At 44.4% G+C, this 72,089-nt stretch overlaps 1 protein-coding gene across 1 annotated transcript; it reads right to left on the reverse strand.

Annotated features, from left to right (window-relative positions):
* Nucleotides 1–14,369: 14,369 nt before the first annotated feature.
* LOC126161474 (uncharacterized) lies at nucleotides 14,370–35,170 on the reverse strand. The gene is made up of 2 exons (XM_049917319.1): nucleotides 35,016–35,170; nucleotides 14,370–14,921 (listed from the first exon to the last, which is right to left on the reverse strand). Exons 1-2 carry the CDS (start codon nucleotides 35,052–35,054, stop codon nucleotides 14,451–14,453), a joined length of 510 nt encoding a protein of 169 aa, XP_049773276.1. The 5' UTR covers nucleotides 35,055–35,170; the 3' UTR covers nucleotides 14,370–14,450.
* Nucleotides 35,171–72,089: the final 36,919 nt, after the last annotated feature.

Genomic DNA, 72,089 nt, shown 5'->3' on the forward strand with positions numbered 1-72,089 from the left:
CTAAAAATTACACCATTGGCCGCATGGCATGATGGGAACTAGTATGTGCAAGCGGGTTGGTTTAGTCACGAAACCGACATTCATTTGGATGGGTTCGTCAATAGGCAAAATTGGCGCATTTGGGGGACTGAGAGTCCGTATTTCGCGATCGAGAAGTCTCTGCACTCTGAATGGGTATCTGTGTGGTGTGCAATATCCAGTCACAGAATAGTCGGTGTGATATTCTCTGATGACACGGCGACTACCGAACGGTATGTGAAGGTTTTGGAAGATGATTTCATCCGCAGTATCCAAAGTGACCCTGATTTCGACAAGATGTGGTTCATGCAAGACGGAGCTCGACCCCATCGAAGCAGGAGAGCGTTTGATGTCCTGAAGGAGCATCTTGGGAACCGCATTCTGGCTCCAGGGTACACAGAGGCCGCTGGCATGGGCTTCGATTCGCCGACATATTCTCCGGATCTGAACACATGCGATATCTTTTTGTGGGGTTATATTAAATCCAAGGTGTACAGCAGTAGTCCCAAAACTATTGCTGAGCTGAAGACAGCCACTCAGGAGGTCATCGGCAGCATCGATGTTCCGACACTTCAGTGGGTCATGCAGAAATTCGTAATTCGTCTGCGCCACATCATCGCCATTGCTGTTGGCCAGATTGAACATGTCATAACCTAAAATCGAATGTCTGTAGTGACGTTTACATATTAAATAAAGTGTGTGCGCTCTGTACTTTGTAACTAATTTACGTTCTTTTCCATATAGCTCAATAATTGTCATCCTGTATTTGAGTCGTCGGCTGCCTCTAGGAGTCTCAGGGCACTGCGTGTTTGGGCACACTTGTACTCTGCCCAGCATTCAAGTCTGATATTAGTTCCGCCACAGTTCGCCGCTTTTCCTGTTTTATCAGTCTGCCCAGCCTATGGCGTCCCACATCTGTAACTAGGTTTCTGTTGTTCCATTATGGACAGGGTAGATTAGCTGGTTAAGTAACTGTCAGTGGCAATGAAATTCACCAACAGCCGTGTAACATAAGATGTTACTTTACTTTATTTTGAAGGCTCAGCATTTCATTATGCCATCTTCAGACCCCATGTGCACCCCTCCATCAAGTCTTCGAATGAAGTACTAGTGTAACTATTGGATTCGCGACGTCCAGTGATTTATGGCTACAAATCGCATTTTCGTTCATTTGGAGAGGCGCATACGGGGCCCGACGATGGCATAATGAAATGCTGAGACTGGTAGCTTTCAAACTAAAATAAAATAACATCTTAAGTTACACGGCTGTTGGTGAATTTTATTGACTTTGACAATTCTGTAACGAGAGTTGGCTACCCAACCCCACAACATCTGGAGGTGGTTTCACCTTGGTTTTGCCACGTGTTGAAGACACTCAACACAGCACTCCTCGAACGCCTGACAAGCCGTGCAGTTTCCGAAAGCTCGTGCCGAGCCTGCGGGCCATCACAATTTGCCCACAGTCAGACTCAAACAGATCGCTCGTTTTCCTTTTTCTACGCACGTACAGCACACTCACTGATACTACACGGACTGTGCATGTGGCTGACTAGCAGTTATTCCTCGTCTGGTGACGCTGCTATCGCCTGGACAGGTATATGTCGATAGCAGGTCGGTTGTCATAATTTTCTGGCTGATCAGGGTATATCACTCGGAGGCAGCCCGCGTCTTCGATATGCAACGATTCTTGGAAATTATCGAAGAAGTCAAGCGCACGGACTGACTCCACCCGTCTGCTTTGATCCATGACGTCCCGTGTAACATCACGAGATTACATTGCGAAGGATGTAAGCAGACTGTTATTAAAAGTTATCTGTGGTTGTCTTTGTTACTAGTGTAATTTATGATGCTTGTAAAATGTACTGTTTATTCTAAATATCTTGTGATGTAATAGAGTGTGGTTTTGGCGGAACCTGGGAGTACAGCTTAACCTGGCGACAGAGAAACGAATAGCGATTTGTGTTTTCTCAGAACTATTTGGCTGCTTTTTTTTTTAATTGGCACGATTTCCGAGGGTAATGATAGGCAGAAGCAAAGCAGTACAAGTTAAACTGTTGCGACTAAAACGATAAGTGATTATAGCCATCATGTTGTTTCTCACAATTATTAGATTGTTTTTGTAATGTGGCAAGTTTGCTGAGGGCGAGGTTAGCCAGGAACATAAGTAGGTAGCTCAAATGGTATGTCTGTGATACGAGTAGTTACCTTATTTAAAATGTCGTTCTTACAAATATTTGACCCTTTTTTCGAATGTGTTGTCGATGATGCACTGCGTATATGAAATTGCGTGTGCTCCTAGGGGTCGTGTTGTTACCAGTGGCTCACGCTTCTGATGGATGTCTTCTTTCGTGATGCGGTTTGTAATGATTGTTATGTTGAAAGGAATCGAGTTTCTAATATTTATTGGCTATTAATTTTTTTGGTTTTTGATCTGGTAATTTTCTTTCTTAATGAGTCCAATTTTTTAAAAATTGTATTTCTTTTTGATTGACTTCGGAGAATTTGTGTGTGCTAATTTTCAATAAAGTCGTAATTTTATGGGGATGTTTTTGGCATCCGTCTTCGTTCTAACTACAAAGGTGAACTGAAATATGTGATCCCAATTGTGTTTTTTTTTTCGTTCGATTTATTTAAAGGAATTAATGTTTGTCATTTCTAGATTTTCTATTTTTATTTTTAATTTTTTGGAGAGGGGTGGCTTTGGGCGGCGGGTGTCGGTTATCGTTATCCTCGTTTGAATTATAGGGGTTCAGCATACAGTGTGATTTTACTCGTGTGTTGTTTATATTTTATTTTAGTTTATTCCGAAAAATTCGATTACAATTGTGCGATTTTTGCATTTTTTTGTCCGATTATTTTAGAGGCATTCGCGTGTGCAGTTTATCGCGTGTGTGGTTGCTTTTTGCAGGGAGGGGGCTATCTTGTATCGCTGTCTTCGCTTGATCTATGTAGGATAAGTGAATTATTCGACTCCAGTTTCCTGCTTTCTGTATATTTATTTTTGTTCGGTTTACTGTAGAGGTATTCGTTTGTGTTATTTTTCGGTATTCTGGTGGATTTGGAATGATCTTACCTTTATTAATCTTTTGTTTTTCATTCCCGCGGTTAATTTCATGTTATTAACTCACTGAAACACTTCGCGCGCTTTTTTAGCTTTGTTTATGACCGTACTAGTCTATGTTGTGAGTACCATCTTGAAGAATGTACTCGGCCTGTTATTAATTCTTATCTGTGGCCCTCTATTAATTCTTATCTGTGGCCCTCTTAGTAACCCATGTGAACCATCCTCTTTAAATATGACGTCATATGTTTAACGGACCTTCCTCTATTCCGAAGAAAAGTGTTGAAACCTGGAACTAGTCAACTGAAAAAAATGTATCCAGGAAGCTGAAAAAGAGATGGTAAAGAAATGTGAAATTTTCTTATAATGAGGACACCCGTAGGTCAAACAGTAGTACCTGAATATGCAAATGAAACTCCGTTTAACAATTTTAGTCAAGTGATATATGTAGAAACTAAACAAGTGGCAGATTTTAAGCATAAAAGTCAGTTCACCATTGTGGAAAATATATGTAATGCATTTATATTTGTTAAACCTGTGGCCAAGAGAGGGATAGCGGAGGAACGCAAACGTAGGTTTCCAAGGCCTTTGTTACAGACAGTAAAATTTTTTCTGGGTCTGTGCAAAACTTCCGACGTTTCGGCCACTATTGCAAGAGGCCTTTATCAGGGTGTACCAAGGTAACTTTAAAGCACTGGATAAGCTCCAAGTAACATTTAAGGAATAATTTCTGTGTCCTAGCCAGTATACTGTCGTAGAAAGTTTTAAAATATTTAAACTGTAATGAGTACTCAGAGGAAGTTTCAGCTTTGAATATAGTGTGTGCCAAGGAAGTTTGATTAGTGGTGACACTAAATTGTGAACCTGTTTTAAGCGTTATTGTAATAAGCATATGGACATTAATGGATATCTCAACAGGTCACTAAGCTATGAATACATGTGCAGAGCCTTGATAATACGGTGACAAAATTTGTAAACGTTTCTGTGTGAAACACAAAAAATTATTGGTACTGGCATCTGTATTGTCACGCATGCTACGTTATATGTTTACATTGTATTTACTAGTAAGAAGCGTATTATTAATGGAAAAGTGGTTGTTAGAGAGTTAAGGTACATTTATTCTTTAGATTCAAATGTTGCCTTTAATATTTCTTGTAGAAGACACCTAAGATCGTTGTGAATGTTGTGCACCTCATGTTAACTAGTGGCTGAACTGGTGAGAGACTTTTATTTCTTTAAAGACAGAGTACTGGAAGTTGAACCATTACATTTACTTTACTTGCTTACGTAAAGCTAACTAAACTTATCCATTCATTTATTTATTTATTGATTAAGAAGAAAGAGCGAAGTAACAACAATTGAAATTTTTATGGTTCAAATGGCTCTGAGCACTATGGGACTTAACTTCTGACGTCATCAGTCCCCTAGAACTTAGAACTACATAAACCTAGCTAACCCAAGGACATCACACACATCCATGCGTGAGGCAGGATTCGAACCTGCGACCATAGCGGTGACGCAGTTCCAGACTGTAGCGCCTAGAGCCGCTCGGCTACTCTGGCCTGCTGAAATGTTTAAGTAAGATCAGAAATGTTGTTAGTGCTCTACTGTTTTCGATTGCTAAGGCAGAAGCTGTGCAGATATAACGGAATCGTTTCTTTAGCTCAGTGGTCGACAAATCGCTGCTCGCGAGCCACATGCTGCTCTTTTTCTCTTGAAACGTCTCGGTTAGATTCGTTTCATACTATTTAACTTGTATTTCGTGCTCAATTATTTGTAATTTAGTTTTGTACTTCAGTGGTACACGATCACATTGAAGTATCAATTTTTCCAGTAAGCCCCTAATCCAATGTACATAACCTACATTTTGTGCTCCCAAATTTTCTTTCCCTTTTTCTCATTTGTATGAAAGATTGATTGAGTGTGTACGTTGAATATGTCTTATGTGTGGTAGCAGTACAGTATCATTGCCGTCTGCCATGGCCGCATCAGTGTAGCCAACGTATCTTTCTCATTCAACGCAAAGAGATTTGTGCCCGTTCGGTAGTCATTCGACAGTAGTTAAGTTGGTGGCAAAAAGGTCCCCCTCTGGTCTCTACCGGCCGGCCGGTGTGACCAAGCGGTTCTAGGCACTTCAGTCTGGAACCGCTGCACCGCTACGGTCGCAGGTTCGAATCCTGCCTCGGGCATGGATGTGTCTGATGTCCTTAGGTTCGTTAGGTTTAAGTAGTTCTAAATTCTAGGGGACTGATGACCCCCGATGTTAAGTCCCATAGTGCTCAGAGCCATTTGAACCATTTGGTATCTTCCGGCTAGCTGGGGAAGTGCATTGCACGGAAAGTGTACTGTTGTCGCTCGGGACTGGACCTTTGGCGAGTGAAGATGGTGCTCTTAAACGCAACTTCGCGCTGCTGATGTGTTCATGTGTGATAACGTGTAGCTGTTACAACTGACGTACACGTTTGATCTGCTACAAGTAGTTCGTTCTAATATTCGGTAGCCGGTTGCTTATATTTTTCAGAGTGTAGTCAGGAGTACATTTTTCTGAATGAAGTAAGTTTTTCTGGTCCTCGCTGTGTGTAAGCAGAACACGTGGTGTAGGAAGTTCGTTACTCCAGCACAGTAGTTGTCTCACTTCTCCTTTAACTGGAATGAATGTGTGAAATTTTCTCGTGTTCCTGTGTTTTATTTCTTCTACTTTTTATTTCGTTTCAATTATAAGATTGTGTAGCTTTCACATACCACGTGGTGGTGATTTCGCCATCTGTAATTTCAGTACCATCATGAATAAGTTTTATTCTTTATTCCGCATGATATTTTATTGATGTTTGTGTCTATACGGTTTGAATTTGTGTTCTTGAAGCTTTCACGAGTCTTAATAATTTTGTTTTGCTCATGAATATTCACGGCATTTACAGGTGTTTCACTCGAGTGTAGCTTGGTTTGATGTGTAAGGTGACGCAGGTAAATTTCTTTGCCGGAAAATGTTCCATAGCATTGTTATTCACAACAATTGAATCATAGCAATTGGGATGAAACTCTGATCCGCTGACTTACTGTGATGGGCAAAACTCTTTTTATCTCTGTTCTTGTGTGTGAATCGTGTATGTTTGTGTGAACTTTTCCCAAGCGCGCTTAAGATTTCCTTTTCATTTATGACTACAGTGTACCACAACACTCGGTATAATAGTAATGTTAGCTAGTTAATTAATCACGTAACAGGCAACGATAGATGATAGTTTAGAATTACTTTGTGAATTTTTAATATGATGTTTTATTTTAATAAACTATGTTAATCTGTAATGCCTGTTTCTCAGACCAACCGCTCCCCTTATCTAAGATTATTTTTAATACATCCCACCTGGCATTTCTGAAGCGCAAAAGGCAGGCCTTATATTCGTAAACTTTTGTCTGATTACCTTATTCTTTTTGTTGGAGCGTAAGCTCCTGCTTACTCTAAATTATTTGATTTAACGTTTGTTCTTAAATTGTTCCCAAACGCTCATTCCATATATTTATTTGGATCTTAAAATTAAGACGTTAGCTTTGCTTACCAATTCAGGGATTAATTCAGTTCTTATATTAAATTTCTCCAATTTTTATTAAACTGGGTGACGACCAAGAAAAATTTTGTCGCACACGAAACTTATAGCAGACTGCAGAGTTCCACAATGGCTAACTTCCCCCAGTTTCTGTTTGGAAATCACTCTCAGATAAAACCATTGATCCATTAATAACCATTTACTTTTTCAGAGAGGATCTACGACAAAATGTCACATGCGGGTTCGTACGTACAGAGCGGATGCAACTTTGTGGTCCATGCACAGAAATCCATTTTCGGCCAATACGTGTTTGTTTCGAAGACGTAGATATTGCCGACTCGAGATTACGCGCCCTCGCTACCACCCGCACCATTTTTGACGCTTGTGACAATGTCTTCGAGAGCGGTGGAAAGGGGGGTGGGAACGGAGTACATGCAAAATTAAGCAATGGAAGGAATATCTACTCATTTGAAGATTGTGGAATTGTTTCTCGTGAATAAAGGAGAAGAAAAAGGGGAAACCGTTCGATCGGACGAAAGAAGAAGATAATTATATCAGTAATGAACTAGCAAGAGATCACTTGGAAGACGATTTAATAACTCTGCTCCGGAAATAAATCAAGCAGGGGAAGACAGTAACAAAGAAATATAAGCTTGTCTAATAACAAATAAAAATATGTAGATATGAATAGTTTTCTTTTTTTCTATTTCTACTTACTTAATTGGTACATCACTTTATCTTCATGTGAGTGCTCTGAAGCTAAAATATATTGAATTTTAACACGTGGAATAGTATTCGTGACTCATAATCAGCTGAAAAACTAGCGTTTGCTTTTTTCCTTTATTTGTGCATACATATATACGTGAACAATAATCCACAATCATGACCCTTATCAAAGGTAATTTGAGAAGTCGTCTTATTGATAAGAACCAGGAATCGTACCTACAATTGAAAACAACGCACAGTCTTGACTTGCCCATATTTCCCAAGGATATACAACGTCATTGTTCCCATTAGTTTCTGTCAGACATTGTCATGATTTGCTTTTATGATTACTTTACAATTTAATTTGAGCAATAAACAATATGTTATATATGATTCAAGTTTTAAAACTGTAAGCAAAGTCTACTAAGTTAGTTTTAGGGAGCTTTACGGAGTGAAAGAAGTTGTAGCGTCGAGTATTGAGAAAGGTATATTGAGATGGATTGGACATACAGAGAAAAAAAAGAGGAATATTAGAGGTTAACGTCTTGTCGGCGGTGCGGTAATTACAGACGGAGCACAAGCTCCGATTACGGAAAGCTGGCAAGGGAAATTGGTCGTGTCATTTTCAGAGGAAATATCCCGGTATTTACTTGAAGCGAATTAGCAAAACCACGGAAAACCTATACCTGGATGACCAAACGGGATTTCAACTGTCGTCTCCCCCAATTTGAGTCCACATATAGATAGTTGAAAGCAGATACGGGAAACAAGTGTACAAAACAGGTGTGGATGGGAGAGTTGTAAGAGGTCGACCTCAGCGAACATACCTCAATAAGAATGAGGACGTTTTCAGCGAAGCCCAGCTTACAAGTACCCTAATTCAGTTAATAACTATACATTTATCTATATATTTTTTGCCAGTCGAAAGAAATTTCAGTCGTTGCAGTGTTGATGTTTCGCTCTTTTGGCTAGTGAGTTTGCCGACCACTGACTTAGCTCAACAGAACTTGTACATAAAGTGAAACAAAATCCTTGCAGCCCCTTTTGAGTAGTTGCTTAATAAAAAGACACCTAATTTGTTGATTATGGAATTTAATGAAAGGATGGCATTAAAATTTCCTGGAGATATTCTGAGTATCAAGTTTATCAACGTTGCAAGCCGAAGAAAGGAATGGCAATTTCCTGGAGACATATTGAGTCTTGAGTTTATCATAGATAGAAACTAAAGTAATTATTCAAAATTTGTGCTAAGGGTGGGACTTGAACCCAGGACTCCCGTTTACAGAGAAGATGTGCTACCTGAGCCGTATCGACTCGTTCTATGTTTTTACATCTTTGCCTACTGGCGCGAACTGTCTCTGTTTAGTCGCTGGGTGGCGCTTCGGTCGCCTGTTAGTTGAGTCTTTGACTGTAGTTCCTTGGAGCACGTAGTTGAGCACTGGGCCAGGTGAGTTGGTCGCAGTCAGGAATACAGAGACAAGGGGTACATGTGGCGTACGGTGAGCTGTTCACGGAGAGGATTGTCTAAGCGACCGGTGGACGGTAGAGTTGTGTTTGTCAGCAATACTTGGGCCCTGGATAAGAAGGCATAGTTGCTGATGGTCCTGGAGTGCTATTCATTTTTTAGTGCCGTCTGTTCCGACCTTTTTTGGGTAAGGTACTCGTTACTTTATTGACACATGTGCCCCCATGTTGAAGTTGTTCCCGCCATGATGGACTGCCTGTGGTTCTCCATCACTCTGTCTCAAGTGTTAAATTACCTTGTGGTGCCTCTGTTTGAAATTATTTGAGTGCCACATTTGTGTGTTTTAAACACCAGGTAGAGCGCTTTTGTCCTACTTGGAATGTCCGACAGTAAAGTTCAGCACTACTGTTTTTATCTTATTTGTATTAATGGGTGAAATCAGTACAGTTTGCTGCTTCCCTCCTGACCGCAATCTCGTTGTTGATGCATAATATTGATGCATCCATTGAATGATTAACTGGAGGTGAGGTACGATGAGCTGCAGATCATGATGATAGCCGTGATCCAAGCAAATCTTCCCTCATTCCTGCAACACAGAGCCATGATGAGGTCTCTCACAGCTGTCTTCGTATGGAACACACTATCTTCTTGTTTGGTTTCCTTCAAACGGCCTGAGGGTCGATTTCCTCAATGTAAGTGCGGTGTACATAACTCATTGTCAACAAGATAGATTGTAAAGGAATGTAATTTACACTCTGATAAGACAAGTGTTACTTTTTTGGCTGAGGGGAATGTAGCATGCGTTTTATTATTGTGTTTTTGCCTGGGCTATAATCTAAACATTTAAGAGTGTTAGGTATGGGCTATTTCACACTGTTTTAGTGTAGTGTTCACTCAACCGCTTGTACTGTTGGTCGTTAAAATTGTAACACTATGAAGGCGGCTTGCTGCACACGTGAAATTAGCATGAAGTATAGGCTGAAGGAAAAGTCCGTTAACATTTGGAAATTCAATACTTCACTGAAAGACATTGGTGGGAGGGGGGGGGGGGGGGTAAAAACTGACACACATGCTTGAAATGACATGGGGTTTTATTGGAAAAAAAGTGCACATAGTGGCCAACATTGGGTATTTCATAAGATCCAATAGCAATAATCAACTGAACTTTTGCACAGACGTTGTTGTTTATAGCAAATGTTATTTCTAACAAACGCTTTACAGTTCGGCCGTCTTTCATTAATAACATCTGTAGTCGAGGTGTAATGTTGCGAACATCGCTGTGCAGCATATCAGCAGGTGTGGTCAGAACTTGCAGTCGGATGCTGTCTTTCAGTATCCCTAATCACGTCGGACGATCACGGCTGACTTGCGACTTCAGGTCAGCCCACAACCAATAACACAGATTGAGGTCGTCTGGGGACCTGGGAGACAAAGCATGACAGACGTGGTAGCTCAGCACTCGATCCACACCAAACAATGTGCCCAAGAGATCTTTCATACTTGGAGTAATGTGGGTGGAGCTCCGTTCTTCATAAAAGCTGTACCTTCCAGCACGTGTTTATCAGCCAGGCTAGGGGTGATCTGACACCCTTTCTCACTGAAGCTCATTTTATACACGATTCTCATGCGGCGCCACTGACGTGTTGCCGTCCAGGGCCGTCTGTTGGCCAATTCTTACACTCGTTTTTTGGTTTCAAAAAACTCCACATCATTCCAGGCATGTATGTCAACTTTTACCTCTGTGCCTACATTATTTCGTGAATCATTGCACTTTCATATGTTAACTGACTTTCAGGTCACTCTGTATACCACTTTTTCGGATATGGAAGTGATAAGCTTTTCAGAACAGTAGCACAAAGTTTATAGGAGTAACACCAACACCATTCTCTATATGAAGAGAGATTATGGAATGTACGTCTGCAATACACTAAAACTACTGAAACTAATAACTGGCTGAACACCTCTCCACTGTTGTGCTGATCTGCCCCATTCTTTGCTATGCACATGTAGCACGGATTCCACCCAACCCAAGTTCCTCCAGATCCTCGAACGCCATACCGACTCATCAGTTTTCCATCTCTCCTCAATCACAATGAACACCTCCTAATGACCTACATCCTCCGCAAATTCCAACAGTCTTATTATTTTCCCTCTTCTTTCCTAACCTAGCGTGCAACCACCCCTCTACCTACAAATCCCTCCAATCCTCCGGTTACACACCTTCCACATCCCTCCCAAAGGAATTTCAACTGTCTCCCTCTCCTAGACCATGAACTGTCTCCTCACACATACCCATCCTACCAACTCTGGATTCTCCCCCCCCCCCCCCCAAGCCCAGGGCTCCTTCCCCATCTTATCCTCATATCACACGCCTTCCTTTCCCCTCTTACCTGTTTCTCTACCTCCCCCTCCCGCCCCCCGCCTTTCTCCTTCCAAATTTATAGATCCGAATAGCAGCTATCCTCCTCCTTCGTAATTTCCCAACAGCGACCCCTAACTCATCACCACCTCTTACCAATCCTCTGTCCTCATCAGTGACACTTTCCAATCTTTCTCTACAACCTCCCTTCCCTTTCATCAATAATCTGCCAACCAAGGGCAGGTCGTTTTCAGTTTTAGTGAAAGTGAACAGTGCTGAGTTTTTCACCATCAGTGACTCTTCTATTACGGTCGTTGTTTACTATGTGCTGTTACTCTGTTGAAGTGTTTTCTAGCGTTTTTAAATGTGCTGTCTGTCCACATTTATAATTATTTTTTAAACAATTTATCAAGTCAGCATTATTTCTTTCTATTCTCCCATTAGCATCTCATTAAAAAGAAAAAAAGAATTTTTTCTCACTTCATTGTAAATACGTCTCCTTGTTTTGTGCTTAGCACCAAAGCTAGTAAAAAATCTCTACTGACTGCACAGCCGGTTGATTGTACCGCTGGCAGGCCACCCCCATCCCCACCCCGCTCTCGCGCACGTGGGGTGAGAAGGGATGAAGTAACAACGGAAAAACAATTGTATGGATTTATGGTTAAGAAACTGGATTTGAATGTTGTTTGTTGGTGAGAATCTAGTGTTATATCACATGTACAATGAAGAAACGCCAACCAGTATGCATCAGAGTACGACAGCAGCTGAGTCGAGTTCTATGCAAACTAGGATTTATCATTCTACGATATTTACACTCTTACTGATCAACATACCAAGACTGTGACGTTAACACCGAATCACTGGGTTAAGGTTGGCCACATTGTTCATATTCGAACTCGACTACTGCGCGAGACGACAGGCATACTGCTTGCTCAGTCGAGCAGGATCGTACAGCTACGTATCGCAGTTGGAATCAAGAAATGGGTTTGTTATAGCAAAGTTATAATTAAGATATCGTATGTTGGTCCCTTACAGTTGCAGTAGGCTGTGCGCACCACCTTCTCGGGCCTACCTCAACCAGGCATATAACGCGATTTTATAATCGTCTTTAAAGCAACGTCTTATTGTCACTGCTCTGTAAATGGCTCCTTGTTTCTCCTGCAACCGTTAGCGTTTCGTTGGAAAAATCGCAGCTAGTTCCCAGGCATATTCCGAGGCCGTGTCGACTATAGTTATCCATGTGGGAAGCACGACGACTCCTGTAGCGCTGCGGACTTTCTTCATGGCGATCATCGCTGCTGTTTGTCTTGACACGAACGCAGAGAGAGGCGTGCCGACAATGGTGCGCCCAAGACGGCACTCGACAGAGGAGTAGCACCACGTAGTCTTTTCAGACGAATTCTGGTTCTGCGTACATAATCGTGATAGGTGTATCCATCTGTGAGTGCTCCTAAGAGAACGGACGTCACCATTTTCAGCGTCCTCATAAGGTCCGAGCACCTGATATGGCTTTATGTGATATGTCATCCAGAGATCGCTGTGCCGCTAGCCGCAGTGACCGAGCGGTTCAAGATGCTTCAGTCTGGAACCGCGCCACCGCAACGGTCGCAGTTTCGAATCCTGCCTCGGGCATGGATGTGTGTGATTTCCTTAGGTTAGTTAAGTGTAAGTAGTTCTAAGTTCTAGGGGACTGATGACCTCAGATGTTAAGTCCCATAGTGCCAAGAGCCATTTGAAGCATTTCGCGGTGCCACACCAAAGTCGGCTACGTGAATCAAAACTACAGACAATACCGAGGGCCCGCTGCAATTCTCAACAGCTAGTGGGAAGCACACCCAAACACCATATCTCCCCCTCAGTACACGCTGAGGTGAGCATGGTGTCAAGCATGCAACAGCTCACCCAGTTAGTAACCTCAGCTGAAGGTGTTAACGTCATTGTGCAAGACCAACGAATTGTCAGTTTGATAGGAACGTGTACTATCGTAGATGTGGAACATTTTACCTCAGTGGGGCAGTTTGTTAGTCAGCGCATCAAGTGACGGTTTGCTAGTTAAACACAGTCGTAAATTAACCAGTGCTGCTGTGGCAAAGACGTGTGTAAACGTAATGAACTGAACTAATATTTCATGTGTCGCAGTCTGATGAGCCTTCTCTCAGAGCAATTAAATAACCAAGGAACCCACAGTCATGGCTGTACAGTTGTAGTTTCGTCTGGTCACAACTGTACTGGGGGGCAGTGGGTACACAACACGATCACCAGACGCTACATTTGCTGTGTATTGATGTTAGTAGTCGTGCCATATCTTCGAGGTCCCCATGACGTTACCTTCCATCAAGATAACGCAACCCTGAATTTTGCCCGTGCTGTGCTGATCTACTTCGATACATAGAGAGTTCGATTGTTGCCCTGGGCAGCACCACCATCCATTTAAGACCACTGTTCATGCGTTGCCGAGAGAATGGAACGAACCACCCACTAGCTAATACGATTGATACTTTGTGGCATAGAGCTGAGGCAGCGTGGAATGGTATTCACCCATCGAAGCTGTTCGATTCGATACCCAGAAGGATTAGAGAAACTGTAGCTGCCTGAGGTGGCAGCTCTGTAATAAATTTTGCACCCTGCGCACCTGAGAGTAGCATATAATTTTAATCATGAATTCTTTGTACTGCACTGTAGACACATAATAATTCACTATCCTTCCTGTTCCAATTTCAATGGCCAGCAATGTATATCTGCTGCTCACTGAACTCCTTTTTCATCAAAAGTTTCAAGAACTGATACGGTCCTTTTTGGATTAATTGTTTGAGCGGAGCAAAAGCACAATACCCAAGAATTCCTGTTCAGTTCGAGCCTGACGTGCATCCGCAATGGATCTCGGTTAGCACAGATTTTCAACTTGCCCCATTGATTTAAAACAATGCCCACTAGCAACCAAGGTCTGTAATTCCTTTGTGCCTTAATTGACAGTGACTAGTGGATCAAAATTGTGTCTTTTTCTTTGAGACATATCAGAAATAACGGATACCGCACATGTATAACGAACGGTGTGTTTTTCACTGTCATCGGACGGTTAAACATAGGAGCAACAAACTGAAAACGAAATTCATATCACTTTTATAAATTTTTCTATACATGTAAGGTGTCTTTGAATTACACTTATGACGGTATTAATATATGGATTCAAGAAGAACAGATCGATGGAATTACTGTATGTTATTTTCTCATTGCTTCTTTAATGACTCATAATTTTTAACAGCATTGTATACAGAACTTCAGTAGTCGATGGAATAATCTTTAGCGTCCAAAGCCAGGAAAGAATCCCGGCCTGACGCCTGGAAATATGCCATTGAATCCTGGGAAGAACCCAGTGTTGAAAGAAGGAAAGCGCGGGCGGAATCCTGGGAAGAAGCCGGTGCCGAAACCTGGCCAAAAGCCGAAGCGGTCACCAGATGGACGGTTGCCGCGCCCACCAGCAGGGTTTCTCTGTGGGGGAGGAGCCGCAGGCGCCGTCGTCGACTCTGCGGGAGGTGCGGGGGCCTCAGTACTGGGAGGAGGTGCCGGCTGCTCGCTGCCAGTGGGTTGTGGCGGTGGCGCGTCAGTGCCAGTGGGTTGTGGCGGTGGCGCGTCGGTGCCAGTGGGTTGTGGCGGTGGCAGGTCGGTGCCAGTGGTTTCTGGCGGCGGCAGGTCAGTACCAGTCGGCTCAGGGGGCGGCAGACCAGTCGATGGTGGAACTGGCGCTGTTGTTTGGCTGGTGCACTTGGACACCTGTAAACAAACGCACAGACTTCGGATAAACGTCTAGACGGGTACATCACGGTACATATTGTAAGGTGAGTGTGTTGAAAAATGAGCTAGTAATATGAGCAATGAAATAAAGTACTGAATTGTTCAGATACGCTGCAATATACGAAACTTTACGCTCCAGAAAACAAACTGCAGACACTTTCAGACCTATAATATTTAACGGAATAGTCACTGACACACACATTTACATAAATTAGACGCGGTTGAAATGAATGAGCTTACTGCTCATATATCAAATAATAAGTCATGATTCGCCAAGAAACTGTCAGAAAATTGAGTAACTTCTTTGCTTCTAGCTCTAAGTAGTGCAATTAAGGACGCTCCCTCGAATATGAAATCATTTTCTTGAAGAATTAAGATCAGAACATAAGTTAAGAATGTGAATTCCACCAAATATTGCAGTTAGAAAGCCCCTCAACATGTACTCCACATATAACCCTCTAATATACCAGGTCACTCTGCAGTACATTCAGCAAACGTCCATAACAGCAGCCAACGACTCACCTTACCTCATCTGGAATCTAATTTCATAAAAAGAAATAGTATTTATTGCTAGTAGTTTGCAATTACAAAACGTAGTTAATTCAGTTAACTGTTTGTACCACCTCGGAGCATTTACACGCCACAGTCAGTATCAACGAGTGTGCACAATATGGCGGCGTGGCAGCAGGTAGTGGCATTAAGCAAAGTTAGGAAATGAAAACAGGCGGTTTTGACCAAATAACTGAGATATATACTGTTATCTCAGCCTCTTTTCATTTCCTCATAACAGTATATACTGTAAAACAAAATTTAAGAATCGCTTTTTAGAATCGCTGTAACTGCTTCCCATTTCTGTGCCTAAGTTTGAAATCTGGCTCTAAGGTGCCTACGACAGTCCTCTGTAATGGTGCACAGGCGTGGGGCTCAGCGACGACACCCTCGCCCTAGAGGACGCTTCACACAGCATACTTTCGATAGATGCAGAAGTAAGGTCATAGCTTAGTTCATGTGAGGATTAATGTGAATTAATGATGTCAGATTCGCAACAAATTTCACAACAATTCTACCCAACGCTATCTAGATATGTCACACGACGGGAAGGTCACACCCACTGTTACCCACATTTCAGCCCTCGTTCCCATGACTCTGTGGTAGAGGTCAGAACCGCGACACCCAGGCTTGATATTACGCGGTTTCCTCGTGCGTTGCCAAGGACAACATTTCAGACGCACCGACTCTCAGAATCGACACTAAAAGCCCTCAGGAGGTGGCATAACGGGCGTCAATGAAACCACGCTTTCCCTTGGGGCATTGATTCCTATACATTTCGCACTCGAAACTACAGTTTGCTGTGCCATGAGCAACACGACAACTTTCTTGACAATGTTCGACACTGCTGTCACCATCTGGGCGATTCAATAGTCTAAGGATGTAGTGAGGCTTCAGCCACACTGAACGTAATGCAAGCGCTTTGGTGTGTAGTGCGATCGCAGGATGGAACTACTAAGGACCGTTCAAAACCATTCGACGAAATATGAACTTGATCCAAAGTAGTAAAGGGTGCTTACTCTGTTTCGCTTCCTGCTTTGGCGAGGGATGCAAAATTAGCATGTGCATGAACAAAACGGTGAAGGGTCCCTCTGAGCCCTTGCCCTCTGCTCACCCCTTGTTCGGCAAATACCTGCGGGGACTCCCATGCACCTTTGTTGAACACGTTATAAACGTATCTGTCAGAAGCTGGACACCCCTTAGTTGAGTGGAGCTTCAGGGCTGCTCCACAGGAAGCACGTAAATAGTGAGTTTGTGTGTGTGAAAAACCTGCAAAATGTCCATTATACATGGCACAACTTCAGAGTTTACTGATCTCATACAGATATGATTATATGTCTATAAAGTGAAATAGCGACTGAATATTTCTACCAAGGCCAGCAATCGAACCTCGATCTCCTGCTTACTAAGCAGGTGCGTTAGCCACTAAGCTACCTTGGCACAGTGATTCGCACAACTGCACAGATTACCCTGGCACACCTCCCTCCTAGATCCAAATTCTCACTGCAGCGTCAGCCAACTTTAAATTCCAACCAATTGCCAACCCTCTCCATCTTCTGGAATAGCACCTCAGCATCATACGTAACTGGGGGTGCACCCTGAAAACCAGGTGCATGTTCTTAAACGAATGAAATGACACAATTTCAGAGGCTTTATTGGTCCCATACAGATATGATTTTATGTGCTGAAGCGGCGGGTGAAAATTTGTACTTACTGCCTAGTAAGCAGTGGACCTGGGTTCGATTCTCGGCCTGGTACAAAATTTCACTCGCCGCTTCCGCCTATATACATAAAATTTGTCATTTTCCTCATGGAAGTGATATCACCATGACTATAGCGTCTAGCTGCATATGGTCCACATAACGTTCATGTGACACATACATCTGATGATGAGCTTGCAGTGGCTTGACAATTAAATAATAATGGAAAAATAAGCTGTATCAAAATTCAAAACAGTTACTGGTTGCATATTAATCCCACATAAATCGCCAACTAATTATTAGTTTCTATGTTTCAATTAAGTCCTCATTGAAGATCTATATCTACGTTTACAATTGTATGATATCGAATATTTAACGTCATAACTATGCAGGAAGTAGTGCTTTGTAAAGTGTGTATTTTGGAATACAGAATCAGTGGTCGGAAACGACTGTTTGACGCAGGACGACCTGTTTAACAGGCAATGAGTATTATGAATATGTTTGTAAATTACATACAGTAGACTGTCCCAAAGACGTTGGTGACACTACCTCTAAAAACAATATTCAGTCGTTTTGATGTGCCGTGGACTAAATTGACCTCTTTTATCAACTGCAAAATGACTTAGACACGATATCTGTATGGGGAAAATAGTGGCAACTGACTCTAAATATGGACAAGTGCGAAGTCATACCACGAATACTTAAATAAATCCGATAAATTTCAGTTACACGATAAATCACACAAATGTAAAAATCTGTCAGTTCAACAATATACATAGGAATTACAATTAAGATCAGCTTACATCTGAACGATCATGTAGGTAATGTAGTGGGGAATGCAGTAGGCCTAGAAGGTACAGCAGGTCTACTAAAGAGACTGCCTACTCTATGCTTGTCCGTCCTCTATTAGAGTACTGCTGCGAGTGATAGGATACTTAACAGATAGGATTGACGGAGGACTTTGAAAGAGTCCAAAGAAGAGCAGCCCATTTTGTATCATCGCGAAATAGGGGACAGTGTGCCACAGACACGATAAGCGAATTGCCATGGCAATCATTGAAACAAGGCTGTTTCTCGTTCTGACGAGACTTTTTCACAATCAGCAACTTTCTCCTCTGAATGTGAAAATATTTTATTGGTGCCACCATACATAAGGAGAAATCGTAATACAGTAAGAGGATTCATAGCTCGTACGTTAGGAATTAAGTTTCCATGTTTCCCATGCGCTGTTCGCGAGTGGAACGTTAGGGAAATAGTCCTAAGATTGTTCGACGAATCCTCCGCCACGCACTGAAGTGTAAAATGCAAAGTGGTCATGTAGATGTAGATGTACAGTTGAGTTCTCGGAGCCTGTAAAATAATTGTTGCAGCTTCTTAGTCGTTTCCCACAGATCCTAACCGACAAGCTGGGCATAACGAATAAGATTCAGTATAAGTTCATCCTTACTGATGAGGTGCTGGTTTGGCAAACTCGATATAGGCTATCCCCTCCGAAAATAAAGAACTTCATTGGTGGCATGTTACATGGTGGAGTGATCAGACCCCCTATATGCATAGTCCACATTTGTACTACGCAAAGCCAAGAGTTGGAAGTTTCGTACGGTGGTTGAGTATAGATTAGTTAACCAGAAAGTTGCTTTAGAATCTGTACTTTTGTCTGATTTACATAATTGTTTTACGTGGTTTGCTGAGACCAAGTTCTTTACAGTTCTTGATCTTAGGCATATTATCGGATCCCTTTATCCAAGGACTTTAAACGTATTACCAGCTTCTGTAAGAACTGGAACCTATATGTGTTCATTTTGGCCTGTCCACCAGTGTGGCTGCTTTGTACCACCTTTTAGACTGTGTTGTGGGTGATCTGAAATTTAAATGTGTATATAACTGTCTAGATTATATAGTGGTTTATAGTGCCATCTTCGCTAATCATTTGAAACAACTGGAGGCTATTCTGGAGCGTCTTAGAGAAGCAGCGTAGACCGTCAAACCAGCCAGAATTGCGTTGGCATGCCAGAAGATATCATTTTTGGGGCATTTAGTTTCTGACGATTGTATGAGGATCGATGAAGATCGCACTAGGATTTGCATAGAATCCCTACGGCCAGAAATAAGAAGGCTGTGGCTAATTGTACAGGAATGGCAATTTCTTTTCGGAAGTTTGTTCCAAATTTTCGTCAGTTATCTGGGTCCCTTATTGACTTTTGTAAGAAAGGGGTTGTTTTCCTTTGGACGAGGTTCATCAGACATCCTTTTAGGCGTTTAAAGAGACCTTACCTCCGTTTCGGCTATCCGCGATTTTGACCACCCGTTTGTATCCAAATGGATGCTTCTACTTGTAGAAGAGCGGCTACTCTTCTGTAAGAACAAAACGGGGAGCGACATCCCATACCTTATGCTTCTACGAACTTGTTACCTCCTGAAACTAAACATTTCGTTTATGAATTGAAAACACTGGCAGTTCTCTTTGCCCTTGAAAATTTAAGTTTTATCTTGAGCTCAGGAAATTAATTCTATAAACGAATAATCAGGCCCTAAGCTGGCTTCTGGCAAACCCCTGCATAACTGGGAGAATAGTGCGCTGAGAGATTTGGGTTTCCGCTTTTCGTTTTAAGGTCAGGCATATTAGGGGCCCCAACAGAGTGGTGGATGCCTTAAGCCGCATGTTAGAAGGCGAAGTTCTTGACCACATTGAGGATTAAACAACAGGGGTGTTGACGGGGGTCTCTGAACTCTACTCATTTGAAGGGAAAGCAAGATCTTGACCCTAGAATTGCTAGGATTAAAGGGAGGTTATCACATGAGCAACAGATCTCTGGGTGTAGCGTAAACAAAGGCTTACTTCGTTACAGTTGCCACAGCGAGAGCGAACCTAAGATTTGTTTGCCCATGGAAATTGTCGGCCACGTATTCTGGTACTTTCACTATACAGTGGAGGGTGGCAACTTGGGTATTCATAAAACCATTGCTAAGGTTAAGGAACCTGTTACTTGGCCTAACCTATATAAAGATATTGGTGGGGAACATGAAACTTGCCAGAGTGCTAAGCCCAATTTTGACTTGCGTAAGAATGGTTCAAGTGGCTCCAAGCACTATGGGACTTAACATCTGAGGTCATCAGTCCCCTAGATTAAGAACTACTTAAACCTAACTAACCTAAGGACATCACACACACCCATACTCGAGGAAGGATTCGAACTTGCGACCGTAGCAGCAGAGCGGTCCTGGACTGAAGCGCCTAGAACCGCTCGGCCAAAGCGGCCGGCACTTGCGTAGGAGGCTTTTGCAGTCGACTTGGGAGGATTGTCCGATGGCGAAACGTTTCACTGATTACAAAGGACTCCCTGCTGGTTGATTCCGAGCAGTGGGGTTATGGCTCCTTTGACCATTTGCCACCTTCTACGTATTTTTTCCACCTTTGGACTACCTAGACCTCTTGTGAGTGACAATATTTCAGCTTTCACTTCCAAAGTGTTTAAAAGGTTTTGTTTTGAGAATGCCATTAAACAAATCCTCACCACCCTGTACTATCCAAACCCTCTTTTGTAGGGGAAGTCAATCGTAATTTGAAGGCAGCACTGATTACTTTTCATAGAAGTTCTCAAAAGAAGTCGGATCTTTCGATACCCTTGCTCAGTTTTGCGTTCAGTACATCCTAAAATAAATTTCTAAGTCCTCCACAGCTCAGTTCTATTTGCTTATCAGGTGAAGTACCCTTCAGCTAACTTATGGTCTACTAATGACCTTCTTTCACAACAGGTTAGTGCGGAAATTATTCACCGGAATCGAAGGGCCGGCCGTTGTGGCCGCACGGTTCTAGCACGTCACTCCGGAACCGCGCTGCTGCTACGGTCGCAGGTTCGAATCCCGCCTCGGCCATTGATGTGTGTGATGTCCTTAGGTTACTTAGGTTTAAGTATGTCGTGAATCACAGTAGAGCAGCGATTAGCAGCCTAACAGCACTTTATTTCATAGTCACAGAATACAACATGTCAAAGATACACTGTCCTAAGAGTAAACAAACAGTCTCTCACTTGCCCGAAGTACGTCACTCTGTGACATCCTCCCCACCCTGGTTGACCTCCAAAGGTACGGCCAGCTGCACAGGACGACTAATGATGTGACCTTCTGGTGTCCGGAGTGTTATCGTCCTTACCCTGCCGTCTCTTCCTGGTAGTACCTTTTCTATCCTGGCCTTCTTCCACGTATGTCGCGGACGAAGGTCCTCTTGGATCAGCACGATGTCGCCAGGGCGAAAGGGGATGACTCGTCCCGATGGGCGTTTAACTTCATGGTAGTTCCGGAGCTCCATCAGGTTTTCTTTAATCCAACGGCTCCAAAAACTGTCACAGAGTTGCTATCTCAGTCGGAATCCCTTTGTTAAATTCGTGTTCGCTGAAGGCTCTGGTCCCGTCGGAATAGTCGTAAGTTTTTCTCCCGCCAGAAAATGGGAAGGTGTGAGTGCATCACAATCATCTCCTAGTGTGATGGGCCTGGAGTTCACCACGGCTTCAATACTGAGCAAGGTGGTGTTCAGTTGTTCCTCAGTGAGCTCTGCGAGTCCCAATACCTGCCGTAGGGCAACGCTTTATAGTGCCCACCATTCTTTCCCACCATCCTCTCCACCAAGCCGCCCGGGAGACAATGAATTTCCAAGTAATACCGTGGTGGGCGAGGAACTGATAATTTTTTTTTTTTTGGCGGTGGTTAATGCCTTCCAAAGTTGGGCTAGTTCCATTAACGTGCCATGGAATGTTTTCGCGTTATCTGTATATATCGTGTAGGGTAGTCCGCGTCTTCCGGCGAATCGCTGAAGTGCCATAAGAAACTTGTCCGTTGACACGTCTGTACAGAGTTCGAGGTGTACAGCTCGTGTGGTAGCACATGTGAAAAGAGTGATATATGACTTGTGCGTTTCCTTCCCCTCTTTGATGAATAGCGGGCCAGCAAAGTCTCTTCCGGTCGCAGCAAATGGTTTGGCAGGCGAAACTCGTTCAGGTGGCAGCCGTGCTTCGATCTGTTGCCCTCGTGGATTCTTCGAGATCTTGCATGCGAGGCATGAGTGTAGGATTCTTTTGATGGCCTGACGAGCTCTAAGGATCCAAAATTCGGTTCGCAGTTTGGATAGAACAGAATGAACGCCAAAGTGATGGAGACGGATGTGTGTCTCTCGAATAACCAATTGTGTGAAGTGGTGGGAACCGTCAAGGAGTACAGGATGTTTTTGTCCCCTATTTAGGCTAGTGCACTGCAGTCGACGTCCTAGACGTATCAGTCCATCTTCTACGAAAGGATTGTATCGTGCGATTTTTGACTCTCTTGGCAGTGGTAAGTTATTCTGAAGTGTTTTTAATTCCCTGGGAAAGGAATCTCTCTGGCCCAATCGAATCCAATACATTTTGACAGCTGATAATTCGGTGGCTGTAAGTTCTCCTGAAGATTTATTCTTCTGGCGAATGTTATGGAGGAAGTGGAGAGTCCATGCTGTGATACGAATGAGTTTCCAGTATGACCTGAATTTAAATAAGTCCAGAAGGCTGGTTGGCGTAGATATCGACAAGACTTGGCTCTGGGTTTTCTTCCTCTTTTCTTCGGGAGGAAGTCGTACCATCGTTGGAGTATCGTTTGGCCAGCATTCGGGAGGGCGTGTAAACCAAGGCGGCCCATGCCACCAAATATCCAGAGAATTCATTTGGTAGCCGAGGAGTCCACGTGAGAGGTGGACAGCAGGATTGTCTGGTCCTGAGCAGTGTTTCCATTGCGTGGGAGTTATGTGTGTTTGTATCTCAGTTACACGATTACAAACGAAGGTCTTCCATCTGTTAGGATCACAGCGAATCCAACTTAATGTTATTGTAAAATCCGTCCACAATATCGCATGGGCAATTTCAAAGTCTGTTGCGCGGCAAAAGTAACACAATAGTCTGGTCCCAACTACTGCCGCTAAAAGTTCGAGTCGAGGCAATGCCACCTTGTTAATAGGAGCAAGTCTGTTCTTGCTACAGGCTAAATGGATTACGACGTCATCATCTAAGACAGTACGAATGTACAAAGCTGCTCCATATGCCTTTTCCGAGGCGTCACAGAATACGTGCCTCTGAGTGTCTCTTCCATGAGCTGTAGCTATCCATCTAGGGACACGTATATGTGACAATGAAGGTAAGCTAGATATCAAAGTGCGCCATCGTGCCCCTAAGTCCCAGGGCATAAGTTCATCCCAGCCAATTCCTCGGCACCATGTGTCCTGGAATAGCAATTTCCCATCAAGAGAAACAGGGGAAAAGAGTCCGAGTGGGTCATAGAATTTAGCCGTACATTATAAAAGGAGTCGTTTGGTGGCTGCCTCTTCTGACGACCTTCTGATGATTTCGCTAGGATCGACACAGAAGTAGTCACCTGCTGTGTTCCAGTCTACCCCTAAAACTTGAGTGTGGGTGTGGGGTTCTCGCCCTTCTGCCTCCAGATAGTGTGGAGTTGTTCAGTTGGTAGCCCATTTTGATAATGGGAGACTGATCAATTTCATTAGGTTTACAAGTTCATAGTATATAGTTATCACCAAATTATCACCTTCTACTGAGATCAGAAAGTCGTCCATGTATGCAGTCTTGTTTATCGGTGGCGCTACGGTGGGAAATGCTGTCATACACTTGTCGGCAAGTTCTCTTAGTGTTGCAGAAAGTAAAATTGGGCTGCAGGTCAGGCCGAATGGGAGTCTGTTAAAACGGTATTCTATTAGTTCGTCCGTCGTTTGAAGATTTCCTGTGTGATCCTGGCTAATTTTGAACCAGAAGAATCTAGTCAAGTCTTTGTCTTTTCGTTCAAGGTTAACTGAAGGAAAGCTTGTGTGATGTCCGCGACGATAGCCGTAGAATATAGTCTGAAACGCAGTAAAATTCTCAGAATCTCTGGTAATAGGTTCGGTCCTACTTCTAATACCTCATTCAGAGAAGGAGCATTGTTTTCGTGAGATGAAGCGTCAAAGACTATTCTCCACTTAGTGGTTCCGTATTTCTCCTTCCTCACTGCATGATGAGGGAGATAAAATAGCTCATTTCCTGAGAGTGGGGTGGGAGCGACCTCTACTTGCCCCTTCGTAATGTAGTCTAGCATAAGATCGAAATGCATTTGCTTAAAGGTCTCTTGACGTTGAAATCTTTCCCTGAGGTGATTGAATCGTTTTTCCGCGATCGGTCTGTTACTCGAAAGCACTATATGTTGTCTTTTGGGAAGCGTAACGACTGCTCGATGATCCTTTATAGAGAAAGATGCTCTAAACTCTTCAAGAAGTCTCGTATCGTTGTTGTTCACAGGTAGATCCTGATCGGCAGTAATCCCTACAGTTTCCAAGTCCCAAAAGCGTCTGAAATCACTGTTCGAGTGCAGAGGAGATCGGTCAGTCTGAGCAAACTTTACCACGGTTGCATGCACACAGGCTTGTGACTTGTTACAAGCCAAACAGAGAAGGAACTAACACTAAGGTTTCAGAGATGCTTCACTATCTTCCAATAAAAATCGACTCCTACAAGAATCTCCACGGGAAGATCTTCTGTTCAATCGGTTTTCGGATCTTCTAGAGTAATCTTACGGGCATCTGGTAAACTCTTTATATGTTATGGAACCGAAGGCTGGTGAGAAATAACGTGAGTACTTTCGAAGGCAGTAAGTGGCACTGAAGAATTCTGCCAAAGCCCCCTCATATTAAACTGAACAAGCCGGCGTGGCTTGGGCTTGTAGGGTTTGATTGAAAGGAACAAACGGTTAGTTCTTGTCGGTCTACCGTTTGCAGTTTCAGATAATCAATCAGCGATTTCGCTATGAAGCTGGACTGACTACCTGCTTCCAGTAGACATCGCGTCGTCCTGCTCAATCCTGTAGGTCCTGAGACGCATACTTGAGCTGTCTGAAGGTACGTGTATCCGTGGGGAGCGACAGATACCTTTCCCATGGAAGTAACGTATGTCTGACCCGCAGTACTCCTAATATCCTTTCGTTCCTCAAAAATGTACTTATGATGCAGTCTTTTACAGTTAACACACCGAGCCTTTTCTTTCTTTTTGCAATGTGACACTTTGTGCCCTCGTGGTCGTGCGGTAGCGTTCTCGCTTCCCACGCCCGGGTGCCCGGGTTCGATTCCCGGTGGGGTCAGGGATTTTCTCTGCCTCGTGATATCTGGGTGTTGTGTGCTGTCCTTAGGTTAGTTAGGTTTAAGTAGTTCTATGTTCTAGGGGACTGATGACCATAGATGTTAAGTCCCATAGTGCTCAGAGCCATTTGAACCACTTTGTGCCCACGTTGAAGACAAAGAAAGCATCTGTTTGCTAGTTTCAATTTGTTTATTCAATCATTAATGCGTACGATCTTCTTACAGTCTACAGCTCAATGACCATAAGATTCGCAAAAGACGCAGAATGGTTCCTTTACGCTGGTATTCTTCGGAGTCGATCTTTTAGATTAGGGCTGTACGGGAAGATGGACGCTGTGGATAGGTTACTAGAAGTTCTGGAAAATTCACCGCGTATCTTCTGCATGGTAAGCGCCTCGTCGACTTCCTCGTTCAGAAACTCCATCAGTTGCAAAATGTCCCCTTCGGATACTCCCGTACGCTTGGCGTGAATTCTCCAGCGGCGTCATATGTCATCCGGAAAAGCGCGTAAAATTTTCGGCGTGAGGACTCGGCCGTATCCGTTAACGTCTTCCCCAAGTGCCCTGAGAGCTTGAATACGTCGCTGGCATTCAATGAATGCTGAAGTAAGTTCCTCTGGGGTGGACAGTTGAATTGATTCGTGGCTTGAATTATTGGATCCTTGTTGCCATAACGCGCTCGGAGAATCCTCTTCGTTTCTGCGTACGTCTCGGCCGTCACCGCAGTACCGTCCACTAAATGCTTTGGTTCTCCCGAGAGATAGCCGCGAAGAAAGATGTGTTTATTAATTGTAGTTACCGTCGGATCGTTGTCAATCGACTGCTCAAACTGCTCCCAGAATCGTGCCCCTGTCTCGAAATCGCCTGAAAAAGGCTCAATCTTGATCGGCGGAGGTTTTACGGAAGCTGTAGGAATACTCATTGTTACAGATTGTACCGGCGGATTGTCGGGAATCTTTATGTCTGCTACCGATTTCGCAAGCTGTTTCTCTAATTCGTGAGACAATCGAGAAATTGTGAGTTTCGCGGTGTCTATGTAATCTTCGCATTTAAGAACATCTTCTTCGTATTCGTTATCGTCTAACAACTCGTGAATATCCTCATCTAAGAGTAAACAAACAGTCTCTCACTTGCCCGAAGTACATCACTCTGTGACAAAGTAGTTCTAAGTCTAGGGGACTAATGACCTCAGATGTTAAGTCCCATAGTGCTTAGAGCCATTTGAACCGAAGGAGGCAGAGATCTAAGCAAGTCTTTCAGAAATCAACGTGTCGTTCCAGTCTTGGATGTAAGGAGTGCAAACGTAAGGTAGGAGGCCGAGTTTTTCTGTGGGACCCCGAAATCACCTTAAAAGTAGAGACGGGTTACTCTAGTAAATTGGCTCAGCGATTCCTCAGTCCCTGTGATATCGTGCGGATATTAAGTCACGGTGATCATCTTTCGCCGACCGCGGTGGCCGAGCGGTCCTAGGCGCTTCAGTCCGGAACCGCGCGACTGCTACGGTCGCAAGTTTGAATCCTGCCTCGGGCATGGATGTGTGGTGTTTTTAGGTTAGTTAGGTTTAAGTAGTTCTAAGTTCTAGTGGACTGATGACCTCAGATGTTAAGTCCCATAGTGCTCAGAGCCATTTGAACCACTTTATTTAATCATATTTTGCATTATCTCGCATAGGTAAATCGCTGCAGGCTCACGTGAGCCAAGCCAAGGAGAATTAGTTGGCACTAGATAAAAAAAAAAGAAGATAGAAGACATGGGAAGCGTCCCTTCCCCCTTTCCTGTTTTTTGTGGGAGTCATTGAGCCATGTCAGCTCCATTTCCTTTAACAAATTGCCCGCCGCATCCGAATGAGTTCGCAGCCACGGTATAGAGTGCGCTGTTCATCTAGGTGGTGGCGTGGTCGTGGTGTCGCGGTCGGGGAAGGCGTTGCCGCAAAGAGTAGGGAACTGGGACAAGTGGTGCTTGCGCGGTGAAGTCCTACTCTCTCGGCGTCAAGGGAGTCACATGCCTCAAATTCGTGGTGTGTCATACTGACTTAACGCAATCGGAAGTTTATGTATGTACTACGAGTTCCACAGTGTAGAGATCACTCAAGTCTTCCGGAATTGATTAATTTGCCAAGCGGTAATCTAGTTGCATATGGTAGCTGATTCGTGGCCACGGAATTAAGCCCTCTTTTGTTCACCTGCCGTGAATTTTTGTTATGAGTAACCCACTTCTTGCCTAAAAGATCAGGTCGAAATTTTAGAAGTGAGCTTGTTTCTTCCAGCGGTGTAAGAATCTCACTGCCCTGCCTGTCTTTCTCCCATCGCGTTTGTAAATAAGAGAGGAGCCGTGCTGAGTTGGAAATTTCTAGCTGTTCAAGTTCTTAGTCCATGCTTGGCAGTACTTCTGGAATTATTTTTCTATTCACCTATATTTTGTGATGTGACCACAGTGCATGTCTCCTACAGTGATTACTTACTGAGCACTGAGCACAAGAAGTGAGGCAGTGTTGAGCGTGCAGTGGTTCCCTGGACCTAGAAGCGCCTTTAGTCTGTTCCAGCGTCACAGACAGTGTGGCATACCGCATTATGAGACTCTTGGACTGTAGTGTCTTCCCATCTGTGCTTCCAAAAACCACGCCAGACTGTACCATCTCCGTCATGGAAGTCGCTGCTCGCCAAATTATGTAACTGTAATCTATTAACTGTTCCATGTAACTATTGTTTTCCTCATTCTAAAGAGCCAAGCAGTCAGTGGAAGTCGCCACTCGCGAACTTATGTAATTGTAATCTAGTAACTCTTTTACGTAACTGCTGTTTTCTCATTCTAAGTGCCTAAACGGACAGTTATTCTATGCCAGTTTGGTACCCCTTGTTTTAACAGTGTAATGCGTTTTTAAACTTGGGCAAGATTTTTTTAATTACTATGGGAAGCTATTCCTGTTGTAGACTACTCATTCTTTTGTGTTACTAGTCTATTTAATGTGGCAGCCTCCCCCCTCCCCCTACAATTTAATTTCGGGGGCTGTAACGGCACTGGCTTTGCCAACTTTGTGCTTGGTTTGGCCAAAGTTGACTATATTTCATCAGCGTGGTGGACAGATGTAAACAGGTGATTTTTAGTTATTTCTTATTTTCTCAAGTCATCGCCCTGTTGGATTCTGTTTGAGTTTCATGTTACTTCTCATATCTTGTAAGAAGAAAGGCATGTAATCTACATTGCGTGCCTTAAGCGTCGTACTCAAAGGATTTATCTCTGCCGAATATTCTGGCCGCGCTTTGTTAACTGTGACCGGTCTTGCGCCGGTTTCATGGTTGTTTAAATGTTGAGTCAGCCCAGTGGGGAATGTTTGGAACGTTCTTGTCAAAGGCAATGGAAAATTGTAGACAACTTAATTGAGACCGTTATCATTCTCCCAAGTCTATGGTTTAAACGATAACATTAGGTCGTACTTTGACATTAGAGGTCTCCAATTTATGGGCTTGCCTGTGAAGAGCTATAATTTGATAAAAGGCGCTGTTTTATTGTATAACACTGTTTGCGTTTTAATTACTTTTCAAGGGAATTGTCGCTGATCTCATAAATTACGTCTCTTGGTATATATAGCGTTTTATTAATGGTAGTAAATTTGTCAAATGGTGAATGACATGTACTTAAAACCTTGGCCCAGACCTTTCAAGTGCTTTATCTGGTTAAGCCGCACCTTAAAAGGTGACATTTCAAAGTGCTATAGAAGAATGTTGAAATTTAGGTGGACTGATAAGGTAAGGAATGAGGAGGCTCTCTACCGAACCGTTGAGGAAAGGAATATGTGAAAAACACTGACAACAAGAAGGGACAGGATGATAATACATAATTTCCTTGGTTGTAGATGGAGCTGTACAGTGTAAACACTGTAGAGCAATGCCGGTATGAATATATCCAGCGTGTAACTGAGGGTGCTGCTCTAATGTGAAAAAGTTGACACTGGACGAAGAAAAAATAGCATCATGAAAGCTAAATACATTTGAACCTTGACCTCCCCTACAATTTTCCTTGGCAGCTTTCTCAATGTACAGATGCAAACCTCGGGCATAGTGTACAGCCATGTCTCACTCAGTTCTCATTAACTGCTTTCTCTTCATGACCTTAGATTCTTACAAGTGAAACGTGCTTTCTGTAAAGATGTGGATAACATTTCGCTCGTTATGTCATCCAGACTACCTAAGATCGCAGATAATTTCTTCAGCCTCTCTGTTGGTACTGAAATTTTGTACTGCTCAGCTTCACTGTTTGTTAAGGAAAAAATATTTAAAGGAAGAAAAGATAAAGCAAAAACGAGTTAAGAGAATGAAGTAGTGATATCTACACCACCGAGCCTTATGTTTGGCAATATGCGCAAGTGTGCGGAGTATATGCGTTGATTAGCTGCCGATAGACGTTATAACGGGAGTATTTGTCAGAGTCTGCTTTTGTTTGTTGATATTTAAAATTCTTCAGTTAATTAAAATCTAGAGGTGGAGGAAAAATGTGTAGTGATTCGTTTCCTGTATGTAGGAGACGCAAAAAAGTTCGAAATTCATATACGGATTGTAAATGTATGGATAAAGCACTAAGATTGCTCAGCGAGAAAATGGAGCATTTAAACGTGACCTACTGATGTCCATGATGAACTGTGAAGTTAGTGACTATGTGGCAGCACTGAAGACTTGGACGTTGATGTATGAAAACAGACCCTTTTAGATTTTATTTTTTATCATATGAGTTTCTAAGAATTGTCCTTTGTGGAACTCTTACATTATACTTCAGTTATTGTAAATTCATTTGCCACTGGACCAAAAATGCTGACTGAAATGCACGAAAACAATCGACTAGTTAATGATTTGAATTTCCCTGGGCACTACAGTAATAAAGCCAAGATCGTGCGCTTTAAAAAACATTTGGGTAGGTGGTTGGTCCTTATGATACTAATGGACATTACGTTGTAAGATACACTCATGCTCATAAATTAAGAATAATGCTGATACATGGTGAAACAACGCTCTGGTGGGCGGTTTGCGGATTTAAATCACCTCGGGGTATGACCATGCGGTGCATTTGACCTCGGTCGTCGCACGGTGGCGCTGGCAGCGGTCCACTTACGCAGAGGTGTGTTGGTGCATGTCAGAGTACGGTTCAGCGAGTAAGTGTACAGACGTTTCAGACGTGCTAATGCTGACTGTGTGTTGAAAGTGGCTCAATGAATACATATTGATGACGTTATGAGGGGGTAGAATACTAGGGCGACTGGAGACTGGTCAAACACAGCAGGTCGAAAGACGGGCCATTTGTGTGCCACAAAGTGTGATCTCAAGATTATGGCAACGATTCCAGCAGACAGGAAATGTGTCCAGGCGCTACAGAACGCGACGTTAACAGTGTACAACACCACAAGAAGACCGATATCTCACCATCAGTGCCCGCAGACGGCCACGGAGTACTGCAGGTAGCCTTGCTCGGGACCTTACTGCAGCCACTGGGACAGTTGTCTCGAGACACACAGTCTACAGACGACTGAACAGAGATTGTTTAATCACACGGAGACCTGCAAGGTGCATTCCACTGACCCTGCCAACAGGAGAGCCCATAAAGCCTGTTGTCAAGAAAACAGTATATGGTCATCGGATCAGTGGTCCCAGGTTATGTTCAAGGACAAGTCCAGGTGTTGTCTGAACAGTGTATCTCGCTGGGTTTTCATCTGGCGTGAACCAGGAACCAGATACCAACTCCTTAATGTCCTTATGATTTGTGCGCGTACACCCATGCATGACTTTGACAGACGAACTGTAACGGGTCAGGTGTATCGGGACATCATTTTGCACCAGTATGTCCGCCTTTTTAGGGGTGCAGTGGGTCCCACCTGCCTCCTGATAGATGATAACCCAAGGCCCCACCGAGCTCCCATCGTGGAGGAGTACCTTGAAACAGAAGACATCAGGCGAATGGAGTGGCCTGCCTGTTCTCCAGAACTAAACCACATCGAGCGCGTCTGGGATGCTCTCGGTCGACGTATCGCTGCACTTCTTCAAATCCCTACGACACTTCAGGAGCTCCGACAGGCACTGGTGCAAGAATGGGAGGCAATGCCCCAGTAGCTGCTCGACCACCTGATCCAGAGTATGCCAACCCGTTGTGCGGCCTGTATACGTGTGCATGGTGATCATATCCCATATTGATGTTTGGGTACATGCGCAGAAAACAGTGGCGTTTTGTAGCACATGTGTTTCGGGACGGTTTTCTCAGCTTATCACCAATACCGTGGACTTACAGAGCTGTGTCGTGTGTGTTCCCTACGTGCCTATGCTATTAGTGCCAGTTTTGTGTAGTGCCAGGTTGTGTGGCACCACATTCTGCAATTATCCTTAATTTATGAGGATGAGTGTAGATTAAGGTACTGCTGTTCATGTGATAATATATTCTTTATAACTGCACGTGTGTTTGTTTAGTACGATGGCTGATTAGCAAAGACTGAGAGTCATTCTTTCCCGTAGCTTCCATATTAGTTGCCTATCTGTACCACGTATATTTGAAAAGAGTGTTTTTATGCATAATATCCACAGGCGATAGCACTCTCTTATAGTGTTCCAGTTGCTTTGCATTTCGCTTATCAAACAATGGAGAGACGTGAGATGATCATTACGGTGGAATAAAATTCTATGTTCGTTTAAACTATACAGCCACATAGACTTACGAAAAGCTGTAGCAAACGTACGGTGAATATGCACAACCTAGTGCAACAGTATGTAGGTGATTCAAGGACCTCAAAGAAGGCCGATTTGTCTGTGTTAAGCAAGGCGGGCCTAGTGTTTCGGCTTCTGCGGTGACTGAAGTCAACATAGCTGCTGTGACCGTTCGTGAGGACATTACTTAACTTCAGTGAACTGTTGAGAATTTCATATGGCAGTGTCTTTACGATTATGCATGATTGTCTTCATATATCGCGTGTTACTGCCCGTCGTCAAGGCCACGTCTTTTTATTCCCGAAGAAAAGGGTGTGCGAGTGGAGACAAGCCGTGATGTGCTGCGTCTCTTTAGTGATAGAGGGGTGCCTTTCCAGAATCGATTACCAGCGGTGATGAGTCATGGCTGCATCATTATGATCCTCAGGGGAAGCGAGCCAGCACAGGTTCTCCAACACCAAAAAAAGGCGAAAGTTGTTCTGTCCGCAGGGAAAGTAATGGCGATCAACAGAATGATTTACCAGCATGCAGTTTCCCACAATGCTGTTACGGCAGTATACTACACGTCAATATTGGCTAACCTGAGGAAGCGTATTGCAATGGAACGAACTGGGTAACGACTTCAGCATTGTTGTTGATAATTCTTCCGTGTTATATGGCCGTGGTCCATGGAATTCTTGTATTCCTAAAATTTCGTCCAATACTACGTTGGACATCCTCAGAGGTATGGCTGATCCTGCTGAGTCCTGCCGACAGCAGGACCAGCCATACCTCTGAGGATGTCCAACGTAGTATTGGACGAAACGTCAGGAATAGAAGAATTCCACGGACCACGGCCATATAACCCGGAAGAATTATCAATAACAGTACCATCCGGTCGTGAAAGCCTTCATTGTATGACTTCAACATTACCTGGGTACGGCATCCGACTTATAGCCCCGATATTGCACTCTAAGAATTTTTTTATTCCCATAACTAAAGACAAAGCTTTAGCGAATTCGATCTGAGAACTCTGAAATAGTGTTCAATAAAAGCGAGGAGATTCTCAAGTAATGACAGGGAATAGTCTGCACCATGTTTTCGAGAACTGGCACAAACGCTACAAAAAGTGCGTTCAAGTAATAGGGAAATTCTTAATTCTTTGACCAAGATCATGTGAACACTGAAATGGAGAATAAACATCTATAAAAAGCAGTCTTACTCTTTATTGATCAGCCCCCGCATAAGAACGCTACGTACATAAAAGAAAAGGAAGACACCTCATATCCTGGTCAAAGGACAGTAACAGCTCTTTAGTCTCATTGAAGCAGATGTCATTAACGGTTAGAATAAAAATTAGACTGAAAATTATATATAGCTCGAAAGATGAATATCATGACGCACCACTTCGCCAAAGAATATATGGTGAAAATATTTATGAAGCAAATCTAAACAATACTGTTCAATGGTGGAATCCTAATCACAGGAAAAGTTGTTATTGAGAAGTCTCGAAATTTTCGTATTTGGGCTTCCACATAACATATAGTAGCTGACAGGATTCCTATATCATGCTTAAGACATTTAGACGTTTAACTCAACGACATTGGGCTATAAATTGGAAGAAACTCTACGTAAGCTAGCGAATTATTGATGTACCTACATTTCTTTACGGGAGGAAAAATATCTACCGAATTGAAACAAATATAGCCAACTGCATTAATTTTTCTGTGGTCGTAGCAGATTATTCACTGCTTGACTCCAAACTATGCGAAGTCATAAGTGAATAGCTAAAAGTTCAAAGCATCATTGACAAAAGAATAAAAAACGCAAACAACCAGTTTCGGTGCATACAAGAACGCCTGAATAAAGCAAGGCCAAAACAGTTTGATAGTCAGTCTAGAAATACATGGAATAGATGGACGGACCAATAGCGAACCGGAACATGTCAAGGCCCTAAAGGCGAAATTAAACAATTTTTATTGTTTCAACAATATTTTCTGATCCGATCAGAAATCGATTACTGAAGAATGCACTAGGAGCTGGAGAGAACTGAACTCTAGAGAAATACTTTGATGAGATTTCACAGTGCCATGCTACATGGTGATTATGTTAAATGGCTGGAATCTACAGGAAACTATGTCTGAAAATATAAGGAGCAAAAATGTCCTGTCGGGAACAGAGACGGAGATACGTCCCAAGGAAGGTGCCAGACCCACATGAAGGTGCAGATAAAATGTGTTTCTCAGTGTAGGTTTCAATGATGAAAAGCACACATAAGAACACATCAGGCAAGTGGATATGTCCTGTCTGTGCAAGTACTTTTGTGGTTTGATGGCAGCGAACCATCAGTACCTGTTGAACCTCAATGTGTGGTAGGGGTGGACGTTGACGCGATACCACTGCTTGTAAATGTTGAAGTTAACTGGAGCACCATCTTGTAAGAGCTACGTTATCCTTCCTACCAACAAACTCGCTTCTTTTACCAGAGGAGGCGGGAGCGCCCGCAGAAAGAGCAGATTTGCCTCGCCTGTGAGACATGGAAGGCTGCCCCGTCGCATGAGGCAGTCGCCAATAACCTCCGCCCACAGGTTGGGGCTGAACCGATGCTGATGGTTCGCTGGCACCGTACCACACAAACACTAGTACAGAAGACAGAATATGCCATTTTTCCTGGTGTGGTCTGTGTGTGCTTTCAGTCGCTGAAACCGACACTGTCAGAGATCTTTTATCTCCACCTTCAAGTGGTTCTACATCCCTTGATGTAATTTTCCAGCCATATGTCCAGATGCAATTTTTCCTCCGTATCCTCACAGAAATAATTTCTTGCAGTTTATGTCCATTTAGCAAAATCACCCTGCATGTCGTCTGACTTCACATAATTTTCCAGAGTTAAGAGACCACATTCGGCTGTATCAAACTAACGTGAGCTAATGGCAGGACTCCTTTACGGGCGTTCTTGGAACATACAACTATTACGATTATTTTAGTTTTTGCTTATACGAAACCATTCGGACAAAGTTACTCACCGCAAGGCACAAGACAAGAGCTGCTACTGTGGCCCTCATGCTGTTAGATGTGAGCCGGATTACAGCAGAAGTAGACCTTTTATACGTCTGCACATTGCGTGCTCTTACCACGACCTCATGAAAATAATCTCGCTCGTTTTACAATGGTTATTCTCGGAACGCACGCCTCTCGTCACACGGAATTTTCTGGCTGTCACTAGCAGACACTCGTGTTTCTTTGATACGCACATGTCATTTAATAAAGCGACGGCATCACCTTCCCTGTCCTCACGAAAGCGGAGCACGCATGACACGGCCAAGTGCGTCATTTCCTGTTAGTCACAAGTCTTTGACTATAGAACTACATCTGAAAAGTGAGCAAATAGTCCTTGTTGGGTTCAGCTGGACGACCTACTCTATGTTCAAACCGAATCATGTAGTTCAGTTGCCACACAGACTGTTCACAGTGTGCACACTGGAACCTCTTGTCGATCTTTATATACCATCCTTACTAATTTCCACTCGTTAAACTCGGAATTTCTCTCAGTTCGGTAATATGAATTTTACATCTCTAATGTTGGCTAAAATCTAATTCCATAGTGAGGTGCGTTCTTTTGCTCTGAGTGAGTTAAGATGCCACAGAAAGTTGTACGATGGACAGTTGACCCACTATTAATAAAAGAATAATTAACACGATTGCACAGTTTTACTATACTCTCAGTAGTAGCTAAAATGCATTACTCAGAATTAAAGCTACGTATACTTACAGGGAGCGAAAGGCTATTCACAATTTGTATGGAAACCAGATGGCAGTTATAAGAGTCGAGGGACATGAAAGGGAAGCAGTGGTTGGGAAGGGAGTGAGAGAGGGTTGTAGCCTCTCCCCGATGTTATTCAATCTGTATACTGAGCAATGAATAAAGGAAACAAAAGAAAAAATTGGAGTAGGTTTTAAAATCCATGGAGAAGAAATAAAAACTTTAAGGTTCGCCGATGACATTGTAATTCTGTCAGAGACAGCAAAGGACATGGAAGAGCAGTTGAACGGAATGGACAGTGTCTTGAAAGGAGGAGACAAGATGAACATCAACAAAAGCAAAACGAGGATAATGGAATGTAGTCGAGTTAACGAAGGTGATGCTGAGGGAATTAGATTAGGAAATGAGACACTTGAAGTGCTAAAGGAGTTTTGCTATTTGGGGAGCAAAATAACTGATGATGGTCGAAGTAGAGAGGATATAAAATGTAGACTGGCAATGGCAAGGAAAGCGTTTCTGAAGAAGAGAAATTTGTTAACATCGAGTATAGATTTAAGTGTCAGGAAGTCGTTTCTGAGAGTATTTGTATGGAGTGTAACCATGTATGGAATTGAAACATGGACGATAAATAGTTCGGACGAGAAGAGAATACAAGCTTTCGAAATGTGGTGCTACAGAGGAATGCTGAAGATTAGATGGGTAGATCACATAACTAATAGGGAGGTATTGAATAGAATTGGGGAGAAGAGGAGTTTGTGGCATAACTTGACAAGAAGAAAGGATCGGTTGGTAGGACATGTTCTGAGGCATCAAGGGATCACCAATTTAGTATTGGAGGGCAGCATGGAGGGTAAAAATCGTAGAGGGAGACCAAGAGATGAATACACTAAGCATATTCAGAAGGACGTAGGCTGCAATACGTACTGGGAGATGAAGCAGCTTGCACAGGATAGAGTAGCACGGAGAGCAGCATCAAACCAGTCTCTGGACTCTAGACCACAACAACAACAGCATTATTCTTACAGAAAAGTAGCAACCTTCATTATCTGTTGGACAAATCAGTTTTGTCGTAACTTCAATCGAATTACACCTGGTCGATGGTTGTGTTCGGAAACACCATTGCGCTGTCGAAAGGATGCTCGTTACGTGCATCGCGCCACAGACGCAGGCCGTTGGTTGTTCGGAGGTAGCACTCTGCCTTCCATGGGGCTTGTGATCGTAATGACAATTGTGGACTACGTGAACGTTGTTGTTGACCACTTAGAACTCTTCATGCTCGGTGTATTCTCCGACGGCGACATCATCATCATCTTTCAAGTTAACTGTCCGCGTCAGAAGGGACAAAACCGTACTACAGTGGTTTGAGGAACATGTCCCTTAACTAATGTTTACATCTTCGCCACCGAATTCATCTGTTCTTAAGTCGATGAAACGCATCTAGGACGCTACAGGGAGGTGTGAGTTGCAGAAACTGTGTGACGTGTAGATAGACATCTGGCGCCATACAACTCAAAAAACTGCGTAACGATCCTTGAGTCGAGGCCACACAGAATCGCAGCTGTATTCCACAAGTTTGCCAACATGCTATTAAGGCGATAGTCATAATTTTTTTACAATGAAACGAATAACATTAGCTGCATACAGACGTTCATATAAGTCAACGGGGACAGTTGAAAATGTGTTCCCCAAGCGGGACTATATATATAATTTTTTTCTGACTCAATACTGTGTATCTAATGTAGGGATCATGAGAATAAGACAAGAGAGATTAAGGCGCAAGCAGAGACATATAGGCAGTGCTCATTCACTGATTTCTGGGAAAGGAATAGGACAGAAAATCGCTAATATGCGAACGAACGAAGTACGTAACGTGACCTGTCTTATTTTGTTTGTCAACTTATTTACATCGAATATCATTGGTGATGTTATGACATTACTACTTGGAACACACATCCCTCAATGTTCTAAACTATCTGTTGCTTCACATCTGTGCTAAAACGAAAAAGTAGTCAGCGCAGAAATGTTTTCGAAATTTATCTATTGGGTTGGTGCATTACGTTCGTTTTTCCCTAAGTTTTTGTTGATTCACGTAACAGACTTTAATCATCAATAATATATTCTCCGTCACTATTTAAAACAGTCTGTCAACGCTGAGGTAGCTGTTAGATTCCACGACTGTATAAATCCCATGATTTTGAAGCAGAGAACCCGTCTAGCCATGTTCGGAGCACATTTTCATCCGGAAAAGACGTTCCTTGAAGGCTCTTCCATAAACAACGGAAAAGGTGAAAATCTGAGAGCATAAAATCAATACATATTATAAAAGAAAGTGTACAATGTGTGTACCGCTAAAACTCGGAAACGAGTCCCGGTATGATCACGGGAGTTATTTGGTGTGGTAGCCCTCTGTCACCCATCCATGAAGAAGGTTGCCGTTTTACAAGAAGTGCGTGCTTTTGAAGATATAAGGGATCAGAAGTTTTGCCCTCTAGTAATTTCTAGAACATTATAGAATATTATAGAGTATTCGAGAACATTCCAGACATTCGAGAACCTTCCACAACATTACAGAATGTTCCGAAATCTTTCACAATGATTCGGGATATTCTGAAATGTACATGAATAGTCTGGAATATTCGGGAACGTTACAGAATGTTGAGAAACATCCCGGAACAACCCAGAAGATTGTTAAACATTCCAGAACCCTCTCTAATGTTGTTGAATGTTCTGGGACATTGTGGCTGTTCGAAGCTTTTTGGTATGTTATGGAATTCACCACTGGTGGGGCTAGCCATTGGTAGGACTAAATAAAGCAAGACCCGTCATGTGTTCGAATGCCAGTCTGAGTGGCGAAGTGTGGAGCCGAAGAAGTAGTGCAGTGAGTGAGTAGAAACAAACAGATAAGCGTGAGTAGTGAAAGTGGTACAGTCACTGAACGTGAATCGAAAATAAAGTGTGAAAAGTGTGTAAAGTTTACTTAGTGCATATTTTAGTAAATAGTTGATTTGATTTATATTTTAGACAATGCCCAGACATAAAAGAGGAGGAGATCTTGCCAGTTCTAATGCAAAACGGCGGAAACAGAAAACAACATGTAACTCATCGAATCCAAAAGTGGTATAGGACCCCTTCAAAAAGAGTGAGTGATGACATAATGTACCAAATCCGACAAGCTCATCATGAACTGTCCACCGAATTCAATGGCATCATCTTCAAATAAACTCTCATTCGCCTAGAGGATAAGCGTTCAGCAGTAAACAACCAGACCTTAGTACAACTTGGGATGCAAACACTACGAAAAGACGCTATCAGTGTGCTAAACTTCGAAATTGCAGAGGAAAAAAGTTAAATCAACGAACTACTTCAGTGCATTGTTCACAACAAACCACTCCTCAGTGACAATGAAAAGGAAATTTTCAACGTTATCACGGGCCGGATCGACGACAACACTGGCGCAATTATTTACTTGCACGCACCAGGCGGCATTGGGAAAAACGTTTCTAATAAATATATTACTGGCGGAAATATGTGTTACGGAACACATCCCACATACACTGGCGTCTTCCGGCACTGCAGCCACACTTATGAAAGGAGGATGAACTGTCCATTCCTCCCTAAAATTACCGTTGAATATAGCCGAAGAACGATGCCCGATTGGTAAAACCTCAAGAGTACCTGGACCGAATGAACTTTTAAAGCACGCTAAAATTATCTTCTGGGACGAAAGCACAATGGCACTAAGGAAATCACTCGAAAGCATGGAGAGAATATTACAAGACTTGCGAGGATACTCTCAAGTGATGTGAGGAACGCTACTCATACTCACAGCAGATTTTCGACAAAACTTCGAGTTGTTCCTAAATCAACACCAGCATACGAGATCAATGCATGCTTAAAAAAATTATATCTCTGGCCACACAAGCAAATACTGCTACTAACAAAAAAAGCGAGAGTTGAACTGTCGTAAAAGTAAACAACTGCACATTTTTCTCAAAAGCTTTTACAAATAGGTGAAGGCACATATCCTACTGACCCGAAAACCGGCCTCATTAAACACAACAGTGATTTCTACAATATTGTCACGGCTGTAAACCGTCTCATCGACCAAATTTATCCAGACATAATCCACAACTATACCAATCCTGACTGGCTATTTGAAAGGGCAATTTTGGCAACTAAAAATAACATTGTCGGATATATCAACTTTAGTATTCAAAAGAAAATTCCCGGTGAAGAGAGGATATACAAATCAGTAAACGCTGAAGAAAATGTGAACGTCCCTGCAGAATTTATAAACTCTTTGCAAGTATCAGGAATGCCATTACGCTGCCTTCGATACAAAATTGGATTCCGATCATACTACTCAGAAATCTCAAATCACCAAAACTATGTAATGGACCAAGGATAATCGTCAAACAGATATCGAATAACATCAACTTATGACTGGAAAGTACAAATTACACACACTATTTATCTCCGGAATACCACTGATCTCTACAGAACTGCCATTCCAGTTTAAAAGACTGCAATGTCCAATCAAATTAGCCTACGGTTTTACAGTTAACAAAGTGCAACAACGAGCTTTAAAATATTGCGGCATTAACCTCAAAGACTTGCTCTCGAGTAGAAAATTCGAAAATGGATAACAAAATAAAAAAAATGTTGTTTAGTAACAAGTGTTGTATATAGTTGGAATATTTTTCAATAAAAAAGTTTTACCTTTTATATTTTAAAGTTTATCCTTTTACTCCTACTACCACACAATCTTACATTAACTCCATGAGCGAAGCAAGGTACCCCAGCTAGTCAGGTGAATAAGGTGGGTGCGGAGTGACATCGCAATCCAAGTCCCGTATCGTGTTTTTCGGCAGTCTAACAGAATGCGGGAGGGCATTATCGTGGAGTAGCATCACTTCAAGCAGTTTTCTTGGTCGTTGTTCTTCGACTGCGCCTGCAAGACGTCTCAGTTGTTCACAATACATGGCAGCAGTGATGCTTACACCTCGGAGGAGTATTTCGTAGTACACCGCACCACCAGATGCACGCCATCTCCTTTTGTGGCTGCGCGCCGGCCTATGTACAGGGAGTTGCTGCTTTACTTGGGCTCAACCGTTTCTTTCCCTTATGTTTAACATGTTGTTGTTGTTGTTATGGTCTTCAGTCCTGAGACTGGTTTGATGCAGCTCTCCATGCTACTCTATCCTGTGCAAGTTTCTTCATCTTCCAGTACCTACTGCAACCTACATCCTTCTGAATCTGCTTAGTGTACTCATCTCTTGGTCTCCCCCTACGATTTTTACCCTCCACGCTGCCCTCCAATACTAAATTGGTGATCCCTTGATGCCTCAGAACATGTCCTACCAACCGATCCCTTCTTCTGGTCAAGTTGTGCCACAAACTTCTCTTCTCCCCAATCCTATTCAATACTTCCTCATTAGTTATGTGATCTACCCATCTAATCTTCAGCATTCTTCTGTAGCACCACATTTCGAAAGCTTCTATTCTCTTCTTGTCCAAACTACACTCCTGGAAATGGAAAAAAGAACACATTGACGCCGGTGTGTCAGACCCACCATACTTGCTCCGGACACTGCGAGAGGGCTGTACAAGCAATGATCACACGCACGGCACAGCGGACACACCAAGAACCGCGGTGTTGACCGTCGAATGGCGCTAGCTGCGCAGCATTTGTGCACCGCCGCCGTCAGTGTCAGCCAGTTTGCCGTGGCATACGGGGCTCCATCGCAGTCTTTAACACTGGTAGCATGCCGCGACAGCGTGGACGTGAACCGTATGTGCAGTTGACGGACTTTGAGCGAGGGCGTATAGTGGGCATGCGGGAGGCCGGGTGGACGTACCGCCGAATTGCTCAACACGTGGGGCGTGAGGTCTCCACAGTACATCGATGTTGTCGCCAGTGGTCAGCGGAAGGTGCACGTGCCCGTCGACCTGGGACCGGACCGCAGCGACGCACGGATGCACGCCAAGACCGTAGGATCCTACGCAGTGCCGTAGGGGACCGCACCGCCACTTCCCAGCAAATTAGGGACACTGTTGCTCCTGGGGTATCGGCGAGGACCATTCGCAACCGTCTCCATGAAGCTGGGCTACGGTCCCGCACACCGTTAGGCCGTCTTCCGCTCACGCCCCAACATCGTGCAGCCCGCCTCCAGTGGCGCACAGGGCCAACACCCGGCATCATGGTGTGGGGAGCGATCTCATACACTGGCCGTACACCACTGGTGATCGTCGAGGGGACACTGAATAGTGCACGGTACATCTAAACCGTCATCGAACCCATCGTTCTACCATTCCTAGACCGGCAAGGGAACTTGCTGTTCCAACAGGACAATGCACGTCCGCATGTATCCCGTGCCACCCAACGTGCTCTAGAAGGTGTAAGTCAACTACCCTGGCCAGCAAGATCTCCGGATCTGTCCCCCATTGAGCATGTTTGGGACTGGATGAAGCGCCGTCTCACGCGGTCTGCACGTCCAGCACGAACGCTGGTCCAACTGAGGCGCCAGGTGGAAATGGCATGGCAAACCGTTCCACAGGACTACATCCAGCATCTGTACGATCGTCTCCATGGGAGAATAGCAGCCTGCATTGCTGCGAAAGGTGGATATACACTGTACTAGTGCCGACATTGTGCATGCTCTGTTGCCTGTGTCTATGTGCCTGTGGTTCTGTCAGTGTGATCATGTGATGTATCTGACCCCAGGAATGTGTCAATAAAGTTTCCCCTTCCTGGGACAATGAATTCACGGTGTTCTTATTTCAATTTCCAGGAGTGTATTTACCGTCCATGTTTCACTTCCATACATGGCTACACTCCATACAAATACTTTCAGAAATGACTTCCTGACACTTAAATCTATACTCGATGTTAACAAATTTCTCTTCTTCAAAAACGCTTTCCTTGCCATTGCCAGTCTACATTTTATATCCTCTCTACTTCGACCATCATCAGTTATTTTGCTCCCCAAATAGCAAAACTCCTTTACTACTTTAAGTGTCTCGTTTCCTAATCTAATACCCTCAACATCACCCGACTTAATTCGACTACATTCCATTATCCTCGTTTTGCTTTTGTTGATGTTCATCTTATACCCTCCCTTCAAGACACCATCCATTCCGTTCAACTGCTCTTCCAAGTCCTTTGCTCTCTCTGACAGAATTACAATGTCATCGGCGAACCTCAACGTTTTTATTTCTTCTCCATGGATTTTAATACCTACTCCGAATTTTTCTTTTGTTTCCTTTACTGCTTGCTCAATATACAGATTGAATAACACCGGGGAGAGGCTACAACCCTGTCTTACTCCCTTCTTAACCACTGCTTCCCTTTCATGTCCCTCGACTCTTATAACTGCCATCTGGTTTCTGTACAAATTGTAAATAGCCTTTCGCTCCCTGTATTTTACCCCTGCCACCTTTAGAATTTGAAAGAGAGTATTCCAGTCAACATTGTCAAAAGCTTTCTCTAAGTCTACAAATGCTAGAAACGTAGGTTTGCCTTTCCTTAATCTTTCTTCTAAGATAAGTCGTAAGGTCAGTATTGCCTCACGTGTTCCGGTATTTCTACGGAATCCAAACTGATCTTCCCCGAGGTCGGCTTCTACTAGTTTTTCCATTTGTCTGTAAATTATCCGTGTTAGTATTTTGCAGCTGTGGCTTATTAAACTGATTGTTCGGTAATTTTCACATCTGTCAACACCTGCTTTCTTTGGGATTGGAATTATTATATTCTTCTTGAAGTCTGAGGGTATTTCGCCTGTTTCATACATCTTGCTCACCAGATAGTAGAGTTTAGTCAGGACTGGCTCTCCCAAGGCCGTCAGTAGTTCCAATGTAATGTTGTCTACTCCGGGGGCCTTGTTTCGACTCATGTCTTTCAGTGCTCTGTCAAACTCTTCACGCAGTATCGTATCTCCCATTTCATCTTCATCTACATCCTCTTCCATTTCCATAATATTGTCCTCAAGTACATCGCCCTTGTATAGACCCTCTATATACTCCTTCCACCTTTCTGCTTTCCCTTCTTTGCTTAGAACTGGGTTTCCATCTGAGCTCTTGATGTTCATACAAGTGGTTCTCTTATCTCCAAAGGTCTCTTTAATTTTCCTGTAGGCAGTATCTATCTTACCCCTAGTGAGATAAGCCTCTACATCCTTACATTTGTGCTCTAGCCATTCCTGCTTAGCCATTTTGCACTTCCTGTCGATTTCATTTTTGAGACGTTTGTATTCCTTTTTGCCTGCTTCATTTACTGCATTTTTATATATTCGCCTTTCATCAATTAAATTCAATATTTCTTCTGTTACCCAAGGATTTGTACTAGGCCTCGTCTTTTTACCTACTTGATCCTCTGCTGCCTTCACTACTTCATCCCTCAAAGCTAAGAATAACTATTTAATAATGAGAAAACAGTAAAGAAGAAACAGAATTACAACAGCTTTGCTGCTGAACTTGACTTGCAGACAAACGGAGTTGACGCGCGGAGTGGCCGAGCGGTTAAAGGCGCCAACGTACTGATTGCGCTGCCCTTCCCGCCGGAGGTTCGAATCCTTCCTCGGGCTTGGGTGTGTGTGATGTTCTTAGCATAAGTTTGGTCCCTTAGGAATTCACACACACTCACACAGACACACACACAAACGGAATTCATCCACCTCAGATTGAGGCAAAATATATGAAGGGTGTAATATTTACTAGAAGCGTGTGGCGTTTGCTCCTGCTCAGGACGAAACACTCAGCTACTAAGCCATACCCTACCACTTCATGTCTATGAATTATTCGGAATTTATGATTGTGTACAGTTATGTTTGTAAAATGATATGTTTTGTTTATAAAAAGCAATGCCTGATAACTATTTAGAGACTTATAAGAATAAAACACTACCTGATCAAAAGTATCCAGCCCCCTATTTGTGGACATTAATATGGGATGTGTCCACCTTTCACTCTAGTGGTAGCTTGAACCACTCTGGGAACAGTTTCAGCAAGGTATCTAAATGTGGAGGAATAGCAGCTGAACCATGGTACTACCCAATTCTTTAGAAAATCAAAATTACAATCTCACCACAGTTATTTAAAGGAAATAGGAAGCCCGGGATCACTGGTGATGGACAAGCTTGTCATTGTTTTGCAGTTTTGATTTGACTCAAAAAAGACTTTATTATAAACTTCAATTCGGACATTTGCCCTCTTACTGATGCGATATACAAATCTTCACATTGATTGAATTTCATAAACACGAATAAGAATCAAATTATTTTGCGTCCACAACCAAAATCATTGATAGTAGGCACGGTGAATAATCAGTCACAAACAATCGTTCTTGTTTAACCATATCTCAAGAGACTAATAACACTATACACTTCCAACCAAAGTTACACAGCCACATAATGCCACAACTTCATAAAGAACAAAGAGTTCTTAAAGCTTAATAAAACCGAACTGCCCACATAATGGTCCACAGTGAAACATGCTTATACTAAAAATACAAAGGGGGCCAACCAAGGTCGCAAAATTTGCACACAGTAATAATAACAAGTTGCACGTTCATTAAAGGTACACAAATGATTAACAGAAGTGTTAAATAAGAAGGGCTAGTAATAAGCAATAAAATGACTTACAGAAACGCCAGTATTAACAAGGTTGCCTCACTTAATTAACAGACATAATGACTCAGAATGATTCCCAAATTGCACTTAACTTTAGAGAACAGCGTTAAGGCCCATAGCCGTGTTTGGAAGCAATAACGCTACGGCCAGCAGGCAATACGAGCGTTCACTCCCCACGACTTGTGCACGGGGTCACATAGCAGCCGCTATATATTTATATATAATCCGACGGGCCCCACAATGAGCGGTCGTGGCAAGAACACATAACCGCGGCGACGCCAGGGAACGAGCAGTCTTAACAAATGGCCTGCAGCACAAATAGATTGCAATGAAGACAAGGTCAAATCACAGCCACACTGGAATATATAATAAGCACGCCCCCAAATTATTATGGTGCAATACTCTAACATTACTGGTCTTCCAGTAAATTAGCAGGAAACTTAGAGATCACTTCCAGTTGCCTTAAAGAACTTTCAACATTACATAAACATACCAAATGCGGCCGTTACAAATGATTACACCATTAACTCTACGGCTGCAGGGCACGTACACAACAGCAGCTAGTCCCAAAGCGTACAACATGTCCTAAAATAAGTTAAAATTCGCATGAAAACCACTTAAAACAAGCACTCCACGGCCCCCCAGGGGGTTCACACCTCTTTTATGGACACGTGCGTAGCGAGCACGGGACCCCGAGCTAATGTGGCCCTCCTTCCTTTCCGGGTTTGCATACCTTCCCTTTCCTCATCCTTCCCCCTCCCCCATCTTCGCCCCCCCTCACCACTGGCTCTTTCCTTCCCTTTCTCCCCCTCTGGGAGTATGGTTTGTGCCTACGTCCGGAGACGGACGCTCTAAACTGTTACAAATTCCTTGCTTTCTATACTTGCAAGTCTTCGTCCTTCCTCTGTCCTTCTCTTTTCCTTCCCGCTTCTCTCTGCACTTTTCTCCGTTGCGGCGTTTTTGAGACCCCTCTTCTTTCCTTTCCCTTTCTCTTTTTTCCTCCCTGTGCGTGTCTGAAGGCCGACCCACGCACTTCCATGCGTAGCCGGTGACGGGGTAACGCTTAATTCCCCGCCCTGGATAGACAGGTAGTACACGTACGTACCCCCTCGTAACGGCCAGGCCCAGGTAGGGGTGATTACCTGGGCTGATACCTTCCGAAAGTGCCGATTGGTCCCTCTGTCCGTTTGTCGGGCGGTGTGACCTGAGGTGTGAACAATCACCTAAGGCGGGAGTGCCCTCAGTGAGGGCCCCCACAAGGGAGGAGCGCGCCATCGGAGACGCTGGTAATCATGGGGGATTCTTCCGCAATGGTTTCCTCACCTTCCACTATGTCTGCTCACAAACGTAAGTTCACTGAGTCTCAGCCACAGACAGTTCTTCCATCGTTGCCACAGTTCCTTGTTGTTTCTCGGTCTGACGAGGGTCACGACTTCTCCACGGTCAACCCTTTCATTATTCAGAAAGGGGTCGACGCAATTGCAGGTCCTGTAAAGTCTTGTTCCAGATTATGGAATGGCACCCTGTTGTTAGAAACAGTCAGTGCCCTCCAGGCACAAAAATTGCTGCGTACTTCTCTGCTCCACACCTTCCCTGTCCGGGTGGAACCGCACCGTACCTTAAATTCCTCGCGTAGAGTCGTTTATACACGCTCCCTCGATGGATTGTCTGACGAAGAAATTCAGCACTACGTGTCTGACCAGGGCGTAACGGCTGTTCATAGAGTTATGAAAAGGGTTGACACGAACATCATTCCAACCCGCACTGTCTTCTTGACATTTGACAAAGTTCAACTCCCATCGAAAATCAAAGCAGGTTGTGAGATAATTTCCGTTCGCCCTTATGTCTCAAACCCTACGCGTTGCTATCGGTGTCAGCGGTTCAATCACACCAGCCAGTCCTGTTCCAATCCGGCCAAATGTGTTACGTGTGGCAAGGATGCCCATGAGGGTGCTTGTCCACCTCCATCCCCTCGCTGCATCAACTGTATGGGTGACCACGCTGCTTCCTCTCGCGATTGCCCCGTTTTTAAGAACGGAAAGCTCATCCAGGAAGTAAGAGTGAAGGAAAAGGTGTCGACCTTTGCTGCTCGAAAATTAATTGCCAGTCGCCAGCCCACCGTGCCTCAGACAGGAAAATACAGCACTGTCCCTGCTTCTCCTCGGCCAACAAAGGAGGCGGCCACGCAGACTTGCGACCTCACCTTTAGTGCCACGGTCGTCAGATCGGCCAGCGCAAAGATCGCCCGTTCAGCCTCACCACTTTCGCCTGCCCACTCTATGGCTCACCCTTCATCGGGTTCTGCTAAATCTCGAGCCCAAAAGTCAGACACCAAGCCTTCCAAAAAAGAGCATACTCGTGAAGAGTTTTTACGTACCGCAACTTCCCAACCATCGGTTCCTCCTTCATCTAAACACCATACTTCTAAGAAGGCTACAAAGAAACCCAGTTCCTCTCCTTCTCCGCTAAGGCGTGTCCCATCTACAGCACCACCTGGCGGAAATCGCCCTCGGCCGTCTTCTGTGTCGCCAAGGCGCATTGCTGGTGGCCGGTCAACCAGCCGATCGCTGGTGGCAGGAGCTGCTCCTGACCAACCTATGGATCAGGATCTTCTGCCTTCGGCTGAATGCCATTCCATGCTGTCGGTCGCTAGCTCTTTGAGTTGACAGCAACTTTGGTCACATTCCTCCACTTTCTGTTCACCCCATGTCCATTCTCCACTGGAATATCCGCGGCATTCGAGCCAATAGGGATGAATTGTCGATCCTCTTACGATCCGACTCGCCGGTCATCTTCTGTCTTCAGGAAACAAAGCTGCGTCCCCATGACCGCTTTGTTCTCCCTCATTTTCAGTCAGTCCGATATGATCTCCCCTCTGTTGACGGCACTCCAGCCCATGGAGGACTCATGATTCTTCTCCATGATACTCTCCATTATCACCCAATCCTCTTAAACACTTCCTTCCAAGCTGTCGCCGTCCGTCTTTCCCTTTCCGGATACACGTTCTCTCTTTGTACTGTATACATTCCATCGTCCACACCAATGGCACGAGCTGATATCCTTCATCTTCTTGGTCAGCTTCCACCCCCCTATTTGCTGGTTGGGGACGTCAATGCCCACCACCCGCTTTGGGGATCTCCACATCCTTGTCCACGTGGCTCACTATTGCTAGACGTCTTCCACCAAGCGGATCTAGTTTGCCTCAACACTGGGATCCCTACATTTTTATCTGCCTCCACGAGAAATTTATCTCATTTGGACCTTGCGGTCGGTACTGTTCCGCTAGCTCGGCGCTTCGAATGGTTCGCCCTTGATGATACACACTCGAGTGACCACTTTCCATGTGTCCTTAGACTGCAGCCTCAACTTCCATACATGCGCCCGCGACGATGGAAGTTTGCCCAAGCTGATTGGACACTTTTTTCGTCTCTAGCGACATTCGATGACCGTCACTTTCCCAGCGTCGACGATGAGGTCACACATATTACCGACGATATTCTTACGGCTGCGGAACATTCAATACCACGCACCTCCGAATTGCCCCGGCGCCCCACAGTTCCTTTGTGGAACGAGGCATGCCGTGATGCCATACGTGAGCGGCGACGTGCTCTCCGCGTTTTCCGCCACCATCCTACTTTGGCCAACTGTATCCGCTATAAGCAGTTCCGTGCGCGATGCCGTCGCGTCATCCGCGATAGCAAGAAGGCAAGCTGGAAATTCTTTATTAGCTCATTTAATACCTTCACTCCCTCCTCGGAAGTTTGGAGTCGGCTTCGACGGTTCTCAGGCGCGCCTAGTTTCTCCCCGGTCTCTGGGCTCACTGTCGCGCATGATACATTCGTGGACCCCGTCGCAATTTCTAACTCGTTGGGTCAGCACTTTGCTGAGATTTCGAGCTCTTCCAATTACCCGCCAGCGTTTCTCCCGAAGAAACGTGCAGCGGAAGTGTGACCTCTTGCTTTCTCCTCTCAAAATCGCGAAAGCTATAATACTGTTTTCTCCATGCGGGAACTCCAACATGCACTCTCTTCTTCTCGCTCCTCCGCCCCAGGACCGGATGGTATACACGTCCAAATGTTACTGCATTTATCAACCCATAGTCTGCATTACCTCCTTCGCCTTTATAATCGAATTTGGACCGACAGTACTTTTCCCAGACGATGGCGGGAAGCTATCGTCGTTCCCGTTCCGAAACCTGGAAAGGACAAACATCTCCCCTCTAGCTATCGCCCCATTTCTCTCACGAGTAGTGTCTGTAAGGTTTTGGAGCGTATGGTGAATTTCCGTTTAGCTTGGTGGCTGGAATCCCGCAGTCTTTTAACACCTGCCCAATGCGGATTCCGAAAGCATCGTTCTGCCGTTGACCATCTTGTTGCTCTCTCCACTTATATCATGAATAATTTTCTCCGGAAACGCCAAACAGTAGCAATATTTTTTGATCTGGAGAGAGCATACGATATCTGTTGGAGGACAGGCATCCTCCGCACACTGTTCTCTTGGGGCTTTCGAGGTCGGCTGCCCCTTTTTCTTCGCGAATTTATGGCAGAGCGCTTATTTAGGGTGCGGGTGAACACTACTCTCTCCCGTACTTTCTCCCAAGAAAACGGGGTACCCCAGGGTTCCGTGCTGAGTGTTGTACTGTTTGCCATTGCCATCAATCCAATTATGGATTGTCTCCTTCCTGATGTCTCGGGCTCCCTCTTTGTGGACGATTTTGCGATCTACTACAGCTCTCAACGGGCCAGCCTTCTTGAACGACGTCTTCAAGGATGTCTCGATCGCCTCCACTCTTGGAGCATCGAAACCGTCTTCCGTTTTTCTCCCAGTAAGACCGTTTGTGTTAATTTTTGGCGACGTAAGGAGTTTCTTCCACCCTCCTTACATCTAGGACCTGTCAACCTTCCGTTTTCAGACGTCGCTAAATTCTTGGGTCTTATGTTTGACAGAAAACTATGCTGGTCCTCCCACATTTCGTATCTTTCGGCTCGCTGTCTGCGATCCCTCAACACCCTCCGTGTCCTGAATGGTACCTCCTGGGGAGCGGACCGAGTGGTCCTTCTCCGCCTCTACCGCGCCTTAGTGCGCTCGAAATTGGACTATGGAAGCAGTCTACTCCTCTGCTCGGCCGTCTATTCTTCGGCGTCTCGACTCTATCCACCACCGTGGATTACGTTTAGTGTCTGGAGCTTTTTACACCAGCCCTGTGGAAAGCCTTTATGCTGAGACTCCTGAACCTCCGCTGTCCAATCGGCGAGCAGTCCTTCTGAGCCGTTATGCCAGCCATCTGTCTTCCATGCCTGCTAATCCAGCCCATGACATATTTTTCGACGCCTCCTTTGATGTAGGGTATGCAGGCCGCCCCTCCTCCCTACTACCACCGGGAGTCCGCTTCCGTCAACTGCTCCATTCTCTTTCCTTCCGCTTTCCTAAAACCTTCTTCACAACTTGGGGTACAGCACCGCCTTGGCTCCGTCCCCGGATCTGCCTGCTCCGTGACCTTTGTCGATTTCCCAAGGATGGTACTCCTTCACTTGTTTATCGTCGGGCATTTGCTGCTCTATGTGCACAAATGACGGAAGCCACATTTATTTACACCGATGGCTCGAAAACATCGTTAGGTGTAGGGAGTGCCTATGTTGTTGGCGACACCCCAAATCACTTTCGGCTTCCCGACCAGTGTTCGGTCTATACTGCGGAGCTTTACGCTGTTCTCCGGGCTGTCCACTACATCCGCCGCCATCAGCGGATACAGTACGTTATCTGCTCCGATTCTCTCAGCTCTCTCCTCAGTCTCCAAGCTCTTTACCCTGTGCACCCTCTGGTCCACCGGATTCAGGACTGTCTGCGCTTGCTTCACCTGGGGGGCGTCTCGGTGGCGTTCCTCTGGCTCCCGGGACACGTTGGTATCTGCGGAAATGAGGCGGCCGATATTGCAGCCAAGGCTGCAGTCTCTCTTCTTCGTCCAGCTATTCCATCGATTCCCGTCGCCGATCTACGGAGCGTTTTATGAAGTCGTGTTGTTCATTTATGGCACGCGCACTGGTCGACACTTCCCCAAAATAAATTGCGGGACGTGAAAACTCCTCCTTGTGCTTGGACCTCTTCCTCCCGAACGCGTCGTCGGGAGGAGGTAATTTTAACTAGACTCCGGATAGGGCACTGTCTTTTTAACCATAGACATCTTTTAAGCGGCAATCCTCCCCCACTCTGTCCCCACTGCTCTCAGTTGTGGACGGTAAGACACCTTTTAATTGAGTGCCCCTATTTTACTCCGTTACGCGCCCGTCTACAGCTGTCGCCTGATATATCGTCAATTTTAGCAGATGACACGCGATCGGCCGATCGCGTTCTAGAGTTCATTCGTGCCAGTGAAATGTCGTCGGTCATTTGAAGTTTTTTTTTGGGACAACCAACCCCCTTCTGTAGTGAATTTATAAGCCTTCCTTCTGCTTTTAGTTTCTCCAATTTTATGACTTTCGTTCCCATTGCTGCTGGTTTCCTTTTTCGGTTTTTTACTGCTTCCTAAGTCACAGACCGGGCGCTAATGACCTTAGCAGTTTTGCGCCCTAAAATAAAAAAAAAGCACTCCACGGATGATCAAAAACGGAATGAAGAACGCCAGCCTCCTTAAAATAGCCACTGTGGAACCAAGTTCAGAACCATCTCCGGCAGCTACCCATGCCACAATAACTTTCAACAATCTCCGTCATAAAAGTCATACGTAACTTGGAGCTCGCAAATTACGAGCTTGGAAGCTGTTCAGCGTGAGACGACGAACCCACCACAATTATGCACGTCAAGGCGCCCAATGATTGGCACCGTACATCCGGCGCGCGCCAGAAGACAAGGCCGGCGAGCACGGCGAGGCCCATGCACCACGGTTAGGGAAGCGGGCTTGTTTTCAACACAAGTTGACTCGTTGAACGCCGACCGGAGACTCACTTGTCACACGTTCACCCAGGTGAGCAGTCAAAGATAGCAGGACATTCGAATATCGATATCAGCGACGCAAGTCCAACACCCTAGATCAGCCGCCACGACTCAGCAGCCCATTCTTCCTCATAAGCTGAAATCAGAAAAAGTAGTGATGTTGGACCGTGGGTCTCAAGCGAAGCCGATGGCCGAACTCATCCCAAAGGTGTTCTATTGAGTTAAGGTCTGGACTCGGCATGCCAGGCCATTTCAGAACTGTTATTGTACACAAGTCATTGCCTTATGGGTGTTGTTTTATGACATGGAGCATTGTCATGCTAACATACTCATCATATCTGAACTGCTCCTCTACACTGAGCAGTATACAACGCTGTGAAAAATATCCATAGCGTGATCTATCACTTGTAATCAGTCGTTTACAGATATCTACTATCCAGTGGCGTCTCTCTTTACGGTACCTCGAGCGTCACTTAAAGCTGACTACGGATATGTGTGGGCTATGAGGAGTGCCATCATCATTTAATCATACAGTAGAGCTGCATGTCCTCGGGAAAAATTACGGCTGTAGTTTCCCCTTGCTTTCAGCCGTTCGCAGTACCAGCACAGCAAGGCCGTTTTGGTTAACGTTACAAGGCCAGATCAGTCAATCATCCAGACTGTTGCCCCTGCAACTACTGAAAAGGCTGCTGCCCCTCTTCAGGAACCACATGTTTGTCTGGCCTCTCAACAGATACCCCTCCGTTGTGGTTGCACCTACGGTACGGCCATCTGTATCGCTGAGGCACGCAAGCCTCCCCACCAACGGCAAGGTCCATGGTTCGTCAGTAGGAAAAGGGAGAGAAGAAAACATAGTAGGTGAATATGGATTGGGGGGAAGGAATGAAAGAGGAAGCCGCCTTGTAGAATTTTGCACAGAGCATAACTTAATCATAGCCAACACTTGGTTCAAGAATCATAAAAGAAGGTTGTATACCTGGAAGAATCCTGGAGATACTAAAAGGTATCAGATAGATTATATTATGGTAAGACAGAGATTTAGGAACCAGGTTTTAAATTGTAAGACATTTCCTGGGGCAGATGTGGATTCTGACCACAATCTATTGGTTATGAACTGCAGATTGAAACTAAAGAAACTGCAAAAAGGTGGGAATTTAAGGACATGGGACCTGGATAAACTGAAAGAACCAGAGGTTGTAGAGAGTTTCAGGGAGAGCATAAGGGAACAATTGACAGGAATGGGGGAAAGAAATACAGTAGAAGAAGAATGGGTAGCTCTGAGGGATGAAGTAGTGAAGGCAGCAGAGGATCAAGTAGGTAAAAAGACGAGGGCTAATAGAAATCCTTGGGTAACAGAAGAAATATTGAATTTAATTGTGAAAGGAGAAAATATAAAACGGCAGTAAATGAAGCAGGCAAAAAGGAATACAAACGTCTCAAAAATGATATCGACAGGAAGTGCAAAATGGCTAAGCAGGGATGGCTAGAGGACAAATGTAAGGATGTAGAGGCTTGTCTCACTAGGGGTAAGATAGATACTGCCCACAGGAAAATTAAAGAGACCTTTGGAGAGAAGAGAACCACTTGTATGAACATCAAGAGCTCAGATGGAAACCCAGTTCTAAGCAAAGAAGGGAAGGCAGAAAGGTGGAAGGAGTATATAGAGAGTCTATACAAGGGCGATGTACTTGAGGACAATATTATGGAAATGGAAGAGGATGTAGATGAAGACGAAATGGGAGATAAGATACTGCGTGAAGAGTTTGACAGAGCACTGAAAGACCTGAGTCGAAACAAGGCCCCGGGAGTAGACAACATTCCATTTGAACTACTGATGGCCTCGGAAGAGCCAGTCATGACAAAACTCTACCATCTGGTGAGCACGATGTATGAGACAGGCGAAATACCTTCAGACTTCAAGAAGAATATAATAATTCCAATCCCAAAGAAAGCAGATGTTGACAGATGTGAAAATTACCGAACTATCAGTTTAATAAGTCACAGCTGCAAAATACTAACGCGAATTCTTTACAGACGAATGGAAAAACTGGTAGAAGCCGACCTCGGGGAAGATCAGTTTGGATTCCGTAGAAATGTTGGAACACGTGAGGCAATACTGACCTTACGACTCATCTTAGAAGAAAGATTAAGAAAAGGCAAACCTACATTTCTAGCATTTGTAGACTTAGAGAAAGCTTTTGACAATGTTAACTGGAATACTCTCTTTCAAATTCTGAAGATGGCAGGGGTAAAATACAGGGAGCGAAAGGCTATTTACAGTTTGTACAGAAACCAGATGGCAGTTATAAGAGTCGAGGGGCATGAAAGGGAAGCTGTGGTTGGGAAAGGAGTAAGACAGGGTTGTAGCCTCTCCCCGGTGTTATTCAGTCTGTATATTGAGCAAGCAGTAAAGGAAACAAAAGAAAAATTCGGAGTAGGTATTAAAATCCATGGAGAAGAAATAAAAACTTTGAGGTTCGCCGTGACATTGTAATTCTGTCAGAGACAGCAAAGGACTTGGAAGAGCAGTTGAACGGAATGGACAGTGTCTTGAAAGGAAGATATAAGATGAACATCAACAAAAGCAAAACGAGGATAATGGAATGTAGTCAAATTAAGTCGGGTGATGCTGAGGGAATTAGATTAGGAAATGAGACACTTAAAGTAGTAAAGGAGTTTTGCTATTTAGGGAGTAAAATAACCGATGATGGTCGAAGTAGAGAGGATATAAAATGTAGACTGGCAATGGCAAGGAAAGCGTTTCTCAAGAAGAGGAATTTGTTAACATCGAGTATAGATTTAAGTGTCAGGAAGTCATTTCTGAAAGTATTTGTATGGAGTGTAGCCATGTATGGTAGTGAAACATGTACGATAAATAGTTTGGACAAGAAGAGAATAGAAACTTTCGAAATGTGGTGCTATAGAAGAATGCTGAAGATTCGATGGGTAGATCACATAACTAATGAGGAAGTATTGAATAGGATTGGGGAGAAGAGAAGTTTGTGGCACAACTTGACCAGAAGAAGGGATCGGTTGGTAGGACATGTTCTGAGGCATCAAGGGACCACCAATTTAGCATTGGAGGGCAGTGTGGAGGGTAAAAATCGTAGAGGGAGACCAAGAGATGACTACACTAAGCAGATTCAGAAGGATGTAGGTTGCAGTAGATACTGGGAGATGAAGAAGCTTGCACAGGATAGAGTAGCATGGAGAGCTGCATCAAACCAGTCTCAGGACTGAAGACCACAACAACAACAACATGAGGAGTGCTCGACCATTATACCCCATTCTTCGAAAATCCCAATGCATAGTCATTGTACTAGGTGGATTGCTGGTAGCATTTTGAAACTCACTAGTAATATCACGTGATTTTCTACAACCAGCCACCGCAATCCTCGACGATTTCTGTCCGTCAGGACATGAGGCTTCCTGGCTGGTCTTGGTTTAGCAGTGGGTGTTCCTTAACGTTCCGCTTCAGTCACATCACCAATAGATGACTACATGGCCAGCTTTAGAATGGTTAAATGTACCTGGCAGATTTGTTGTTCAAGTGAATCCACTGTCTAGTCCACTTTCGAAGTCACTGAGGTCTCTAGACCGACCCATTTGCTATTACTGCTTCTTTATTCAGGCAGGTAAGTATCTACAAGCTGTGTGGCGCCGCTTACTAAAAATATTGCGTAACATGCTATAAGTAGCAGTGTTCTGTAAGAGTGTAGTGCAAGGGACTGGAAGAAGACGTTGTGGCTGCCTAGTCACGTGGCCCCGTCTCAGTTTCATTTGCTTAACGCCCTGTGCCCAAGGGACGATACCGCATCCCTGAGAGCGGTTGGTATATAACCTCTCCATTCTGATAGACGAATGTTCCGTGAAGTTTGTGAAATCCAGTCGATCAGCATAAACGATGTCGAAGTGTCTACCAAGCCCAGCTCGCGAATGACAGCGCCGAGAGCTGGGCATGGTGAGTGCGGAGGAATTTAGCACTTAGGAGGTTTTCTGCAGTTAAAATTGGCCTCGATCAACATACCATCTATTCCGCTACGGCATAATTACGTTAATTCCTCAGCAAAGAATAGCGAACGTTCACGCCTCTTGCTGGTACCCGTCGGGCGTAAAAGTTGACGAGATGTGTCCCTTGGACCGTAAGTGCCATTCCCTGAGATTCGAGAGGTACCTTACATCGACGGCTAATGAAACGTTGTTGATAAGAACCGCGGTACCACAGCTCGTATCCGATTCTTAAACTATGCATGCCGGGTATCCAGAAATGTTCGGCAAGCCAAGATCGTATACCGTTTCCAACAGGGCTCCGTCAATGTCGATCGCAAAACATTTGTTGCGTGACAACCACAGCTTCGCGCGCGACCGGGTGGTGTTGGTAGTGGTGGTTATGGTTATGGTGATGGTGACTGTGATAACAAGTTCTGTGTCAGCCAGAGAGTAGTCTTCCACGTCGTCCACCCACAAATCACTGGAGACAGACCACCGGTGTGTTCAGCGGCCACGAAGGAGGCCCTCGCGGCTACGACGGTGTTCCATCGCCCCTCCAACTGCGAGCGGAATTCCAGATGAAGTATCCATCGTGGTAGTTGTGAAAGGGGCAGCAATGTTGGTCGGCTTCTTCGCAGCAAGTGCGTACACGACTAGATGGTCTTTATCTGTGCGCAACAGACCACCATAGGTCGGTGTCTTGGGCGTTTCTCGTGTTTCCGGCGTTTCCGTACGTACGTCTCCTTCTCAGAATGTCTGTGTACATCCTTCTTCTCCGCGCCTTCTCAGACGAAAGCATGGCTTGGCACGACTCGTGTTCGAAGTTATCTCCTGCAGTGGCAGCTTCTGTTCAGGGCTATGTGGCGACTCCTTCTCCAGCGAGAGGGCGGTTTGGGCCTCTTCAATAAAGTTTCCGCCAATTTGCGGTACTACACTACTGGCCATTAAAATTTCTACACCACGAAGATGACGTGCAACGGACGCAAAATTTACCCGATAGGATGAAGATGCTGTGATATGCAAATGATTAGCTTTTCAGAGCATTCACACAATGTTGGCGCCGGTGGTGACAACTACAACGTGCTGACATGAGGAAAGCTTCCGACTGATTTCGCATACACAAACAGCAGTGGACCGGCGTTGCCTGGTGAAACGTTGTTGTGATGCCTTGTGTAAGGAGAAGAAATGCGTACCATCACGTTTCCGACTTTGACAAATGTCGCATTGTAGCCTATCGCGATTGCGGTTTGTCGTATCCCGACATTGCTGCTCGCGTTGCTCGAGAGCCAATGACTGTTAGCAGAATATGGAATCGGTGGGTTCAGGAGGGTAATACGGAACGCCGTGCTGGATCCCAACGGCCTCGTATCACTAGCAGTCGAGATCACAGGCATCTTATCCGCATGGCTGTAACGGATCGTGCAGCCACGTTCGATCCTTGAGTCAACAGATGGGGACGTTTGGAAGACAACAACCATCTGCACGAATAGTTCGACGACGTTTGCAGCAGCAAGGACTATCAGCTCGGAGAACATGGCTGCGGTTACCCTTGACGCTGCATCACAGACAGGAGCGCCTGCGATGGTATACTTAACGACGAACCTGGGTGCACGAATGGCAAAACCTCATTTTTTTCGGATGAATCCAGGTTCTGTTTACAGCTTCGTGATGGCCGCATCCGTGTTTGGCGACATCGCGGTGAACGCACATTGGAAGCGTGTATTCGTCATCGCCATACTGGCGTATCACCCGGCGTGATGGTATAGGGTGCCATTAGTTACAGGTCTCGGTCACCTCATGTTAGCATTGACGGCACTTTGAACAGTGGACGTTACATTTCAGATGTGTTACGACCCGTGGCTCTACCCTTCATTCGATCCCTGCGAAACCCTACATTTCAGCAGGATAATGCACGACCCCATGTTGCAGGTTCTGTAGGGTCCTTTCTGGACACAGAAAATGTTCGACTGCTGCCCTGGCCAGCACATTGAAAACGTCTGGTCAATGGTGGCCGGGCAACTGGTTCGTCACAATACGCCAGTCACTACTCTTGATGAACTGTGGTATCGTGTTGAAGCTTCATGGGCAACTGTACCTGCACACGCCATCCAAGCTCTGTTTGACTCAATGCCCAGGCGTATCTAGGCCGTTATTACGGCCAGAGGTGGTTGTTCTGGGTACTGATTTCTCAGGATCTGTGCGCCCAAATTGCGTGAAAATGTAATGACATGTCAGTTCTAGTATAATATATTTGTCCAATGAATACCAATTTATCATCTGCATTTCTTGTTGGTGTAGCAATTTTAATGACCAGTAGTGTAACTTATCCCGATCCCCACCGCTACACGTTGTAGGCGTCGTCACTTGATTATAAGTAAGTGATAGAACGGAAGAAGGAGCATGGTGTTCCGCTTCACTTGATAGAATCTGCGTGATCCAGCGCTAAAAACAACCAGAGTGAACGCGACTCTCCTGGTAACGTGCGGAGCATGTGCACAGTTGTCCACCATTATGATAAGTACACGACACACTGGCGATGTTAAAGCAGGAAGGAACACACGGGGGCTGTCCAGAAAGTAAGTTACGATTGATCTAGAAATGAAAATCACATTGAAAATCAGAAATGTTTCATTTGTAACAGTTAGCTACATCTTTCAGCTACTTCTCTACGTAGTCGCCGTTCTGACTCACATTCGTCGTAGCGTTGTACCAACTTTCCAATACCCTCATCATAGAAGGCAGCCGCCAGTGCTTTCCGCCAATTCTCTACTCTGGCCTAAGGCTCTTTGTCTGTGCCAAAATGTTGTCTTCATAGCTAGCGGTTCGTTTGAGCAGAGATGAAACTCAGTGGGAGACAATTACGGGCTGTATTGTGGGTAACCAAACATTTCCAATTGAAACGATGCAGGAACATCTTCATTGCCCCTGCAGAATGAGGCTGAGAATTGTCTTGAAGAAGAAACCGCACGACAGTTATGTAATGTTGGTTGCATAGCTTCAGGGGAAAATTCTCACCAAGCCCTTTTACTTAGCGGGAGACACTATTTTCTATAACATCTTTACGCGTCCACTAAGAGCTCAGGAATGAAGAGAGCGACATAATTCTACCTAGAGTCATACTAGAGACACTGCCCAACACATCTTCGCAAAGCTTTATCGGATTTTCGTAGTCGTTTCCATTTCGCGACCGTTTGTAACTTACTTTCTGGACAGCCCTCGTATTTCATGAGTTAGAGTGGGACCTGCTTTACGTTCCTGAGTGGGATACATCGTAAAGGTCTGACACTTCTCAGCCACATGACTAGTGGAAATTTGTGGTAAGGTCTTATGGAACGAAACTGCTAAGGTCATAGGTCCCTAAGCTTACGTACTACTTAATCTGACTTAAACTACTTACGCTGAGGACAACACACACACACACACACACACACACACACACACACACACACATTCCCGAGGGAGGACTCGAATCTCCGACGGCGGAAGCTGCGCGGACCGTGACAAGACGCCTGAGACAGAGCGGCTACCCCACGCACCCACATGGCTAATGATAGTCCCTATGGCTCAAGAGTGGAAGTAAAAGAATCAGCCTGTACCTCAAAAAGTAAAACACGAATGGTCCTCATGTCTAGGTCTGCACATTCAACGGTAAGCACTGATATGTCCACCTCAGTGCCTGATTGGAACTTGTCAGCATTGCCGACAACCATTTTCTCGTACGCTTCTTCGTTGGTCATCTTAACATTGACTACATGTCCGTTATCGAAAAATGAATCCCAATGATGTACTGTGGATCTGGGTATAGTTCACCACTCAAGAGAATTTCTAATTGGTATGTTCCCGCTCGTAGAACGCCTTTTAAAGTAATCTTAATAGTGTTATTCCAGTAGGAGTAAGTGGTATAGGTTTAGTGAACTTGGTCTAAGCGATTCGCGCCCGCGGGAAGTAAACAAGTCGCGCGCGACGCTCGCCTGGCGGGACGTTGAGTGCACATCCTCGATGCAAATAGAGCGAGGGAAAACGACTGTCTGTATGCCTCTGGGTATGAGCCCTAATTTCTCGCATCCCTGCACGCAGGGTACGTTGGTGGCAGTAGAATCGTTCGCCTGTCAGCTTCAAATGACGGATCTCTAAATTTTCTCAATAGTGTTTCTCAAAAAGAACGTCGCCTTCCCTCCAGGGATGTCCATTTGTGTTCCCGAAGCATCTTCCTACCACTTAAGTGTAGTTCAAACCTACCGGTAGCAAATCTAGCAGCCCGCCTCTGAATTGCCTCGCTGTCTTCCTTCAGTCAGACCTGGTACGGATCCCACTCGAGCAGTACTCAAGAAAAGGTCGCATCAGCGCTCCATGGGCGGTCTCCTTTACAAGTGAACCACTCTTCCCTAGAATTCTCCGAATAAACCGACGTCGACCTTCCCGCCTCCCTAACAAAGTTCTCACATACTCGTTCTACCCCCTACTGCTTTGCAACGTTATGTCCAGATATTTAAACAACTTGACAGTATCAAGCAAGACACTAACAATGCCGTATCCGAACATTACAGGTTTGATCTTCCTACTCATCCGCTTTAACTTACATTTTTCCACATTTAGGGCTAGCTGCCATTCATCACACAAACTGGAAATTTTGTCTGTCTCTTATCTTCCTACAGCCATTCAACTTCGACACGTTACCGTACATCATGGTATCATCAGCAAAAAATAAAAATAAATAAATTAAAAATAAAAAAGCGTAGACTGCTGCTCACCCTGTCAGCCAAATCGTTTATGATGTGTAATGAATTTTAGCAGAGGCTCACAAGGCGAAACTAATCTACCATGTGTAAATGAAGCTTTTGCACAGCTCGTGTTAGATTAAAAAATTCTACATATACTTTTACATCTGCATTTATATACCTACCCCACAAACCCTCTGTGAAGTGCTTGTTAGAGTTTCTTCCCGTTCGCATCGTGTGTGATGCTATTCTCCTGACATGGCTACAACGCCTCTCGCACCTGCAGTATGAGGGCAGCCTATCATGCAAGGGGTTACATCAGCAATAGACGCTGACTAGGCCACCAGGTGGCAGCGTGAGGCGCCGCTAGAGATTATTGACTCTTCGCTCCTGTTTGTTTCTGTGCGCCACGTGATCGCAGATAGTTCCAGTAGTACTACTGCAAGACGTGAGTGTTTAGGCAGAGCTAGAGTAACTCCAAGCAGTTTTCCACAGAGTCTCTGGAACAGGCATCTACAGCACCCACAACTCATTGCCCTAGTCAAAAAACACCAAAAAACGCCAGATGGTGGAAAAATCGTGTGACCCTAAATTTTTGCATAGAGGTAGGAGGGTGTGTCCTGAACAACATGCTAAAAAACCTGACCGGTGGAGTGTGAGCGTTGGGATGGATGCGGCTGTCGTGGTCACTCTTTTAAGTTTATTCAAATAATTCGAAAACGCGGCTCCTAGCGAAAATATTTCCCGGTAAAAAATTAAACTAAATTAAATTTTCTACAGAAAACGTCTCTCACATTTTCCTCTGGGACTAATAGATTCCTCGTTTAGGGAATGGAAAAATCGCAGGTTATTAAAACTGTTGTTCAAATGCTATAATTTAATGTTTATTTTTAAATGAAGTGAGTTAAAAACTAATATTAAAGTTATATACCACATCTAAGTACAGTAGATCCGTATCGACGGATAATTGTGTTATGAGGATGTTTGAGTGGGAGGGGGAGGTGTGTGCAATAGAAGCACGAGGGAGGATAGGACACTGGTTTGTGTTCATGCACTTCCCTCATTCTTAGGTCTACAAACTGAAGGTCGAGCTGATGATTCCCCACTCCACCGAGGTGGAGGGGCGTGGGGTGTTTATTTAGAAAAAAATTCTTTATAGCTACACGGAATGCAGAAGTGAGTTACTAATAAGACTAACGCAGGTAATGGATATGGAGAGAATCGACGTAAATCTCTGCGCACTGTTCTACACTGCTACAGCAGAAATTGATAGTCATCTTATACAGCAGTTATCTTGTCCTCCCGGGAAAGGTAGCTCCTCTACCATTAGCGCTGCATGCGCTTCAGTTTACAGATGGACTGTACTTCCCCAGTATTTCCTGTCCAGTTCTCTTATGTGAGTATACAGAATAACTAAAACTGATTCCACCCATTCTTGGCGCCTGGTACAGCAACGGGTTATGAATTTCTTGAAATAAGAATATGCAAAACGAAAATAGCTAAACCTTTTAGAGGAAATGGAAGTTCTTAAGCACTTCAGTGGAGAAAAAAGGAGATTATTGAATGATCAATTGGTTAGCAGAAACCAGTTACATTATGACGGTGTAATACTCACTATACTGACCCATCAATAGTTCTGTAGCGTAAATATGATACTACCTTATTCGTTCATTTATCTTCTTACTGATTTTTTTGTTCTGCCTTGTTATGTTTTACTTATTTTAAGTTTTATTGTTAGGCAGGTTTTAACAGTTTCATATTTTGTAGATATCATTTGACCTCTACACAGCTTGTCGTTGTACTTATTTTATCGCTATACCTGCACTAATTTAATTTTAATAATTTCGCTATTTACCTAATTTATTGTTTTCCGTATATGAAATGTAGCTGTTCAACCGCTATTCTCAAGTAAGTTCGTTAACCCACGCCGTCTACCCTCATTGTTTGTTACAACGATTGTATAATCTTGCCTTTACAGCTCTATGGTCGTGTGGCCGGCTGCGAGGTCTGATGTTTTGCTTTCGCGAACGCATTGTATTAAAAAACTGCGTCCACTGTCCACATGCTGTGTACGCCAGAACTCGGATGACTCCATATTATGTAACTACCTTTAAATATCTTTCTTGGTTTGCCATAGTTCTTCCTTGCAGTAGATGCTGTAATTACAGTTGGCGTATTATTCTAGGTTTCAAGCGCCTCATGCAGGCCGGTGTGGCCCAGCGGTTCTAGGCGCTTCAGCCTGGAACCGCGCGACCGCTACGGTCGCATGTACGAATCCTGCCTCGGGCATGGATGTGTGTGATGTCCTTAGGTTAGTTAGGTTTAATTAGTTCTAAGTTCTAGGGGACTGATGACCTCAGATGTTAAGTCCCATAGTGCTCAGCGCCATTTGAACCATTTTTTGAAGTCCCTCATGCTTTTATTAGTCTTATGCTGACTGGATGTTATTTCCTTATTTTTTTTATCTTAAAACCATATGCTAGCATTAAAGGACGAATATTGGCTCACCACTTTACTTCTTATTTAAGTTCGCAACTATTTTTAGTTGTAGAGATGTAGAGATGGCTACACAGCCTTGAACTTTGCCTCATGCTACACCCCCCCCCCCCTTCCCCGTTTTTAATGTACCTATGTCTCACAATGTGACTTTACACATCAATCTGAAAATGCCCCGGAAGGTCGAAACGCGTCATTGCCAATAAAAAAGATAGAACTGTTTGCTACCAAGACAGTCTTATTTCAATACAAAATAACTTCACTTACCTCGTGTTTGTGTAGTGGAGTTAATTTCAGTTTATTAAGTGAGTACTTATTTGCAGTTGTCCATCGTTGACAGCATACTGTGAAGCCATATAACTGTGTTTTAATCACTTTGCGTCGAAATAATAACTGACCAAATAGTTACTGGACTATTCTCATTATTTGTGTTACTGGTAGACTGCATAAATCGTTTCCATTCATGAATTGCTGGCACTTGTAGAATGGGCTGCACTGAGTGGAGAAACTTACCACACGTCCATAAATTATCTTTCAAGATACACCATGTGATCAAAAGTATCCGGAGACCCCCAAAAACATACGTTTTTCATATTAGGTCCATTGTGCTGCCACCAACTGCCAGGTACTCCGTATCAGTGACCTCAGTAGTCATTAGACATCGTGAGAGAGCAGAAGGGGGCACTCCGCGGAACTCACGGACCTCAAACGTGGCCAGGTGATTGGGTGTCACTTGTGTCATACGTCTGTAAGCGAGATTTCCACACTCCTAAACATTCCTAGGTCCACTGTTTCCGATGTGATACTCAAGTGGAAATGTGAAGCGACAAGTACAGCACAAATGCGTACAGGCCGACTACGTCTGTTGACTGACAGACACCGCCGACAGTGGAAGAGGGTCGTAATGTGTAATAGGCAGACATCTATCCAGACCATCACACAGGAATTCCGAAATGCATCAGGATCCACTGCAAGTACTACGACAGTTAGACTGGCGGTGAGAAAACTTGGATTTCATGGTCGAGCGGCTGCTTATAAGCCACACATCTTGCTAGTAAATGCCAAACGACGCCTCGCTTGGTGTAAGGAGCGTAAACGTTGGACGATTGAACACTGGAGAAACGTTGTGTGGAGTGACGAATCACGGTACACAATGTGGAGATCGGATCGCAGGGTGTGGGTGTGGCGAACGCCATCTGCCAACGTGTATAGTGCCAACAGCAGAATTCGGAGGAAATAACGAATCCAGTCGTATAAATAAGACGATATTCCATAAGCATGGAATTTGATTACAAGCCGCTTGTGAGGCGCGGTGTCAAAAGCCTTCTGGAAATTTAGAAATACGGAATCAATTTGAAATCCCTGGTCAGTAGCCCTCAGCGCTTCCTGTGCGTAAAGAGCTAGTTGTGTTTGACAGGCACTACAGTTTCTAAATCCGTGTTGACTATGTGTCAATAGACCGTTCTCTTAGAGGTAATTCATAATGTTCGAACACAATATACATCCCAAAATCCTGCTGCATATCTGCGTTAATGATATGTGTCTGTAGTTTAGTGGATTACTCCTATTGTGTATCTTAAACATCGATGCGATCTGTGCAACTTTCCAGTCATTGGGTAAGGATCTATCGTCAGTCGAGCGGTTGTATATGATCGTTAGGCATGGAGCTACTACATCAGCATACTCTGAAAGGAACTAGTTAGTATACAATCTGGGCAGGAAGACCTGCTTTCATTAAGTTATTTAAGTTGCTTCAGTAGTCCGAGGATATCTGCTTCTAAGTTACTCATATGTGTAGCAGTTTTTGATTCGAATTCTGGAATATTCAATTCGTCGTCTTTAGTGAAGGAATTTTGGAACTCTGTGCTTAGTAACTCTCCTTTAGCAGCACTAATATCGATAGTATTAACATTTTTGTCGAACAGATAAAACATTGATTGTGTCTTGCCCTAGCATATTACATACGAGCAGAATCTGTTTGGAATTTCTGGCATGTTTCGAGACAAAAGTTCCTTGCGGAAACTATTGTTAGGCCCTTTGTCCACGACAAGAATATTCGCCGGACCGGCGTTAGGTCCTTCGCAAAAATTTCTGCTGAACTTACCTCCAGCTTTAGCCAGCTTTCAGTGTCTATAACGATTTGAGCACAGTGCTTTCGATTCGTACTTTCCCAACATAGCTCCGACAATTCATGCCTGTTATACTGATGGTTTCTAAATGTACATTCTTCCTGTATTCGACCCACACCCCTTGAGACTGAAGCTCTTTTGGTGTTTAATCTAGGCTCTGTAACCTAAAAAACCTCGCAGTCCACGACTCACAGGACCCGCTACCCGTGTAGCCGCCTCCTGCGTGTAATAGACTCCTAATCTATTCAGAGGACCCGAGACCCCCCCCCCCCCCCACACCATGGTACAAGTCGAGGAATCTGCAGCCCATACAGTCACAAAATCGTCTGATTCAGACCCTCCACTCGGCTCTGTACCAGAGATCCGCTATCGCTCCAGCCGATATGCTGCAGATGGTGCGTTTTGCTTTCATCTCGCAAGCATGACTGTCAGCTATTACCACTGCCGATAGCCGCTCGAAACTAGAGAGAATCTCTTCCGATCCAAAGTGACACACATCATTGATACCGACAAGAGTCTCTATCTGCAGTTGACTGCACCCTCTGCTCTTCACGGCATCCGGAAGGATCCGTTCCACATCTGAAATGACTCCAACCAGCATGCACATAGAGAACACATTGGCTTTCCTCTTCTCCTTGGCAACCATGTCCTCAAAAGGTCCCGTAACGCGCCTAAGGAATTTTGGAACTCTGTGCTTAGTAACTCTCCTTTAGCAGCACTAATATCGATAGTATTAACATTTTTGTCGAACAGACTTGACTCACGTTTCTTTGGAGCCATTTTCAGACTTGTGTAAATTCAGTGCACATTCCAAACCTGCGGCTGCCCTGGTCTTGCAGGCTGAGGGGTTTCCTCTGAATCAGGACAAGGGACTGCATCTGGATGAGGAACATTGTCAGCCATAGATAACAACTGGAATCTGTTTGTCAGACTAACCGGTGAAGCGTTACGTTCAGCCAAATGGGAAGTCTTTCGCATCCTGCCATGCTCTGAGTCGAGTTCCCACTCAACCATGGGTGAGGAGCCAACACCAATGCGAGCAGTTACAGGGCTGGTCACCGGTGCAAACCGATTGACACACATGTGTATCGTGCCGGACGTCTGTTGGATCCTCACAGCTGGTTCATAATAGTGATGCCTGTCCAATGCAGCCTCAAGGTTTGTTACCCAAGCCAACACAGCCTGGACCTGACAGCAAAATGTCATCAACTCAGCTCTCATCAACACACAGCAATCACAGTCTCTATCCACACTAGAGATGGTGCAAAACTACACTATACAGAAAAATAAATGGAAGCTTTACAACGTGCGTTGCCTTACCGTGTGGCAGCCTCCACTGACGGAGGGAGCTGTGAGTGTCTGTCCCCACCATCACCATGATGTAGCCTCCACACTGAGGACTGCCACGACTTCTGGTATGAGCCATTGTCGTTACCTGGCATTATAGTGTTCCGCTGTCAAGTCAATCTCAGACTTGACTCACGTTTCTTTGGAGCCATTTTCAGACTTGTGTAAATTCAGTGCACATTCCAAACCTTTATGAACAGCTGTTATGGTTATCTTTTTATTTCTTCGTTATATGTTTCTCAATAAAACTATTCCACATTGTCTACCAGGGCTATGTTCTTACTGTACCTCGCCCGCATCTCGTGGCCGTGCGGTAGCGTTCTCGCTTCCCACGCCCGGGTTCCCGGGTTCGATTCCCGGCGGGGTCAGGGATTTTATCTGCCTCGTGATGGCTGGGTGTTGTGTGCTGTCCTTAGGTTAGTTAGGTTTAAGTAGTTCTAAGTTCTGGGGGACTTATGACCACAGCAGTTGAGTCCCATAGTGCTCAGAGCCATTTGAACCATCTTACTGTACCTCAACTTGCGTAAGACTTATTATATGGAGCACAGGAAAAATTTGTACGGAGGATTAATACCTGCACTGTCAGCAACCAGCATCACATCGGTGCTTCAAAGATGGCTAACATGCTGGGCACAGTTTTCCGGTAGACACATGGCCATGCTTTGACGATCGACCAGAAGGCGACACAAACACCACTGGAGGCCACGGGCCATATGGACCTATTTATTCTCTTCCGCAAGACATGTGATCGAAACTACGGCAGCACTCTGGCCAGACGAGAGCACTTAGTTCCAAGTGAGTTTTCCTGGACTGGGCGCTGATTCTGGAGGGATTCCATGTGGCAGGCGTTTCATTCGAGGGCTGCCTTCATGACGTCGCTGCTGTTCACGCCTGTCTTTGCAATTCCGGGAGTTACCAGCTGCGGAATTAGTGTTTGTGGCCTGCTCACTGAAAAAGACTGGAACTTTGTAATCGTGCCAGATTTGTGGTCTTCTGTATTTATCCTTCGTAGCTTCCAAGCAGCCATAGGCTGGACTTAGACAGTTTTGCTTTCCACAGAACTTAAACTTCGTTAATTCAGTTTGTACTTCAATACTAAGCTTCATACAGGGATTTTTCTATAAAAGTGTGTGTTTAATGAATCCAGATTCAGTGACAATCTAACCATCCTTCTGCCACCAGAAATATTATTGTTCTGTTTCAAGAAGAGACTTAATCACTTGTTTTATGTTTTGTTTCAATCCATGTTAGGGTAGAAATGTTATTAATTTTTGATAATAAAGTTATTCAGTCATTGCTACCTGGGTATTTTTGGGCCGCTGTAAGGAGACATATCAGTTAGCGAGGAGGTTTGATGTTGATGTCAGGCTCATGCATGTGTTCTGATCCAGGTAGTCAGTGTTAGCATGTTGCTCACAGTATGACGGAAACGGTGGAACTGCCGCCCAGGTGTAGATAGTATTCCAGCACTGCAGCGCATCCACGAAATCTTTATTGGGCGTCTGGCGGCTATCTCTACGTAACCTCCAGAAATCTCCTCCTGCCTCTCTGAAATTCGCTGCACGGTCGAACGTTTCCGGTCGGCGACACCAGCTTTCTATCCACTCGACAAAAAGGTCGAACCATTAGCAAACTCCGTGAACAAATGGACCAGTATTTCCTGGTTCATGACATCTCAGGTGATGGTCAGTGGTGCCCTCTTTACTGGCATACATGGACCCAGACATTTATCTCATAACAGTGACTAAACCCGTAAGCACAGCCCAATGTCCTTCCATAGGACAAGACCAGTTTACTTGAATATTTTGATTATCGATTGCATGTGGCAGCAGCCCACCATGATTTTTTAGTTATCATAAAATTCAAGGATTGTAATAAAGAGAATGAATTGCCCACCTCCAGAGTTTATCTCGCGATTGCCGTTATCAATGCAGTAACCCTAAGTGCAAGCAATCATATGCAGCTTCCTTGGTTAGAGATGTGATTTTAGTGCATGCCATAGGTGATGGTCTTAGAACTGATCTCCTGAAACTCAAGGACCCATTTCTAGAAACTTATTTTCCCATCATCAGAGTATTCAATCTCTCCAGTTCTTGGCTACCCTACAGGACCCTCCACAAGTGTTTGCAATTTGGACAACACATCATCCTCAAATTCAGTTATGGACACCTGCCTGACCAGACTTACATAGTTCATTCAAAGAAACGGCAACCTCCCGCCATTTTCTACAGCTTCCTTCCTGCAGTCAGCGTTTCATCACTCATCAGCAACGTCAGCATCATTACTGGAGAGCAAAATTCACCTATTGTGGGAAATCAGACATAGGGTCGAAGTGTGTCAGTCACCTATGAAGATATCAGTAGACTACACCTGCATAGCCCCTACAGATATAAGGGCAGACAACATGAGTGAACTGCACCTAGCCACATAATGTATTCAATGTTTCATGCTCAAACAGAAGGTCTCTTATTAATTGTAAAAATCAATAATGTACGTAACTTCTTACGGTTATATATAGGATCTCCTGCGACCATTATTGGGTGTGAATCATATCACGATGCAGCATCAGGTCTGGTCCCCTCCAGTCTGTTGATTGCTCATTGTGAAGTTATACCAACGATCTTATCAAAATTAATGGACAATTCACAGCCCTACTACAGTATCGGTCACACAACTTGCACATTCACCATTTTAATACAATTAGGTTATAAATCCATGGCTCCGCCCCCACCCCCCAAGTCAACTCTCTGTATTCATACCCAAACCTCAAAGAATTTATTTTCATAATTCTGCTCCATGTTGTCACAACCCGCTTTGGGTGTTACTGACTTTGAATCTCAGATGGCATCCTTCCATCGGGAAAGCCGAAGTTTTTAAGGCTAGAAATGTACCTTTTGCGCTCAGGCATAAGCTTCAGCTGGATTACATCACCTACAAGATGAGGGCATCCTCACTCCAGTGCCAAACAGTGACTGGGGCACATCCATTGTCATTGTTGAAAAAACAAATAGATCCTCATTCATTTGTGGAAATTTCAAGACGACCATCAACGCCCAAATAGCCATTGATGCATACCTGATGCCTAAGGCCAGGGACATCATGGCTGATCTAGAAGACAGAAAAATGTTCGCAAAATTGACCTGAGTGATGCATACCTCAAACTGCCCTTGGACAAATAATCGTGACGTATCCTAGTCATCAACCTCCTTTCAGGTTGTTGCAGTACAATGTACTTCCTATTGGTATAAACAGCACCCCAGCGACATTCAAGGACATCTAGAGCATCTCACTCGCCATGCACTATGGACAGCAAATTACTCAGACGATGTTGTCATTGTAGGTATTGATTCTCACCACCTGGCCAGTAACTTGGAGCTCTGTTTAGTACTTCAACAGAGCAATCTAAATTTTAACAAGGAGAAGTGTTGTTTCTTTGTTTGTCAAGATGAATATCTTGGACACATCTACAGTGCTTCTGGCATCTGCCCCAAGCCTCATCACAATGAGGCAGTAGAAAAACCTCTAGCATCTACCAACACCAGCTACCTGAAATCATTTTTAGGATAATTGCGGTACCACAAAAAGTTTATTTCCAATTCAGCTTCCTTTGCCAAACCAGCTACTGTCGAAGAAGCGGTCGTTGGCAATGGTCCCTGGGATGAACAAAGTTTTCAGAGATTTAAAACAGGCCTTCTCCACTCATTGTGCCTCCCAAAATGCAACGCCATCAAACGTCCTATTCTGGAAGCAGATCAGACTACGGGATGGGGGCAGTCCTGTCCCATGTGATTCATAGAGTGAAATTCAAAATCGCTCCTGTGTCCAAAACCCTCACCATTCCTCCGCAAAATTGTAGCCAGGCTGAGAAAGAAGCATAAGCCATCATTTTTGGTCTTAAAAAATTCCATGATTTGTGTATGGTAGGCATTTCTCGTTATACACCAACCATCAATTTCTGCATACTCTTTTCAAGGCTTCAGCATACATTCCCACCAAAAACACCACACCACCTTCAGTGGTCATCCTTGTTCCTGTTATGATTATGATATTGAATTTTGCTCTACCATGCAACATGTAAATGCTGATCTTCTTTTCCACCTCCCAAATGGTCAAGACCTAGTGCTCAACAAGGCTCCAAAAGTGTGTTTCCATCTGGACACTGCTGAGGGAGAGGTCATAGCCAACCATCTGCTGTTTGCTTAGTTCATTGCAACCCAGACTGTGAGTGACTCAACCCTCAGTGAGATCCTCCACCAGATATGCAGTGGTTGGCTGCCAGACTCCAAACAGATTGGCAGCCATGGGTTCAGGCCTACTGGCACCATTGGAACGAGTTCTCAGCACTGAATGAAGCGCTACTGCTCCAAGTAAAAATGGCCACTCGTGGGCGATCATCCCTTCACCTCTCCAGCAGCATGTTTTGTCACTTCTCCATGTTGAACACTGGGGCAATGTGCTGACTTAACATCTGGTCAACCTCCTTGTGCAGCATTGATACTGTTATTACTCAAATTGTATCATTTAGCACTACTTGCCAGAGGAAGTGGGCTGTCACTCTATGCAATTTCTTCCAGACTCTTCTAGTCCTTGGCCCAGGCATTATTTGGCAATTGCAGAAACATTCTTAGACGACACTTGGCTTATTGTAATAGACATGTGCAGCAGGTAGCCATACGTTTCCCTCATATCTGCCACATTGTCAAACTATTCAAATCTTTCCATTATGAGTCTTCCTGACCCCACTGTCTGTGTACATGGTCCCTAATCTCCATCTGCAGAATTCTTTGCCTTTTAAGAGAGAAATGGAATAGTCCTAATTCACACAGGACCCTTCTACTCTCCTAAAATGGACTAGTAGAACGTTTTATCCACACTTTAAAATTCAAATATCTAAACATCGCCATCGCCATTTTCTGGATGAGGCCCTCATTCTTTTTCTTGCATCCTAGAGGTCAACTGCACAGTACATCTCGTCTCCCGCTGGTAAACTGCATGACCAGTATCATCAGACTCAACGTTCGTGCTTTCCAGCACCCCTAGTCAGCAGTGTAGCTATCACCAATATTCTCGTAAAGACCAGAATGTTCCCTGTTTTTACTAAG

Source organism: Schistocerca cancellata, chromosome 2, assembly GCF_023864275.1.
Source record: "Schistocerca cancellata isolate TAMUIC-IGC-003103 chromosome 2, iqSchCanc2.1, whole genome shotgun sequence".
Classification (NCBI taxonomy): Eukaryota; Metazoa; Arthropoda; class Insecta; order Orthoptera; family Acrididae; genus Schistocerca; species Schistocerca cancellata.

What these genes read in the sequence shown, in the direction of transcription:
- LOC126161474 (XM_049917319.1), bottom strand. Translation starts at nt 35,054, where the DNA reads ATGAGGGCCACAGTAGCAGCTCTTGTCTTGTGCCTTGCG. An exon ending in CTCTTGTCTTGTGCCTTGCG is followed by an intron (nt 14,922 to 35,015) that starts GTGAGTAACTTT and finishes GTTTGTTTACAG; the next exon opens with GTGTCCAAGTGCACCAGCCA.